Source organism: Teleopsis dalmanni, chromosome X, assembly GCF_002237135.1.
Source record: "Teleopsis dalmanni isolate 2A chromosome X, ASM223713v2, whole genome shotgun sequence".
Taxonomy (NCBI): domain Eukaryota; kingdom Metazoa; phylum Arthropoda; class Insecta; order Diptera; family Diopsidae; genus Teleopsis; species Teleopsis dalmanni.
Window position 1 is genome coordinate 64,478,447 of NC_051848.1, and position 70,888 is coordinate 64,549,334.

The following is a 70,888-nucleotide window of genomic DNA, read 5'->3' on the forward strand; positions in this document are numbered from 1 at the left end:
ATAGCTTTTGCACTTATAGAAATACTGAGTCACAATTTTGTCTACTCATAGCTGATTCTATTGTTAACAAACATATGTAAGAATCTGGTTATAATTTTTATTTAACTTTAAATAAATTTATATATTTTTAATGGAAAAAACTTTTTTGATTTAATTTGTCTTTGAGTTTCTTAGTATATCACAAGAAAATTTCTATTATTGATATAATAATCCCTTAATACAAAAATGTAACAAATACGAAAGTATTTATTGGACGTTATTCTAGAAAAAAGGCTACAACAAGACATGAGATGTAAAGAAAACTAGAGAATTCGAAGATTCTCTAGAATCTTTTTTTTGAAGGGCCAGTTATCAGATTATAACTTCGTTATATGTACATATATATATACTTACCGCGTCGAGTAGCTTCCGCCAGTCAGCCCGATTAGTTGTTGTCTGATGCCAGTTGGCCCACAAATCGTTGGGCACCTGGTCCTTCCACCGAAGATGCGGACGTTCTCTACCGCGTTTTCTACCTGCGGGTACAGAATCAAATACCTTTCTAGCCGGAGCACTTTCTTCCATCCGCACGACATGACAGCTCATCGTTCCACACCTATATATATATATATATATATATATATATTATAATTATAATAATATAATATATATATATACATATATAATATATATATTATATATATATATATATATATATATATATATATATATGTATATTTTATATATGTATATTGAACTCAGCTCTCTATATTATTAAATAACTCAGTAAACAATTAAAACGAAAATGGTTTTGTGGAAATGTCATAATGGCTTCTGTTGATGAAGCTGTCATCAATCGATGATGGCGTATAGTTCTAAAGCAAGTGTTATATGTGGTGCTGAAAATTATTTTATGGCTTTATTGTATATTTGTGTAGTTAATTGAATAATATTTGAAAATTGTGTTATCCAATGCAGTTATTAAATACTTCAAACCATTGCCTTGATTGTTAGTTTAAAGCATTTAGTTGTGAAATGTCTAACGATTATTTAACCTAAAAGTCGCCTTTACTTAGCTCTGAAATTTGATCATTGCAAGTTCATTCTCGAGTCACACATCATAGGTTTTGTAAACTGTTTATGGCTTTTATAAAATCGAACACTTTTTTGAAGTGTTCTTCCTAAAAGTGGTTTTTTTGCTCCATGTGCATGCAATTAGTTCCTTTGTTTCCTGGTCCTTTTTGTTTTCACACAACAAAAATGAAAATTAAAACAATTCAAAACAAACGTACCACGCCATTTCAACCGTCAGTGCCAGCTATTTTGGCGCCATTACTGCCAACCCGCAAAACAAAAGCAGAACTTAATGACTTGCATGACTTTTAACCTCAATCTTATGTGAGCCCCGTAAAATTTACTGCTGCCGGCAACTTGAAGTTTCTATTTAATTGAAATTGAAAAAATGATATTCCGAAAACTTTTTTCTAAACACAAAAAGAAAAGAAGTCGTTAAAAAGTTTGCAGTTCTATGAAAATTTTAATTAATTTGCGATCCAAATGTTCAACTTTTTCATGAGAACTAAAAGTCGCTGACTTTCAGTACAGAACAGAAATAGACTTCATATTTCGTTACATACGATAAACAGACAAAAGTTAAGGATAACCACTTCATATAAGTAAATCATAACATTTTAATATTTTATAGATAATCAACATATTGGAAATTTTGCATTTTAAAAAGTATTCAGTTACTAGCGTTCTCCTCTTAATTGAACTGGAAAACATCGTATTTATAACCTCTTCCCCCACCTATTAAGTTCCAGTGGTTGTTTGTGTATAAAATGTTTACTTTTTCATTTAATAAAAAAATGAAGTAGAAAAAAATTTATCACTTTAGCTAATGAATAAAGGTTACCGTTTTCGATTGGTTAATCTGGGGTAACATTTTCAAATGAGAATCATTTTAAATGCAATTTTTATTTTCAATCGGTGAGTCTGGAGCAATTAGTATAACAATTGAAATTAATTTATAACACTTCAGATATTTTGCCAGAGTAGCAAGATTACTCTGAAATTAACAGTTCTTTTCCATGCCTTTACAAATAAAGTGTGATTTGATGACAAATAAATGTTTTGACGTTTTTGATTGATAAGTCTCGGATAATATTTTAATTCTAGATACACTTTTTGTGTAATTTTTTTATTCGATTGGTATATCTCGAGCGAAATATGTAACACTCAAGATTAATTTATAACACTCTAGATATTTTCCTAGAGTAGCAAAAAACCTGAAATTTAAAAGCTGTTTTATATGACTTGACAAAAAAAGTTGATTCTATATATGTATTTATGAAAACTATCAATGTCTACTAGTAACACTATTATAAAAATATTAGATTATTCTAAAAATAATATAATGCAACAAAATTTGACAGATCTAGAGTAAATTTAATTGAGTCTAGATTTACCAATTGAAAACGATATTAGTGAGCCTTAAAGTTTTTTGAAATGGAGCCCTTTTTTATAAAATATTAATATAAAAGATATTATACTATTAAGTGTTGTTGTTTTGCGTACACACACTTCCGAGCTGCCGAAAGCACTTATTATATTATTACAGATTAATTTTATTAATTTGTTCCGAAAATTGACAAATTTACATGACCTTTCAAAAACCTTGTTAGTTTCATCATTCCGTATATAATAATTGACTGGTAGGTGAGTGGTAAGAGACAGGCTTAGAAACTAGTTAAAAACAAATACTTTCTTTGAACTAAAATTATTTAAAATGAAAATATTAATTTTACTCCTAATATGACACGCACACAATAGACTTGAGATATTTTTTTTTATTATTAAAAGCAGTAGACTCGTAATAATATAAATTCTTCCCTACTACAGCGACTAGTCGCGTATAAATTCTTTATATAAGACAACTCTTTTATTTCTATGTACTCAGATGATTAGTGTATATTATTTATTCTTCTTATAAAGCAGTATAATATATGTTTTAAAAAATTATGTGCAGTTTTTAGATACGGACAAAGTTCGAGAACCTCATTTAAGTGATAATACAAAATATATATTACTTAAAGAATTTGAAGTTCTTAACTTAAAGGTAATGCAAATTTTTCTCTTTCCACTGTACGAGTGTACTTTTACCAAAGCTGTATTATAGAGAGGTTTCGACCAGCAGTAAATTGTAATAACAAAATTTTTATTTATACTTAATTAATTAATTAATTTTGTCTGACAATACAGCTGTTTTGAGAATTGCCAAAAACCCATCATCAGTAGTCTTGAAACTATTTCTTATATTTAATTACAATTATTAATGTGTATAATTTTTTGAGCCTTCAAGTACCAAGAGTTAAACCGTATTCTGCCAAAGGTGAAGCCTGAAGTCAGTGTAAATGATTCAGTTGACCCAAATCGGTACTTGACCTGTATGTTTTAACTTGAAGTTTTTTTAATTTGCAGTGAAAAATCATTATGAAATTCACTTTGTATGTGTTATATATATTAATTAATTATAATTATTTCTAATAGTTAAATTTCTATACTATTTTCTTTGTATTGACTGTGAGTATTTGACAACATTCGAAACAGGTGTATGGTCAGCCAAAAATTCGATTGATTAAAACTAAATAAACATTTTGTTGCTGCAATTCACTACTCTTCATAATCTCTCTATTGAATAGAACAGTTTTTATGAAGTGAAATAGAAACTACCGTCATGACTGAAGTTTAAATCAGATTTAATAAATATATATTTATGAAATATCATAGTTCTGACTTGTCATAATTGTATACGATAATTTTATCAGATTAAGACCACAATCCTAATGAAGGTAGAGATAAGGTTGAAGACAGAGATGAAGCGTATATGAATATGAAAAACTGCTCCATAATAAACATATGCAATATCGCAATAAAAGTCATTGTGAGGCAAGGACGAAGATGAAACCAAAGCTGATTTGCAGGCGGTCAGTTTCATATATGTGGAGTGCAGATTTTGAAGATGAATTGATTGCGTTGCTATTATTCTGCAGTTCTGTATATTTGTGCGGGGTGTATATTTTATGGTAAGTATTATGTAGTATGTGGACATCGGTATTGAATGATGAATTAATCGCTTAAGTACTTCTTCATAAACACAACAAATTTATCATCACTAATTACACTTATCTGCTTGATCGCACTTTGTCTTTATACAACGTTTCGTCTTTGTCTGCATTATGTTTGCGGCTTAAGGTATATAATCAGGCCCAAACTAAAAGTCTTCACTTTTATTGGATGTACGTAAACCGATTTGAATCTTCAATGAATACTGACCAGAAAAGATTTTGGATTGATTATCAAGAGTTAATCAGGGCAGATATATTTTCCAGAAATACATCTAATTACAAATCTCCATCAGAATTAAATTTTTAATGTGATTATCTGGATATATTCCATGTAATTTAAAGGAATTCCCAATCGGATATTTGAAAAATGACTAAAATCTATTGCTTATCAATTATTAAATAATTTAATTGTATCTAAAGATAAATAAACAATGCATTGTCGTAATATATGAAAACTTTACGATTTATATCCATCTACATAGGAACTGAACAATTTAAATATATTAAAAACAATTCACATTCACCAAAAGCATTATATAAGAAATCGGATCAAAAGTAATATAGAGATAGATTGCTCAGTCATAATATATGAGTAGAACATTTAAAGGGGAGCAGTGGAGTTGATGGCGAGACTAATTGGTTGTTACCGTGTGTTCGTGCAGAGAAAGAAGTGACAAAACCGTATTTTTCATTTTTTTTTCATTAATAGATATGGTTGTTGTGAATTCATCTATACTGTATCACTGTTTATATAAATGTCAACTTCCTAATTTTCGTAGTATTATTAAAGAAACACTCCGTTATGTTGGTCTATCTAAAGTATATGAGTGACCGCTTTCTCAATAGACACTGCTAAAACCAAAACAGGCTTATATTCCCGAAGCAGATTTCGAAACAAGTTTTTGGTGTGGGTTCTTTCAAAGATCGGAAAAAAAACGATGTAAAATATATATGACATGAGCTTTTTACTTTATAGAAAATTTGAAGCAAATTGTAATTCTACGACAAAAAAATGTTAACCCCAAGCGGGCTTTACTTTTTTGCTAATTGAGTCAATAGAATAAAAAAATTATTTCGCAGTCATTTTTCTTGGCTTTAATACCATGTTTCCATTCGTCTCATTTACATAGTTTTGCTTATTAAGACTGCTTATAAAAATAATTCAAAATAAAAAGATGTCTCATATAAATGAGCTCATTGAAAATAAATTAACTCAATGAAGGGGCAAAAAATTTTCGAATGCAAGGCATAAAAATAAATATCCTATAAGGAAACTTACTAAGATTCAAATTTTCATATGTTTAATATGTAAAATGTAAACAAATAAGCTATTTTATATGCATAAATTAGCTTATGCCAATGGAAACGACCAAATCTTGAATAAATCATTTATTAAATCATTTAATTAGAAAACATATATTAAATAATTTAAATAGAAATGAATTAATATATTAATTATATATTCTCATTTTTTTGTGTGATATATTATTGAGTGAGTTTATTTATTTCAGTATCCATCTGACGAGAATTCGAAAATTCAATAACAAAAGAAGAAAGTACTAGTATTTAAAAAAGTTTTTGGTTGTCATTATATGAATATGCAATAGATATTTAAAAAAATTGATTTGTGACTTAATTAAATCAAATATTAATTTTAGATAATATAAAGAGGCGAACGCTCTAAATGAGGCAGTGTGAATGTGCTATAATAAGGATAATTTAACAAACAAAGGGCTTTTGTATAAATGAACTCATTATAAATAAATCAATTGATTTAAAGCGCAAAATGTGAAATGGAACTCTTAAAAAAAATTTCCTATAATATAAATTACTAAAATTTGAAATATGATTTATGTGTGCAATGTAAACAAATAAGCTATAAAATCAGCTAATCTCAATGGAAACGACCAAATGTTTATTACTGTAACATAAGTAGTTTTAGCTGCAGTGGGAACATGATACAAATTTGCCTAAAGTGATTTTTCAAGCTAAATAACATATGTGACATTTGAGGTTAAAGTACATGTAGTATTTGGGGGATTTGCTATTAAAATAACAAGTATTTTGTTACCTTCCATAAAATTATCATAAATGATATATTCATATTATCGAGAATCAATTTTTGTCGTATATAGTTTAGTTTTGTAATTACTTATAACAATTTCAATAATAGAATATATATTTTAATATTCCAAAATTCGAAATTTATATAAACTTTTATTTGAAATTGAAAAGCAAAATCTGCAAGTGAATATTAGGGTACCAGGTTAGAATATCTGTAAACGTGGGAAAGGTCAAGTTAAAAAATTTTAATTGTGCATAAAATCTGAATATAAATAAGTAAAACCTAAAAATTAGCTTATATAAGCATGTATGTATTATATAAAATATTCATTATATTTTTATGTAAATCTGACCGAATTAAAAAAAAAAACCGGTGAAATTTATCTTATTTAATGCTTATTGAAGGGGAACTTACTGCAGGATGTGGTGCGACTGCTTCTATAGTTATCATCATCATCATCATCACAGAATCGGAAGTTGAAAAAAGAAACCGTAATGCGGTAATTGTCATTTAAAACTGTCATCCGCCGCAGAAGTCTGCATCAGACTGACAAAGGGATCAGCCGTTTGATGTTACTTAAGAGCAACCGAGCCGTTGCATTTAGACTCTCGGAATAGTGGATTTTTGCAATAAAAATGATTAAAAATATAAAAATAGTATAAAAATGAAGTCGTGGCCTCAGTCAGTCTCAGCCTAAATGTGGAACACCCAAACGAGACAATGCAATACCCGTTCCTTATAATGGGATAATAAGTGCAAAAACAACAAGGGCAGTCGGTGCAACAACAATGGAAGCAATAAAAATGTTTGCAACATAAGGAATCAAAGTCAAAGTAACGCATTCTTCATTCCAAGGTATACGCGAGTATATTTGGTGCACGTTGTATTTTGGAGTGCAGCATTGGGATTTGTAATGACAGTTGAGTGACGTTGGGAGTGTCGTTGTCGTTAATGATGTTGGCGCGAATCATTGCTTACAAGGATTTGTACAGATTTTGTGTATTTAAAGCCAAAGAGCATAGTTTGCATTTCATTTGAATTCTTCCCTTTTCCGCTTTCTTCCATTCGGTCGGTGTTGCAGATGATAGTGCAAGGCCATCACATTGGGAATTATAGTAAATATTTAATATATAAAGCACAATATGCACTGGCATTCTGATTTTTGAATCGGTTCACTTAAGTATAGAAAGATTGCGGTTTAATGATTTAACGCTGAAGTGTAGTTACAGAAACTTTAAATTTTAAATACATTTTATTTTAAATCATTCAATTCAAATCAAGTTGAAGCAAAGATAGATTCCACTAATAGACAACTTAATTATTTAATTTTCACAACTTAAATGGGGATTAATGATAATAATAAAGTATACCACTTCTTATTGCTTTTGTTCAATTTCGAAAAAATAATTGAGAATATCGCAAACTTATGGGTAGATATATATATTAGGTGATAATTATTAGGTGGATTAGAATTATCATTTTTAATGATATCTACACAAATGTCATGAAAAAGTACATTGTTTAATAAAAAATAAGTGATATTATATCATTTAGAGGGTTTTCTTTTTTACTAGACATGGGCATAACCAGTTAGTGAAGTAACAAATCGGCTGATAAGTCTGTAGGATGACAGACTAATGTTATAGTGATTGTCAAATGATACTAAAACTTCATGACATTTGAACGATTACTCATATGGTTACAACTGTTTTAGTTATAATACTATTATATTTTCATAACTTTGGAGTCAAAGTAATTTCCTGTCTTGATTTATCATTGCTTCTTGTTGGGAAAACATACCACGACAGTAAAAGCTTAGCTTGATACGTCCCACCAGGACTCTACTCCATCCAGACAAATGGCAACCATTCATAAAATGGTTTGCTGACTTTAAACGCGACCGTATAAGCCCCAATGATTCTCAAATAGATATTAGCCCCATTTTTTTTCTTTTAGTGTTGTAAAAAAACAGCATTAAGTTTGATTAAAATAATTTGGAATCACTTTTAAGATATTTCAAATGTTTGTTGTTGTAAGCACTAAAAATTAATTAATTTAAATAAAAAAAAATTGATTAAATATGAAAAGGGTAATGATAAGCATTTTTCTCTTATATATTTAAATTAATTTATTTATTTATGTATTTGAATTTATTAGTAAATGAAATGCTTATATGATCTTAATGGATGACTTGAATTCTGCAATATATTTCTAGTGAACATTGAGAATATACTGATTTTTGAATTTGGCTGCACTGAAATTGAAGACGTAAAATTTTTTGCGAGTGTGTGTGTAAAACCTAACTCTGAAGATTTTAAGAGCATTGTTGTTGTTTTACATGTTTTCTTTCGTAAATTGCGAGTATTTTTTTGCTACTCTGATAGAAAAAATTACGGCTAGTGGCACTAAAAAACTTAAAAAAAATCAACTAAATTGTAAGAAAAACATTTGGTTAGACAAAAGATGAATTATTCTACTACAAATTTATTAAAATATTAGAGAAGTGTTGAAATAATTATGTTACTCTTGAAGAAGACATATTATTTAATAAAGGCAAGTTCATTCAAAAAGTTGTTGTTTTATTGGTTATCCAACGGACTTAACAATCGAGGTGTTAGGCGGAGGTCACATCTAAAAAAATCTCTCTTTGTATAAACAGACAAGCAAATCAATATATTTATTGTATTGAAGTGCTCTCGATGTTGATTCTTATAAGGTCATTAGATTGGTTGGAATCTGGTTTTAATTAAAGAACACAGCTATTAGTAAATATTAGGGCTTCTACCACTGTCACCGTTATATCACATTTAGATGGAAATACATTGAAACTTTACCAACCGTCTTTTTATTGTGATATATTAATTCGATTCTTTGTTTTAAGTAGTGGCCACCGCCCGCTGGGAACACATCTGCTACGCTCGTGTTTTTAAATAAAATAAGTTAAGTGAACATCACACGCGATTTCAGATGTGCCTGGTAACTCGATTACTCCAGTTAGCTCATCAATGCCAATGGTTTTAATTGGTTTGTTTATAAAGTAAATCGGTAATTTTTTTCCATTAGACAACTTAGATGTATTCCTTCACAGCTAACTTCACACTCAAGCTTATATATTTTGACGAATATTTAAAAAATAAATTATTTTTTTATTAATTAATTAAAAATTAACAAAAATAGAAATTATTTTCTTTAATAGAAAATTAAAGAAAAATTAAGGCGTAAGGCTTAACAATTGAAATTTTGCTTTTAAATTGTTGATTGTTTATATTCTCAAATCATGTGTATTGATGATTTTAATTTCGTTCTAATCTGATCACTATATTGCAATTTCTATATTTCGGGACGCTACCAATTCTTGCCACAAAACGCTGATCTGGCAAAGTAAAAGTCATCCCAATTATTTGTGGCTTTCATAAAAGCGGCGAAAGCGATTAGTTATAATATATTTCGAAAATTTAAATTTATAATTTTGCAGTTCAGCGATATCATCATAACAGACAGAAATGGCTAAGTCGACTAGTTTTCTCACACTGATTAGGATTTTGTATGGTTTCTGAACTTTTTTCTACTGCGTATGGGTTATTCTTTTGCAAATCGGACACCTTTTTGATCTAATCATCACCAATTTGGCTGAAATTTTTTACAGGCTTCTTTCATAACACAAGAAGATCCGTGTCTTTGGAAAAAATTTTGATATATTTTTCTTAGGAGATATGGGCCTATGGATTTTTGAGAATTAGTATTGTAGAAATAATTTTAAACATCCATATCTCAGGCTTTATAAATGATAGTAACTTGATAGAAATTTGTTGCTTAAATTAAGAAATAATATCTTAAAAGAAAAGAACTTAAAAGAAATTGCATCAGCAATTAAGATTATTTATATTTAAGTATTAATATTAACCATTAAATAGTAAAACAAATTTTTTTTTTAAATGTAACTCGAGCATTTTCATTTTTCATATTTTATTTATTTTTAGTATTAAAATTTTACTAAGGAATCAAAATTTTTAGTATAGTATTATTTTAAAAAAATTTTTTTTCTTCCATAAAACACATCAAGCACTTGCGTACTATAATTTCAGTGAATAAATTTTCAAAAAATGAACTAAAAAAATTGTTATATATTATTTTTGGTTTAGAATAGTAATAAAATTATTTATAAAATTCAAAAACTTCAAGCCGATATTGTCCTTAGAAGTACTCTTTAAAAATGAATTTATCCTTCATATCACACCAAACACATACACACTATTTTTCAGTAAAAAAAAAAGGATTGTGTCGCACAAATTTTTTTTTTTACTTTTGATTTAGATTAACTAATAAATTCTACTTAAAAAATAAATATTTCCAGTGTGATATTGCTTTTAGATGTAATTACAAAAAATTAATTTATTAGGCGCCTTGCATGTCACTCATACGCACCATAATACCAATGAATCAATTTTACTCAAAAAAATGGCATAATAATGTTCTACAAAAAAATAAAACCTTTTAAGTTAGATTCACGTCATCGTTATTTTTAAATTATTCTAAAATTTCAACATAATGAAATCTGTCGTGGGACCCGAACATGTCCCAGCATGAATTTCAAAATCCTTAACATTTTCGAGAAGGCTATATGATACCGCTGCGACATCATTTACCAATCTTTCTGTTGCATCGATGAATGTGTAGTCTCCTAATTTATCATTTTTTGGTATTTTATTTATGCTAGACCAATAAATAATTATCTGTTGCCTGAAAATTTTAATTCTCAAAACTCCATGGATGCAATCAATTTCAATCACAATGGCTGATTTATACCGTTGATTTATCAAAATAGAACTTTCGGTGCAAAATAAAAGTGAGGGGACATTCAAATAAAACGAGGTGAAGAGTGAAATGAAATACATGAAATACTTAAGTCAGTACCAGAGTTTAAAGGTGATGCGTACAAACTAAGTACTACCATAGCTATGACTTTACTACCATAAAGTTATAGCTAGTGTAGATTCGGTATTGAGCTTGTTCAACACAGTACTAAATTTTAAGGCAATTTTACCTAGGTTGGAGTTTACCTTTTTTAAATTTATTTTCAATTAGAAGAGATACTTTCTAACCTAAGACAACGTACTAAAACAATTACACAGTTCTGCAATATGATAGAGCATAAACTTACATTAATTAAAATAAAGCAATTATGACCAATTAAAGAAATTAGGTACTAGTACAGTATATAAATATGTCTTTAGTAAAAGAGTTTAGATCTTTAGGTTTTTTCTACTACGGTATAAGCCGATGTAGCTTTTTTCTGGAGACATCAAGGTTTAAAGTTGTGAACAAATGCCATCTAATGCTATCTAGTATATACATAATTTTTACATTAATTGCAGCAAGTGCTGGTAATAACAAGTAGACCCGCCATCTAGCGAACAATTTAATGTTAAAATGTTCAACTTAAAAGACCAATATTTTAAAATCCAAACTATTATTAAATACAGCTTACTGGAAACACGTTTTTAGAATAACTGATATTTTTAAAATCCATTTAAAAAAAAAAGCTTCAATTAGAAGCTTCAATTGAGATTCTTTATAAATTTAAGAATAAAACTAAAGCTTTTATATTTTAATGTATTTTTTTTATTTTTATTTGGTATTACTATTATATTGTAATAAAAATATAATTATGAGCTGCTAAAACTGCTCATAACTCAAAATAAGGGTCTACATACTCAGCTGTGGAGAGTTTTTAGCAGCAAGTATTTGAAAAATGGCAAACTCCTAACAATCGGGATTGACAACCGGTCTCAGGAAGCCATAACAACCAACGACTGTAGGATCTTCTACAGGTTCAGTTCCGTCCCAATTCACTTGCATAAGGGGCGAGACAACAAGGAAAGAAGTAACTCAGCTGGGGAAAATACACCAGCTGTACGAACGATACCTGCAACTGTTGCGGAACTAGTGGAGGAGGAGGCGACCAGGAGCGAGAAGATTGAAGATATCAGTGTGCTACCTCACGAGAGTGAGGACATTGAGAATCTAGATCTCTCTCTACTGAACTTGGCGTATGAGGAAGACTCGGAAAGAATCTCTCTGTCAGACACCGACGACGGTCTGATAGAAGAAACAAAGGAGGAATAACCACCTGATGACCAGCACTAGAATCGCCCAAATAAATATCCCTTATTCAATAATAATAATAATAATTATATTGTATTGGGTTAAATGGTCAATTACGTTCAAATATTGTTATAAATAAAAATTAACAAAAACAACATATCATTTCAGATTTATTTAAATCAATATTTTGACTTTAGTCTCCAGAAAAGTGACTATTATATGATAAAGCTCCAATTAGGTTATTCCGGCGATCCCAGGGAGATCCACTTAGACCTATAGGCCCATTGTGCTAAAGCTCTGATTAACATATTAAAATACATAATAGTACTCAAATCATATTATAACAAAAATGAATTTGCCAACATTTTAACCAACTTATTCAATAATCGCGTTTATTTTGTTAAACGCGATGTTTAACATACAAATCATCGATGTATTAGATTAAAATTCCGTTTAAGATAAAACTCATATAGAAAATAATATGTTTAATACGACAGGTCAATTTATAATTCTTTTTTACTTTAAATATGCTTTAGTATAAATAAACTATTAAACTATTGATAGTTGATTGAATATTTATTTCCTTTAATAAACTTATTAAGTTATTGTTCTGGATTCGTTTTTGCTTTTCTTGAAGTAGTTTAATAATACTTATAATTATTGCTTATATATATACAATTCCTATAATTTTATACATAATTTATTACAAAATCAGAAAATTTAATTAGCAATAATTATAAAACAGGAATGAACGTTGTTGTTGTAAAACTATGATCCTATGAATCCACAGTGGTGGTTGGTTTTCGCTAAGTTCCCAATTACTTCTTTCCTATAGACAAAAGTATTTTTTAAATAAAGTACTAAGTTTTCTAAGCAATTGTTTAAATAATTTACAATATCAATCATGACATTTTCGATCAAGCTTGATTTTCAAAGGTATAACAACCAATATTCTTTATTTATTAGGCATCCTCCCAGGAAATTGCAAATATCATCAAGTTTCCCAGTCTTGCACAAAACTCAGATTCCAGCTCATGTTTGATTAGAGATACTTCCATTGAAACAAATCAAATCACACCATTCTTTCATTACCCGAATTCTTTTCTACAAACTAGATTGATAATATCTTAAGCTTTTCCATGGATCTACAGCCTTATAAATTCGTGAACTTTATTTTGTTAGTTTTAATTTATAAATAATTTTGATCCCATTATCATTCCACATTTTATGTGTCATCTTCGAAGCAATGTCATAGGTCGAGCCTAGTTCATTAAGATTATATTTCCAAAACATCTTATTTTGGAGTATCTAATTTTATAATATATTTATATGATCATGTAGGTATATATGTTTATATGTTATATATATGTATCATTTATATATTATATGTTTTTCATTTCCATTGCAAATTAACAATAATATGTTAAATCTTCTTCTTTCATTTAACTTCTATTGGAGCATATGGCCTCTTATCAAATCATATGGCATCAAATCTTAGAACTAATAACACATTAAAATATTGTTAATTATTGAATTAAAGGCATGGCCCAGATGCCAACAAACTAATATAGTAGTATTCTAAAGCAACTTAAGATATATTAAAGTAGTATTGTAGTTTTTTTCTTCTTCTTTTAATTCTGTTTTATTTAAATCTAAAAACTTTCATTTATTATTTTTTGTCTGTAACAAATTGCCAGAGAGTGCGGCCCAGTTTTTCCCGTTTAATGTCTCTAATATATCCACCTGTGAGAATTTGCATTTTTTTCAGAATTGGGCTTAATCCAATAAAGTACATTATGTCCTCTGGCTGGTTTAGATTACACAATGAACAATGTGTTGAATTTAGTTGGACATATGGTCTATAATTTAACTTAAGAATTTCGCCCCGAGTTTTCAAAATCTGGCTAATATGTTAGTTTCAATAGAATAATCATAATTCATATTTCAACCTTCTATAAGCACTGCTATAATCACTTGCCCTTGCTGCCAATGTAAATTTAGCTCTTTTATTCGGCATAATTTTTATCACTATATTTCTCTCACTATAATCTCTCTTCGTATTTATGAGAAAACCTGCAAAAATTGACAATCCTGTTTCTAAATGTAGCATATAGTCGGGCGTGTTTTGTGGAAACATTTCTACTTCGGTAAATTCGTCTATTTCCCATACCTGTGCTGCATAAAAGAGGACTGATCTTACTGCTGCTTGAAATACTTGAAACTTTAACAAGGACCTCATTTTTTCCTAAAATTAATTTCCATAACGAGTTTATTGCTAGTTTATAAGAGACCCAAACTCCTACATATTTGTATTTCTTTACTACTTCTAACGTTTCACCATTTAAATTTCATATTTCATCAGCCTTCTGCTATTCCTTTTGAATATCATAATTTTAAATTTAAAAGTATTTATTTTAAGTTTCCATATCATACAGTAAGCATATAATACATTGATCATAGTTTCCATTTTTATAGGTGAGTCCGCCATAAGTACTATAACATCTGCATATAAAAGTAATTTAATATATGTTCCATTTATTAGGATACCTTCGGAAAGATAATTGTTTAAATCATCTATGATCAACGCAAAAAGAAAAGCATTCATCAAGCAACCCTGATTTACTCCTGTGTTCGAAGAAAACCACTTGAAAAGACTGTTTCCATACAAAACTGCTGCAGTCATAGTATAATATAACGCCTTCAGTATGTTTAGCATTTTTGTAGATATTCCATAATTACTTAACTTATAAAATATAGCTTCTCTGTCGATAGAATCAAATGCAGATTTAAAGTCTAATAAGTACAATTTTTCCCATTTTCCAAGTATAATTTTGCAATATTTGTCAGAATAAAAACATTGTCCACCGTTGAGTAACCTCGTCTGAAGCCTGCTTGATATTCACTTAATAGTTTTTCATCGTCGACCCAACTTTGCAGTCGTTGATATAATATGCCTGTAAATACTTTTGCAATCGAATTTAAAAAGGATATTCCTCTATAATTTTTTGCGTCATGCGGATTAAGTTATTATATTTTTATATTAAGTTAATATGAATGCCTATCTTCAAGATTCGTTTCTAATTATTTTTTTTTAAAGTTACACCACTAATTTAAAGTTAGTGATGTACCACCTTTACTTAAGAAGCTTCTCCATGTAATTTTTATACAAACTTTGGCTTATCCATTCGGTTTTCAACGTACTTGATAAACGACAATTTAGGTATAAATCGCACTACTGGATATAAATGTTCATAAGTAATTTTAACTGTTGTAACATTCAATGTTCATTCAACCGACCAAACGTCTACGTTTTTTTAATTCCTCTAACAAGGATTTACTTCCAGGTTCCACTCTTTGCAGTATAAGCCTTAGAAGCACGGTTGCCACTTATGGTACTTTAGTACCAAAATTGGTACTTTTTTTTTCCGTTTGGTACTCTGGTACTCATGTTCAAAAAATGGTACATTTTCGGCGACCCAACTTTATTGTGGATATTGTATTGTTTTATACTTTTTGTACATTTTATATAAATTGTATTTTCTTATAAAAAGACAATAGAAAAATTTTGGACCTTTTTTACAGAAATGGTACCTTTTTAAACCAATTTTGGTACAGAAAAAAATTTTCAAGTGGCAACCGTGCTTAGAAGGTAATCATATATTTTGTAAAACTTTAGTATCTCTTGCAATATTATTATACGATATCATCAGCATAAAGAAGTATTTGGATATTATGTTCCTTAGCATATAATCTTCTTTCTAAATGTTCATGAAGATCATTTATATGCAACATAAAGAGAAATAAAGAATATGAGACAACCTTGTCGTATGCAACTTGATAGTTATCTAAAATTATTTTCCGTAACAACAAAGTAAATATCAGCGTTAGAAATGAGAATAGGGTATCTTGGACCCAATAGTGTAACTCTGCAGAGGTTCACGTAATAAATGTTTTAGTAAAATATTTGATTTATACTTTAACAAATAATGCTCGCCATATCATCTACTGATTCAATGTAGTGTTATTTTCGTAAACGAATGTCATATACTTATTTATGTATCTTGATATAGGGATCTTTATCGGGTGTATCGGATGTCTTCAACTGACTACTTAAAATGACAAACGTCAACAAGTTGAGAACGGTGACGGTGACATTTCGGAGTCTTCTTCAACATTTCGTGGTACAGCAGCAATATTCTCTTCGGTAAGCATATATCTTTGTTTTGTTGATGGTTTTGATCGAAAAGAAGTAGTCCGAAAACGATTAATAATTGCATGAATTGCTTTCTCATTAGGTTGATTATGTTGACCGCAAAATGGACGAAGTGCTCTATTAACTTCCTGAACATATTTATTTTTTCAAAGTATATTTCCAAATTTGAAAGCGTTGATCTAGCATTAAACGATTCATGATTAAGCACCAAACTTTGCTGAACAGTAATATCAACACAGTTTGACATTTTTGAACTAAACATGGGAACATGGTATAAATTGAAATAATGTTCTATTGAAAAATAATAATTAATTAAAACTAGATATACTATATTAAGCTTCTGGAAGAAGTTCAAATATTTAAATACTACAGCAACTCTTCAAATTGTTACTATTATTATGTGCTAAATATGTACAAAGTGAAAAAAGTTATTAGAAAAACATAAAATAATTTGGTATTGTTTAAAATTTTAAATTTAATGGATTACTTTTTGGCTCATAACTTCATAAATATTGGTGCGGATTTTATAGCCATTTGTCGTTTCGATTGTTCTTCCGAGATCTGGCAGAAACGGTACGTAATATGGTGAAGTGATTATGGCGTGATTTAAAGCCAGCGTGGCTGATATTTATAGCAGACCCATGATTACTTCAGGGATACTATCTTGTGACAAACCCGTTTTTATTCTAAGACGAACAAAAAAATTTTCAAATTAAATAGAAAAAAACTTGTTCTTTATTTATTGAATTCTAGAAAAATTAAATTTTTGGTGATAATAATTAATAATTTATAATTAATAAAACGCCACTGCCAAAACTATTTAGCATATTTTGATGTTGAATATGCATTACGCGAAAGACCAGTTGAATCTGATTATGATACAATGAAGACATGAATTCATTCAAACCGGCGAATGCAAACAGCTTGTGACATCGTTGATCGATTTAATTTATTGAATTTGACCATTTGCAATTATTTCAAACGCCTTGGTTTGAATTGAATTGCTATTGTCCTTCATTTCCCGCAGAGCAAATTTGAATAGTTGGCAGAGATAGCGGTCCAAGGAACTACGATGGCGAGAATAACAAAACAAACAATACCAATAAAATGCTGTGGTTTGGATGAGATGACAACACCTGATGAAATTCAAAATATAATCGTAAAATAACATAATTTTATAACAGATGTTATTAAAAATGAAATCGATGTTGCATATATTGGTCTGTCAATGAAAGATATGGCTTAAAAGATAACATAAAAAATTGACAAACTTGAATATTGGGGTGGATACGATTTCATTACGTGATTCGATTAATCTAGCTGTTGTAGCTGTCACATGAGCACTGGCACTTAACTTCTGGCACGTGAACTGGGGCGTTATCTTAGGAAAACATTTTATTTTTTAACTCGACTATCGAAACGAGATACAAGTTCAGTTCTTCTTTGACAGTTTATTATACTGATCATCGGTAAAGACCAAAGATTTATTAAATTATCTAAATTCGATGGAATGAATTAAGTCTATAGTCTTCTATCTTGGGGTCCTTGCAAGGAATGTGGTAGCAAAACGCTAAATGAAGCACACGGAAGTTATCTAATGAGCTGCCATTTCAACCAACCAAGCTCGGTTATTGTTTTCACATTTTCGAGTGGACCAAACTTAGTTATGCCATATCCATTCTAATAAACAGAACATATATCTATTCCCGCTGTTATAAATGTCTTCACCATTTTTGGAGCACATTCATCAACAGCAGTCACTCTTTTCGCTACTGTTTCATATTTGATATATAGTGGTTTATCTTTATATTTACAATTATAAATGGACACAGAAGCTTCGTTGAATGGCATATGCAGATGCTTTTGCCTATTGTTATGAACTTTATAGACAACTTCATACACCGATCTTTCTTCACATAAATGTTATCCATCACATCCAGAGTTACTTTTTCATTTTGTCATTCTTCATTTTGCACCTATGAGACTTTGATTACAATGAAATTCTGCAGACCATTCTTCATTCGGAGGAACGGAGGAATTTCTTTCCTTTCAAATTTTATTGCTTCAAGGCAAGAAGTTCTTCTTGATCCATTTTTGCAAAGTCACCAAAACTCGAAATTGTAAAAGTTCTGATGTCGTGGAAATAATCTAAGTTTATGGGATATAAAATTATTAATTGAGTAAATCTATTGAATTATAAAGTAAAACCAAAAATTATAAAAGAAATTTAAAAAATTTGTAAATGGAATTCTATATATATATATATATATATAGTACATATGCCTTAAACAGAAATGGTGGGACATCAAGTGTTTATGGGAAGTTAATTAGAAGTTCTAGCCAAAAATGTTGAGGATAAATTACTATACGGTCAATAAATTGCTTTATAGGCATGCATAGAAGGAGTAGCGCATCGCTTGGTATCTGATAGCCTTTTAGTGTTCCTACTCCAGCAAAAGTTATAAATGCTGTATCCATTAGAAATGAATTGGTCTTACATCTTTACGGACAATTTTCTACTCATAGTGGATTTGTAATGAAACTGACTCCTCAGCATTGCAACAAAGTTGTTGAACCTAAAAATTACACAAAACACAATTAAAAACAAGCAAAGTTGATTTTGTACTCGTACGAGCACTTGTTTTTACTATAGACGTTCAAAGTATGGGGCGCACTTCAAAAGTATTTACGATTATTGCACCTGGTCGTAGGTGAAGGTCTACTCGTATCTTGGCACGGGTATTTTGCAGATGTTAGCATTACAATGTTGCCACTCATATGCTTCACGGAAATAAATGCATCTATGCATCTATGGGCACATGTGAGCATATGTGTGTACGTGTTGACTTACGGTTTGAAGTACGTACTTTGCTAAGTATGTATATTGTTAAGCTGCAATGCAAACATCACTGCCTCATTTGGGCATTATTATGACATTTAGTAGCTCTTTGTAAGTCAGCTCAGTGGGCACGTACGTCCCACTGATTGCGCAATTTAAACATGCAAAAGAGCTCCTGCAATTCTTATATATTTCAGTTCATTTAACCTTAACCGAGTTAAGAAATAGCAAAACTCTTTTGCAGCGTTTTGTTATATGCTAGACACTCATTGTGAAGCTTTTTCAAATAAGAATTCCTGACTGTATTAAATTTCCTTTATAGTTAAATTTAAAATATTTATTAAATACCCTAAAAGGGAATTTAAATAAAAAAAAAATAAAAAAAATAAAATTTTATTTCTAACGTAACTTTAAATTGGGCAGGGTACGAATTGAGCCCTTGATACTGGCAGTCTAAAAAATTATTTGCAAATAATTAAATACAAGATATCCTCCTATCCTCTCACACAAATAACCAGAGAACCAGAATAAAAAGGATTAGTGGGATATACCAGGATTAAAGCAATCCAAATCACTTCTTGGTACCTATAACAATAAGAGATACCAGGATTGTATGAACCTATCAAAAGAAAAACTAAGAATCATCACAGGAATCCTAACAGGGCACTGTGGACTAAAACACCACCTTACAAAACTTGGTATACTTACGGATGCAAACTGTAGATTCTGTGAACAGAATGAATAGTCGGACACATGTGCTGTTAGAATGCCCTGCGCTAATGCACACACGAAATAGACTCCTAGGAATGTATATTCTTACGGAAGAGGCAATAAAACTCTATAAAGTAGGTTCTACACTACTTTTTATTGACGCAATAGGGCTTAAAGACCTACTCTAATCCCAGAAGGGGGCACAATAGACCCGATGGTCGAGGTGCTACATCCCCTAACAATAATAATAGTATTATCCTCCTAGGGAACTGCCACCTTGACGTGATGAAGTGGCCCAATAAATACGTAGAATCTTCGAGTGATGCCGGCGGTAGCATGCTACTGGTAGGGCCTCTTTTGCCGGTAAGATTGAAGAGAAGTAATGAAGCTAAGCACAGTCCACAATGTAGCGTCGGCACTTATAATGAGCGGCTGCAAAATGCAGGTAAGTTGGTTTTTTAGGATAGAAGCGGCCTACTTATAAGTGACATTTCACTTCGTGAAAAGCTTACACTTTGCATAGAGTTGTGTATTCATCATCGGGTGCTGTGACCCAAAGATCAACAGAGGTATTGGTAGGCCTCGCTCCTTACCAAGTATAAAGGTATTTCCAAAATACATTACTTCATTAGTAATTAGAATTTCCAATGGGGTGTTTATCGGCGCAATATACCGCTACGTGTGTTAAGGGCATCGCCTTCAAGGCAGGTAACCACGTAAATAATTCCGAACTTCTGTAACCAAAGTGGTCCAATGTTCCCCTGTGAAGTCAATGGAAAGAAGAAGATAAAATACAAGAAATAATTCCAAGATCACTGATGAAGTAACTGTCTAGTCAGCCAAAGATTCAATTAATTAAATAAGTATTGTAGTGCACTACTTTTAAGAATCCCTCTATTTTTAATTAATTGCATTTTTGAAGGATATCATAATTATGTCAGCAGCACTACAAAAATACGCACTAAATACACTAAGTCTCTCGACCTGGCAACAGTGATTTAAATCGATCTGATACCTAAATTTTTTAATTTGACATTTTTAAGATAAACGTACTTAGAACGTTTTACAGTATGAGCACTTATGGTTTTATTTACAGTCACTGCAAAGTCTCAAACTGATAAAAAAAAATTAGCTTTCGTGAAGAAGCTTTTATTGAACTCACACAGCCCAAAGGCCATTTCCTTAGCACCCTCTAGAAAAACACAAAAACACAGACCCATCAATTGCTTAAATAAGAAATCTAGTAGGTAGTTAACCCATTGTCTTTGCTCTCCAAATGTTGGCATCCCACTTACAACTAAGCTATCCATCCAATAAAAAAAATTACTCACAGCTAAAAAATCCTGTTCCAAATTAGACAAAAAACTCAATAGAAAACTCAATAGAAAACTCAATATAATTGGAACCTCGTTTCTAATCGTCCTGACAAAGCTTTTTTGGTCACCCTTGACAATTAGGGTAATAGCTATATTTATTGACTTGTAAGGTTGTACGTGTAGGTGTACTTTTATTTAAATAGAAGAGTCGGGTCTGTTCTTTCGGGCATTGTTTGTGATCCAATCAGTTTGATCTTTTTACCTTTTGTTGTCCTCTTGTCCTCTTGCATATAAGCAACATTTTTATACGTGGTATCGCTATGCTTATTATATGTGCACTTGAGCGATTTCGATTATGATAGCCATAGTTGATCAATCTATTACTCCTGCTCTCTCTCAATAAGATTTGAATGATTAACTGATAGCTTATTTCAATCAAAAGCTTACTAACTGATTCATTTGGCCATAACAACCTGTTGCCGGGTTTTCAGCCTGACGTAAAATATTTCTTTAGGCACCACTGCTGCATGTGTGCCTTCTCCACTCGCGTACATTAAGTCCGGTTAGTGGTCCCTCAACTTGATCACTCCACCAGAGACACGGTCCATCTCTACGTCTTCTTCCTCCAACCACCATTTTAAATATCTTTTTTGCTGAAGCATCTTCATCTACTCTTACGTCATGACAAAGCCATTTAAGCTGCGGTTTTTTTTTTTTAAATTTGTTTCATTTTGCTTTAGTTGTTCAGAATATAGTTCCACAATTGAACTCTAAATATTGAAATACACACTTCAACTTAATAGTTCAACTTAATTTTGTACAATCTGCATTTCTGTCGTAATTTTGAAAATTTTGTATGGAGTGAGATTGAAATATCAAAAAAAAGTTTTTGCAACAAAGCTTGGCGAACGGGCCAAACCATGCAAAATTCAAATCAAAATTAATATAACTTGTGCCGTGTGAATAGGCTAACGCAATGTTACTTGGTTACCGAACTCTCTACTCGGGATCACAAATACCTCTAATTTAAACAATTTGCCAGAGAGTTCGGTTAAAATTTGTAAGTGAAAAATTTAATTTTTGAAGTATAAATATGATTATAAATGATGAATTTCTTACAAATGATTTTTCATTTCATAAAGTACAGAGTTTTCTTGTTGGGATTTCGGTTTGTCGATGTAAAAATTTTGTATTTAATATTCAATTTTTAAGGATTCACATGTGAATGTCGTTTTCGTACGCATTCACATTTTCGTAGTACTCCTTCTCCTACGCAAAAGTGTAAACCCTGATCAGCACTAAGAAGTCAATCAAACCAAAAAACGAATCAATTGCATTTACTATTGAAACACTATTTTCCTTTTTATTTGTCTAGTTGGGGAGCAAACAAATGCGCAAACCTAATTTCTTTTCAAGGCAGGGAATAGGAAATATTTTTCAGAGCACTTCGAATGAAGTGCGAAAAAAAATGTTGAAAATTGTGTGGCCGCAGGACGAAGTACAGGAAGCGCCTGTGTATGCAAAACGTACACCCAAGCGTTGCTCTGTAATGCAACCGCAGATCGACCGGGATGCATACCAACAAATGAGAAACTCTTCAGCATTCGGTAAATTCGAAGTTGGCACAATATTGCATTTCACTAATAAAATTTTTTTTTGGTGTTCTGCTACATTTTCTAATTTGAAATTTTCTCAACTTCAAACTGAACTAAAATAAAAATGACGTTGACGTTGACGTTGAAGCTGAAGCTGAAGTTGAAGTTGTCAACTGATGACGCAGTTGAATCAGCATTCGGTGTAACGGCTGCTGCAACACTGCGTACCTTTCCATACAATCTTGATGCCGTACGTTCAGTCTAGGTCTAGGTATGTATGCGTGCATGTGCATGCAAATGCATGCAGCCATTTGCATATAAGTATTAAGTTTTTTGTTTTTTTTTTTTTGTTTTGGAAGAATTTTTTAGTTCCATTTTTTTAGGTTTTAGTTTTCGTTTCAGCATTTGGAGGTAACCAAGCCCTGCAGCACGTTATGGAGACCCGTTTGCCATGAGTCAGCAGAAATGTTGCATACCGAGTGGTTTAGTCCTTTTATGAATTCGTTTGATAGTACGGTCGCTCCATCACTCAACCGTTCACCCACACACCCACACACCGACTCACCCACTCACCCACTCATTCGCACACTGGCTCGTACGTTTATTTGTGAGATTGATGTGACTAATGCAATATCCTGCAGGAGTTAGTACTATCGCCGTTGATATGTTGATGGCAATAATTTGGTTGTTGTTACTGTTGATGCAGCCCGTACCTCCTTTCGCATTCCTGGGTGAGTTATTTTTTACCAACTTTGTTGTTGTCTAGCGTAACATGTGTGTGGATCTCGTTTGCTGTGATATGGTCATAAAATTGCTGCATATTTACTGATTCTTTCCCTACTGTGTGTATTTCTACTCCAGTAAATACGCATACACAGCAACCTGCTGACGAAACTTGTATATAAACTTATGCATATGTGCATGTTAACATAAACTCACATCCAAGCTTGTACATACTTCTGATAAAATGGGTTTCTCGGGATGACATTCCAGTCGTTTCCCTGCAATCGGTGTGTGAGTTTTTGTAATTTATGTTCGTGCGCGTTACTAAAATAATTCTATTTATGGTTTTTTTTTTCAGTAGGTGCAGTTACGGACCTTGCCTTCTTCTTGTTGTTGTTGTTGTTGTTGTTGTTGTATATCTCCATGCTGTGTTTTAAAAGATTTTTCGTACATTGTCTTGTCATCACCATCACTACCATCACTGGCATCACTAGCATCACTACCATCACTACCATCACTGGCATCACTAGCATCACTACCATCACTATCACCATCACCAGCCACAGCAGCAAAATTACAAAAACAATTACAATTCGAATGACAAAAGGAAATGTTACTCATAAGGATTGTTCATCATGTGTAACGCCATGACGGATTTATGATGAAATTTATGATTTGAAACTTTTAACAATTGCGCAAGTTGAGTACGAAATAGTAAAAGCATTTCTTTATTTATTTGTTTAGTTTTTACTAAATAAAGTGAACGAAATTAAGTTATGCACAAAAAATTTAATAAATAAATGTAGATTTTATTGAAAAGAACTGCTCTGCAAATACTAGTATGTGCAGTGGCTTCTCGCATTATTAAACATTTCCAGCTGAGTATAAAGTTTTTGTTTTCTCAAAAAAGGATTTAAATTTAATAAAAATAACTTATAGAGAGTAAGTAATAAAAAGAAAGTTTACGGAACTTTCAGAATTATAAATATAAATCATTGTTTTAAGATGATGTTATGTCTTTGTTGAGATTAGAAGAGTGACATTTATTATGAGCTGCCAAAACCTGGTAAGACTAATAGCATAACCTGCCTTTATGCATAATATTTTATTATTATTCTATCACTATTTCATGAACATTCTGAACCAACGAGAAAATTAGCTTTTTTTAGCAACTGTTTTTTCTTTACTATTTTGTTCTCCAGATGGCACGACCACATAGTTGTTAAAACTATTTTACATGTAAAAAATTTGCAATTTTAAAATCGAATATAACATTAAAACCTCTGACGAAGCATATAGCACACATGTATACTCCCTTCCAAATCAAAAGCTGGTTAGAGTATATTCACCCACATATAAAAAAAAAATAAAACGGTTTTCAAAACGCTATTAATATATTATATCTGTACTATATAAACAGTCCTAAACAGTCCATTTTTCTGGTTGTACCAGTAGATGAATGAACACTTTTTTGACGAGTTAACTCCAATGATTGTTGTCGTTGATAAAGGTACTAAAGGAAACCTAACTATTAAAGTCACATGGTTTAAAAAACACCACAAACATATTCTTTCATATTTAACATTTGTTTCTTAAATATATATCTTTATATATATGGTATAATTCTTCTATACGTGTGTTGACAGAGAAAAACGGCTGAACCGATTCTGATGAAATTTTTTTTGTGTATTTAAGTGGATTCAAGGATGGTTTAGATTCACAATTTGGTCCACTGGATGATGTTTTTGTAATTATTATACAGTTTTTTGATATCCATATACATTTATATTAGACATTTAAAATTAATTTATTATTTAATTTAAAGTCTCTTAAATGAAACGTTGAACTATATTGTTGAATTTTTGAATTCGCTGGATTTACCAGGAATGCCACCACATAACTTAAGATTAAAAATTGGCTCATCTATAGTTATGCTGCGAAATTTAAACGCACCTAAGCTATGCAACGGCACGAGATTAGTCGTAAAAAAAATCATGGCAAAGGTACTTGCAACTACAATTTTGAATGGCAAATTTGAAGGTGAAGATGTTCTCCTGCCACGAATCCTAATGTTCTCTTCAGACTAACCCATTCCATTCAGACGTCTGCAATTTCCAATTCGCTGGACATTTGCCATGACTATTGATAAGTCACAAGGTCAAACAATGGCGATTTGTGGGATAGATCTAGAAAATCAGGTCTTTTTACATGGCCAATTATATGTGGCGTGCTCTCGCGTTGGAAAATCGTCAAGTTCATTCATTTATACTCTTCAAGAATTGACTTAAAATATTGTTCATCGCATTAAGATGAAATTAAATAAACATTATTGATTATAACGAATTGTTTTTAGAAAAATTGATGATATTTCAAAATAAAAAATAACAAAATTATTACATTATTTGTCTTTCATTTCTTACTTTGTTTAATATTCTAATCGCTTAGTATATCATGCAGGACAACACCTGTCGGGTCCGCTAGTATATATATATATTTATAAATTAATTTTATACATTAATTTTTTATAACTTCAAAATAATTTATAAAAAGTTCATTAACAAAGGTACTTAAATAATATCATGTTTCCACTGCAGTTAAAACTACTTACGCTAATGAAATTAAAATTTAGTCGTGTCCATTGGCATTAGTTAATTTATGCATGTAAAATAGCTTGTTTAGTTATACTTTGCATATAAAATATATGACAAATATTTCAAGTTTTAGAAATTTCCCTTATTAAAAAATTTATATTTAAAGGTTGCATTCAACATTTGTCATCGTACAGCGCATTCACACTGTCTCATTTAGGCGGTTTTGCTCATTATAGCTACTAATGAGAACAATTTATCATACAAATTGTTTTCATATAAATGAGCTCATTATCAATAAATCAGCTAGAATCAAAATCCAAAAAATTATATTGACTTCTAGGGAAAAAATCACCCGTCTCTCTAAGCAATAAGTTAATGATATACAAGAAAGTCTTAGCTCCGGTGTAGACATATGATATCCAGTTATGGGGATGTGCACCGTACAAATCATACAAAATTCCCAAAACAAAGTTTGAAGAAATTTAGTCAATAGGAATAATAAACTCCATCGGGACTTGAAGATCGAATATGTAGATACAGTAATACAAAAGTTTGCGATAAAGTACCAAAAACGGTTACAACAGCACCCACTCGAGATAGCTTATCATCTATCTAATACATCTACCCTGCTGAGAAGACTTAAACAAATTAAACCTTCAGATCTACTTCCGAATTAGTAGTCTAACAATAATTTAGATTACTACTACATTAGCACAAAGTCTTTGACAACTTAACAATTGTAAAACGTGTTGTAAAATATAACAAAACTGTTCTCTGCACTTGAACTAGTCGTAGTCAAATGAAACATGTTTTTATATTATTGTAATACATACAAAAGTTTCAAATAATAATAATAAAAAAAATTTTATTTTCAATTCCGAAAACTTTGTTGAAATCCGATTAATCGAATAATCGGAGAACTTCGGTTTTTAAAATACCCGAATAATTGGCCTGTTCCACGAGCTACTCATAGTAAAACATGAGTAAAACAGAAGTAAAATTTATACAAAAATACTTGAAAATTTGCTGGTGGAACGCGCTTGTGTATACACAGTGTTTACTCAAAGTTACTATGAGTAGCACTAGTGGGTACGACTTCTATCATTAATTTGAGCCCCAACAGCTGGGTTGAAATGCTTGAAAACAAATTATCGGCGACACGTTGTTACGGGTGATTTCATATAAAACAGTTTCTGCTGGTCGGTGAAAATCAAGACTAAAGACTGTTGGCCTCTTTTGCTCGCAATCAGTTACAATAAGACCATGGGAGTAACCGGTTCCGATGCATAATATTGCTATCATTATTACAAAATGATATTAAATATTTTTATTATTATTATTAAATTAATAAAATTAACTATTTGATTGCCGTATATTATTTTTATATCATAACTACTTATATAAATTGATATATTGCTTAAAATTAATAGTTTGTTTAAATTTTAAATCTTAAATAAATACAAATAAATTTTATAAAGCACCACAGAGTCGATTTTGGCCAGTTTATTATACATCTGGGTCTTTTTAAAGCAGTGGCGTAACTACAGGGAAGCAACTGGAAGCAACGCTTTCGGGCCCCCGAATTTAGGGGGCCCCACTATAAATGTTTGTAAACGTTTTTTGTTGGAATAACTTCATATTGCATTTTATAAAAGATACGTTAATTTTAAATTTAAAGTACATAATATGTATGTACTTCAAATAAAATATTAAACCTATTTATAAAATAAAAAAGTTTTTCTAAGAAAAATATGTGTCTTAATCGAGAGTTTATATGGAAGCTATATCTAGATTTAAACCCATTTGAAAATAATTTTGTACGTTGTCTTTTGCAAATATCAGTACTGTATACACCAAATTCTATTTAAATACCTTTATTAAAAACGGAGAAACCTCATATCCGATTGTTAAATTTATATCACAGCTACAAGAAATAGACGTCCAATTTCAATCAAATCAAATGGTGAACAGGGTCGGCTAAAAGTATGTGTGTAAAGTTTCATTTGAAGAGTTCAAAACCTGAGAGTGTAGTTTGAACTGAAAAAGTATATATATACTGTACTGATATATACTTCATGATATTTCCGACGTTTCCTTTAATGCGTAACGAAAATCTTGACAAACCTTACATACCCTTTTCACATTTTTCGTGTAAAGAGTATAAAAAGAGGGGCCCCTTAGTATGTTGATAGGGGCCCCTTAGTTAGAATTTGCTTACAGGCCTAAAAAATGTAGTTACGCCACTGTTTTAAAGCCATTATTCATTGCAAATCTTAACAAAATTTATTTATATGTTCTTTCATTTGAAATATTTCCCAATATTATTTACTTCGAATAATAAATAAATAAATGTTTAAATAATTGCCTCACCCTGTATTAAAATGTCTTAATGTTTGTTATGAAATATATGAACACAAAATTACAATAAAATGAATATAAAACCAATACACAGTAGAATACTTGCAACGTTATTATATTTAGTGTATATAATATAAAATAATATAAATATATGTAGGTTAGGTTAGGTTAGGTTATACCGGTGATCCCTAGTGGATCCACTTAGGCCTATTGGCCCATTGTGATGCCGTATATAAATAATAAAAACCTCATGGTTTTAAACCACCTAGAACCTTTTGCGAAGCATAAAATGCTATTTAAAGCCCGATCCTGTAACTGGTCCAGGTCCTCAAGGAAGGGGGCACCTAGAGTACTAAATCGCCGACGTGCATGAGCTGGACAGAAACACAAAAAATGAGATGCGCTCTCATCGTCCTCCCCACAGCTGCGACAGATTTGGTTGAAAGGAAGACCTAGTCTTCTAGCATGGTTCCCTAGCTTACAGTGTCCTGTAGTCAACCCTACCAGAAGACCAATGTCCTTGCGGGACATCTCAATAAGAGTTTTCGATTTCCTTTTATCGGAAACTGGCCAGATTGCATACAGATGTTTACATATCGTTGAGTCTTCCCATCTTTTATTAAAAATATTAGTGCAGATAGAACTCAATAACAATTTACATGATGTAAGCGATATGCCCAGATATTCTAGGTGCTCCGAGTATGGTTCTGAAGCACCCTTTCTGGCTAACTCGTCTGCTTTGCAAATATATGTAACATAATATATAATTTATATATAGTATAGAATACAGTAAGCTTCAATTTCACCTTCACAACAGTTTAATATGGCGTTTACACTGGCCACAAATGAATCATTTCAAATCAGTCATTTACAAGTGTTTACAATCGTTGTAATTCATTTGTTCTCATTTTAAACAGCTGATATTTCAACTTGCCTGTTGATTTGATTTTTGGCTTGTGCCAAAAAAATGTTGAATGAAGGTAAAGTATACCTTTAAACCTTATAATATAAACTAAAAATTTGTTTTTAGCTTCGATTAAATACTTTTTGAAAAATAGAAGTTCCAAAAAGAGGTGCATCGCTTCCAAGATGATGTAGCCACTAAATATTTGTTCACCTTTTTTTGTAAATATGTCAAAATCAGCTTTCTCTAACTATCAAAATGCCATGAAAAGCTTTTCCAAAGTGTTCACTTCCATTTGGGACTCATTTATACAAAATGAGATACATTCCGCGAGTCTGTATCTTATTTGCGCATATGAGATTTTGTATGCAGAAATCAGTCATTTACTTCTGATTTCTGATTTTTAACCCAAATCTCCCGAAAAAAGTATCCTGAAATGGATACTGAAGTTCATAAAAAGTTAAGCTTATTTATCTTACTTTATCCAAATATATTTTACACATATATAGTTCTTCAAGCTCCTATAAGAAATAATTTCGAATTTTTTTTTAAGGTTTCTTTTACTTATACATTTATTGTTACTTACATGTATACATTTATACTATACTACCGATTCGATGTTTCTTTTGGGCTCAGTTAGCTAGTACGTGCCCTAAGAACTTAAGTCAAAGCGAAATGCACAACTAACCAAACCTGTGTATTTGATATGAGCGAAGCAAACAAAAGAGGCGAACTTTGTTTATTTATATATGATGTAAGTATGGTTGGTTGTGCAATTCGCTTTGGTTCAAGTTCTTACGGTAGGTACCGACTAATGGAGCCTTTGGTAATAAGCGGTTACCTAGTTCCAAATCATAACGCGGTGTTGGACACTGACAAGCAAGAATACTCATAAGATATGGCAAAAACTACGGTTGAGAAAGGCTTACAGATGTTAAGCACTGCTGGATAATGTAGTCCAGTACTCAGAATTCAGCGATCTTATTATTTTGCGCAATGAATATATAGCTCGAATATATAGATTAAGTTAATCTATTTTGTGTGTTATATTGACTACCACCTCCATTTAAAATATAGCTAACTTAGTAACAGATATTTTCGAAACCTCACAAAGCCTGCGTCTTCCTGGCAATTTAAAATTTAATGAGTGTCTTTCTAGAAAATAATTTAGATATAGAAGTTATACCTCTTAACAACAAGACAGCGTAAATATAGCTGTGATTCATAAATCAATATAGCGTAGCAGAAGTTGTACATCTTAAACAACATTGCACAGAAAAATTATACTTCTTAAATAAGTTAAACTGCCTTAATAAAATAAAAAAGTAAAAATTATACTTTTAACCAATATAAAATAGTTGTACCTTTTAAAAGAATAAAAGTTAGGTTATCATAGAATATTAGAGAATTATCTTAAATATTAGAGAATATATGTAAGAACGAAATCACACTTCTTAGATAGAGCAATATTGAATATAGTTTATTTTGCTTTCGTTTATTTGCCAAGAAAATTTTATTATAGAAATTTTAAATTAGTTAGTATTCCTAACAGGGCATACTACTAGCATATTTATTTGGTATCTAGTTTTCATCATCAGTTGAGAAAGAGTAGTCCAGCAGGCATATAAATAATATATCGGTCCAATAGTCACCACAGCATACATGATTGAACGAGATGGAAAACGCAGGATAGTATGTGAATAGCATATCATTTCAAGATACTTTTTTGGGAGACCGTATCTAACCATAGAGTTTAGTGGAGCATACAAAATATACCATCAAACTATCTTCACGACTAAATCAGACTACCTAATAACAGAAAAAACAAACAGAATCAACTCTGCCTATTTCAGCGAAGCAAACTTCAAATTTAAAGTTTTTTTTTTTTGATTAACATAAAAAACTAATCCAAATAAAAAAAAAAAAAAAAAAAAGAAAAGCCGTCTAAAACTAGTGTCTTTCACTGTAACTGCAAAATACAAATTTATTGTAACTCAAAACTTGGGTTTAGAACTGCTATTTCGGGCAGAAGATACGATGCAAAGTCTCTATGAGAAGTTTTAGGGACAATTAATAACTTAGGTTAATAATTACTAATACTCTGTATACGCTAGAAATGGAGCTTTTAATAAGCACAGCATTTTATTCTTAGATAGCAAGAGTATATAAACTTATCTTCGACGATTTAAAATTATACTGAAGTCCATGCATAAACAACTAATATATACCATATAGTTTTAGTCAAATAAAATTCAGAAATTCTAAAGAAACTCTAAGTAGAAACCCCTGTAATATAAGGAAGAAAATTTAAGCGTTATTATGATAGCATATTGATAACGCTTCTACTAATACAGTAAAGTGAAACTGCTCTGTAACTATTACAATTTAAATCAGTCTTTCATTCTAGCTTCCTACCTATCTTCCACCAGTCTTCACACATTAAATAAATAATACTTGTTACTTATATAGGAACTTATAAGTGCTGTAACGCTGAGTCCCCATAGCAGTTATCTAAGATTTTGTGTCTTTATGAACTTTATAATCTATGATCTGCATTTACCTTTAAGCAATACATGCTTGGGTTCATACAACCTATAAATAGATAGCTACTTCCCTATCAGACATTCTACGTGATTCAGTTAAAGGTTTTTCACGTATAAAAATCTACAGCTGAATATCTATTAATTAATTTCAAATTTTGGATAAAAGAACCAATTCGTCTTCACAGACGTATTTCGTGATTGAAGTTCTATTAAAGTCACCATAAACATTGCAACTTTTAGTGTCATTTGCCTGGAACAACAACAAACTTATTTGAGTCTTTCCGCCAAATGTTTAGTTGCAAAATATAATACATATATAATATATATAGAATGCGTGTTACTATAAGACATATGACATTTTACCCAACCTATTCTGATCTCCTACCAAATAGTTTTCTGTTTTATTTTTTTAATTCGGGACTTTCAAAAGAACTACTTACTCTGTGATATGTACACGCCAGTTTGAGTTAAGTCAAATGAATTTTATTTATTCCTTTAACATTATGCTCACATTTACATTACATTATATATAGAAAATCATTATGGAATAATTTAATGTTGAAACATTTTCTTGAATGTTTCCAAATCAAGAGGTGGAATGTTATCCGCTTTCATCTTGGCCTCCAAAGCTAGCAGATGAAATATATAAAAGCATATCAAAAAAACTTATATTGGTATATATATACATTACCTTTTATATTGCCTTCCATTTCGTTTAAAATATTCTCTATTGCCTTTTGCTCTGTAGTGACATGATCCAATAAATTACGTTTACATATCTCCTTTGTTACTTCCTCCTCTGTTCCACTAGTTGTTTTAATAAATTTTAATTCCTCTTTGTTTGATTCCTTTTCATTCCATTTGTGGGCCCACAAATGTAATTTAGGATCTTCATCTTTCTCAGCAATTTCAGTCTTTACTTTCAAAGACTTTATCGACTCCTTAACTTCGATTAAGTTTCCTGTTAGATAATTAACTTTTTTTAGAACATCAGACTGATTAGTTGACACAGGTTTTTCTTTATCGTATTTAATTGCTGGCAATACACCGTTGAAAAACCAATTTTCATATGCTGGGCTTGATAGGTGCTTATAGGCACGGAAACGTCTGGGCCAATCATCAACCGCATCACGGGACACTTTTTTCATTTTATTTTCCTTTTTTTCGTTATCAATTTTATTGACACGCTTATAAACTCTACGTCCGGGCATATTTGGGTAAGCTTGTTCTTTACGAGCTAACAAGAGATCCACAAACTCTGCATTATGAACACATATAGGCTGCCCCGTGAGGTAAGTAGGAAATGTAGGATAAGTAGAAGCTGCAGTCCCTTTACACTTCTTTTGAGGTGCAGTTTTAACAATGGTGTTATGTTTTCTCCTAACATACTTTCTTTTTAGTTTTCGATAAACTTCTTTGTCTCTTTGAGTATTAATATTCTTTCGCGACTGACCAAAGCGCTTGCGTGGCGGTTCAGTTATAGAACCCTCCATGGTCTCTTCAGTTGCGCCAATTTTAACTAAAAAATCAAACATATGTTTGTCTTAATAAAAAATTCATTAAATGGAATGGCAAATATGTACTTGATAAATACTCTAACATAAATTAAAGAACTCACCTATTATAAAAACCTTTTTTCTCACAAATTTATTTAAATCGAAATGCAAGAATGATATTACTAGCAAAATATCGAATGACACTTTTTACATCAGATTTTATCCAATGCTTCTTAGAGTTCTATCTCCAAAATGTAATAGATTTCTGTGAATAGTTCTGTCATGGCAGTGTTGCAAAATGGCAAAGAATAATTTCTCGTATATTACGTTCACAATGTAAGTTATTATACGAACTTTAGGTCATATGACTACATGTGAATATATATATGCAGTACTTCTGTATTATCACTTTTAAATATATATTTTGAATGTTTATTATTTTGCGAGCATTTATTGTTTTATACGTAAATATTTGCTTTTTTCTCTTGTTTCTGAAAAGATGCGCTAAATACTAATGGACGCTTGACCATTAGGTTAGTTGTTGTTTGTACTTTGGTTTTTACATCATGCTAGATGGCGTTGCGCTGGCTAATGTGTTCGCCACATATATTATAAATATAGATGTATGTCACATGTTTTGGCGCTGATAATGCTAATTTACTACACAAAAAAAAATAATAAAATAGAATTAAAAAGTTAAATAACAAATAACAAATGTGTGTGATCGCACATGACGGGTTACGTCGTACACAGCTTACGTGCTTAGGGTGCCAGTTTCCACTTGGCACCCTTTGATAGTTACCTAGTACCCGTTTGGTAATGAACTAATAGTGAATATAGCGGAATTTAAGTTAAGTTTACTATGGACCTGGTAAGACTGCTATAAAAGAGCTACCTGTGGTGTTTTTATATCTGCCATATAAATAGCCGTGAATCCAAACACAGTTTTGTGGTGAGTATGAGACCTTAGATTTAGTATAACAATTCAATTTTGTGAACAAAACTTTTCCTACTACCCGCATCAAAATAACATTCTTTAACATCCCCCTAAATTATGGGCATGTTTTGATAAAAGACACACGACAAATTCTGTGACTGCTGTCCCACTCATGAGGTTAAAATTGTTTCTGCGAATTTTAATGCAAAAGTCGGAAGAGAAACAATTCCTAGTTCAACTGTCGTAAAATTCAATTCCTTTGACCTCATTTCTAATAACGCCCTCAGGCTGATAACCTTTACTGCGGCAGGAAACATGGTAGAATGAAGCATTAGTTTGCACATTGCAACATTCGCAAGGTTACATGGTTCTATTCTGATTAATCAACAAGAAATCAGCTTGATCGATTCTTAATTAATTCAAAACATACTTAAAGAAAGCCAATCTATATAAAACCCAGTAATATAAAGATTAGGAATAGGAATAGGAAATAACAGGGTACTAGCTCCCATTTGAGCAGAGCACTGCGACCATGATTGATCTTTTGTGCTTATATAAAGATTAAGTAATCTCAGAATATCGATATTGCCAAAAATTGAACTTAATCACGCCACTCACACTCATTTATCTTTTTTTCCCTATACTTATTTTATTTTAAATATTTCGTTTCTTTACAAATTGTATTCGTTTCTTTATGAATATTTAACAAAAAATTTAAAACAATAAATTTTAGGTCCTAAGGTAAGCAATCCATTTGAAGAAAAAATTAATGAAATGAGTTATTGGGCTGACTGACCATGTAGCCAAATATCTATTATCAGTGACCTTGAGAAAAATTTATTTACAAAAATTTGAGAATATTTACTCAATATTATTTCCTTATCTAGTACACACATTTACTACCAACTATTTTAAAATATTGATAAGGTAAATATTGATATCCGTCATATGCAATAGTAAATCTTTTGATTGTCTATTGCATACAGAACCCGCAGTTAGCTACTTATATCCCTATTATAGTTCAATGTATATCTATTGAAGAGCACTTCCTACGACGTTTTAATTTTTCGCTATTCTAATTGCATACCTTCATTAAATTTTCCTGGTAGTAATAAAGTTTATCTGAGCCTTTCCTCCAAATATTTGGGTTAAAGAAATAAACCATTTATTAGTTCAATTTATTCTTTTAAATAATACGATCTGATTTACATGGCATTATTCAGAGCTGACAGTATTTTGATCATTTTCGCTTTTTTCAGCTTCTTCCTTGGAACGTTCATGTTCAGTTGCATTTACTGCAGCGATTTTTTTTAATGTTCCCAAACCAATCATAGCAGTTTGAATTTCTTGAAGTGTAGAACAAAAATCAAAACCTGGGACGCCATCTTGATTTGCCTTGATCTCCAGTGCTAGCACCAATATAAATATAAGTGTTACAAATTAAAGAAGTCAGCAATTTATTATAAATCTACAATACCTGCTAATTCTGACTCAATTTTGTTTAAAGTGTCCTCTACTGTCTTTTGCTGTGTAACGATATGATCCAATAAGTTTCGCTTACATTCCTCATTTGTTATGTTTTCTTCGATTTCCCCGTTTTCATTCACAATTTCCATTTCACACTCTTTATTTTCTTGAGGTCTCCATTTTTGAGCCCATAAACGCAATTTAGGATTCCCATCTTCCCCAACAATTCTGGTCTTATCATTCAAAAACTTTATCGAATCCTTAAGTCCGATTAAATTTCCAGTCAGGTCATGAGCTTTTCTAAGAACACCAAAGCGATTTTCTAATATAGGATTAGGTTCATGATATGACGCCGTAGGCAACTCTCCACTGTACACCCAATTAAAACTATCGTCACTGTTGATATCACTGTCAGAATCAGAAGAAATCTGCTCAACATCTTTTTCTTTAGACTTAGAGTCTTCATCGGAGTCATTTTCAGGGCAATACTTAGAAACCTCATCAGATCCTATATCTGGAAAAATGAGATATCCTTCTTCTTCACAAGTCAAAGTATGTTTCATGAACTCGTCACTTTCAGAATTCTCATCATAACTGTTATCTGTAGAAGCATTAAGTGCTTTTTTCTTACGTTTCCGTTCATTCTTTAATTCAACCTCTTTAGTGTTATCTTGTTTTTCTAAATCCTCAGTTTTCTTTTCATTTGTGACTATGCAAGGAGCAGGTGTGTTTTGGGCACACCTTGTTTTGCTACGTGTTTGAATCGCAAATGACGAATCTGATATATTGTTATCTAATCAAAATAGTAAACAATTTGTTAATATGTTTTTAGTTTAATTTGATTGAAAATTTTTATTATTAAACAATAAAAGCTCACCATTCGGTATAACATGATCCATAGTTTTCTTTTTCTGCTCAACTATTCCAGAAATTCTATTTCGAGGATATTTCTTCTTGCTGCGTGTTTTTATCTCAAACGATGAATCGGAACTACTGTCATCTAATCAAAATTGTTCAAAATTTGTTAATTCAAATATATATATAAAAAAAAACAAGCGAAAGTTTTTAATTATTTTAAAATTTGATGACCTTACCCAATGTTACGTCTTTCTGCTTAGCTTCGTTAGGAGAATCTAACATAGCCATATCTTCCTGCTCAGCTTTGTCAGATGCATCTAACATGACTATATCTTTCTGATCAGCTATGTTAGAAGAATCTAGCATGGCCATATCTTCTTGCGCAATTTTGTTTGAAGAATCCAACAGGAGTAAATATTTCGGCTCAGTTTTTTTAGAATTATTTCGCATAGCTATATCTTCTTGCGCGGTCTTCTTAGAAGAATCTTGCATTACGTTACCTTCATGCTCGACTTTATTAGAAGAATCTGACATAGTTATAATTTGAGATAACTTCCTCTGACTACGTGTTCTTGGCACAATTACAGATTTGGACATATTATAATCTAATCAATATAGTTAAAGCTATGTTAATTTGAATATAATAGAATTATATAAAAATTTAACAGAAATATGAGAGTTCACAAATAGTTCATAATTTATAAATAATAAAATCTCATTAAATGTAATGACCTTACCTAAATTCATTTCTTTCTTCTCGACTACGGTAGAAGAATCTGACTTGGCTACGTCAGAAGCATCTAACTTAACAATGTTAGAAGAATCTAGCACGACTACTTTGGAAGACTCCAAAACGGCTACGTTGTAAGAATTTTGCATGGCTACTTTAGAAGTATCTAACATGGATATACCTTCCTGTTTAGCTTTGTTAGAAGAATCTCGCATAACTTTATCTTTCTGCTCAGATTTGTTAGGAGAATCTAACATAGCTATAATTTGAGATAACTTACTCCTGCTGCGTGTTCTTGGCATAATCATAGATTCGGACATATTGTAATCTAATCAATATAGTTAAAAACATGTTAATTGGAACATAAAAAAATTATTTAAGAATTTAACAGAAATATCCGAGTGCTTAATTAGTTCAGTATGTTTATAAATAATAAAACCACATTTATGGTATTGCAATGACCTTACCTAACTTCATTTTCTTCATCTCTTTGGATACGTTAGAAGAGTCTAGCATTGCTACTTTAGAATTATCTAATATGGCTACATCTTTCTGGGCAGCTTTGTTAGAAGAATCTTGCATGGCTAAAATTTCAGATAACTTCCTTTGGCTACGTGTTCTTGCAACAATCACAGATCTGGACATATTGTAATCTAATCAATATAGTTAAAAATATGTTAATTGGAATATAAAGAGAAATTATTTAAGAATTTATTAGAAATTTATGAGAATTTATAAATAATAAAACCTCATCAATTTCAATGACCTTACCTAACTTCTTCTCTCTCCTCTCGTTTATGTTAGAAGAATTTAACTTGGCTACATTAGAAGAACCTGGCACAATTACTTTAGAAGACTTCAACCCAGCTACATTAGAAGAATCTACCATGGCTGTCTTTGCAGGTAACTTCCTGCTGCTGCGTCTTTTTGACATAATTGATAAACGAGACATATTGTTATCTAATAGCAAAAATAGTAAAAAATTTATTAATTCGACTATAAACAAATTATAATTATAAAAAAATCAACACATATATGCAGACGTTTTTTTTGGTCAAATTCTTTTCACAACTCTTGACATTTAAATTTTAGATACTCCATTTTGAGATACAGTTGTTGCACTGTTACTACTATTTTTGACAAAAAAAAAGGAGTAATTTCAAGTATTGGTTTTCACACAATGATTGTGGCCCTTATACCTAATATAGGTATAACCATATTCCTAATAAAATGTTTATAAAAACGAAAGCCTAGCCTATATATATTTCATATGAATGATTATTTACGCTTAATAGAGAATACATCAAGCATGTAGGAAACCTGGAGTGAATAAAATATATTCAGGTAAGTAAATAACCAATGTGATACTTGGCTTGTTTATTAAGTAGTTTCTCGGAGATCTTTGCTAAAGGCATATCCCACATTTGTTATGTCGTCACTATATCTCTTCTTTCCTTATTGATATGAGAACGTCAAAAATTTGTTAGAATATGTTTAAATGTAATACTTTAAAACTTTTTTTTGTTGGTGCCTAACTCTTTCCAATTATTTTAATTAGTTAATTAAAAATAAAAAAAATATTTAGCGGAGAAATATATTGTAAAGTATATTAAAAAACAAAAACAAATTGATTTTCGATTTCTTTTTTGATTTTCTGTTAGCTAATCTTTAAGACTTACAGTGTAAACACTTAACATTTTTGTAGACAAAAATTAATTGGCAGAATAAAATAAGTTGAAGTCAAAACGTTGTATTATCACAAAATGAATTTTTCATTTTAGAACACCTTGATCAATGCTTATGATCGAATAACCAGTTACATATATGCAGTGACCAGTTATATATATTTTTAATCGATCAAGCGACAGAGCTGTAGGATTTTTCACTACGCTTTATATCAACTAGCAAAAGAACCAATTTGTACTTCACAGACGTATTTCGTGATTGAAGTTCTATTAAAGTCACCACAAACATTGCAATTTTTAGTGTTTAGTTGCAAAATATAATACATATATAATATATATAGAATGTGTGTTACTATAAGACAATTGACATTTTACCCAACCTATTCTGATGTCCTACCAAATAGTTTTCTGTTTTATTTTTTAATTCGGGACTTTCAAAAGAGCTACTTACTCTGTGATATGTACACGCCAGTTTGAGTTAAGTCAAATGAATTTTATTTATTCCTTTAACATTATGCTCACATTTACATTACATTATATATAGAAAATCATTATGGAATAATTTAATGTTGAAACATTTTCTTGAATGTTTCCAAATCAAGAGGTGGAATGTTATCCGCTTTCATCTTGGCCTCCAAAGCTAGCAGATGAAATATATAAAAGCATATCAAAAAAACTTATATTGGTATATATATACATTACCTTTTATATTGCCTTCCATTTCGTTTAAAATATTCTCTATTGCCTTTTGCTCTGTAGTGACATGATCCAATAAATTACGTTTACATATCTCCTTTGTTACTTCCTCCTCTGTTCCACTAGTTGTTTTAATAAATTTTAATTCCTCTTTGTTTGATTCCTTTTCATTCCATTTGTGGGCCCACAAATGTAATTTAGGATCTTCATCTTTCTCAGCAATTTCAGTCTTTACTTTCAAAGACTTTATCGACTCCTTAACTTCGATTAAGTTTCCTGTTAGATAATTAACTTTTTTTAGAACATCAGACTGATTAGTTGACACAGGTTTTTCTTTATCGTATTTAATTGCTGGCAATACACCGTTGAAAAACCAATTTTCATATGCTGGGCTTGATAGGTGCTTATAGGCACGGAAACGTCTGGGCCAATCATCAACCGCATCACGGGACACTTTTTTCATTTTAATTTCCTTTTTTTCGTTATCAATTTTATTGACACGCTTATAAACTCTACGTCCGGGCATATTTGGGTAAGCTTGTTCTTTACGAGCTAACAAGAGATCCACAAACTCTGCATTATGAACACATATAGGCTGCCCCGTGAGGTAAGTAGGAAATGTAGGATAAGTAGAAGCTGCAGTCCCTTTACACTTCTTTTGAGGTGCAGTTTTAACAATGGTGTTATGTTTTCTCCTAACATACTTTCTTTTTAGTTTTCGATAAACTTCTTTGTCTCTTTGAGTATTAATATTCTTTCGCGACTGACCAAAGCGCTTGCGTGGCGGTTCAGTTATAGAACCCTCCATGGTCTCTTCAGTTGCGCCAATTTTAACTAAAAAATCAAACATATGTTTGTCTTAATAAAAAATTCATTAAATGGAATGGCAAATATGTACTTGATAAATACTCTAACATAAATTAAAGAACTCACCTATTATAAAAACCTTTTTTCTCACAAATTTATTTAAATCGAAATGCAAGAATGATATTACTAGCAAAATATCGAATGACACTTTTTACATCAGATTTTATCCAATGCTTCTTAGAGTTCTATCTCCAAAATGTAATAGATTTCTGTGAATAGTTCTGTCATGGCAGTGTTGCAAAATGGCAAAGAATAATTTCTCGTATATTACGTTCACAATGTAAGTTATTATACGAACTTTAGGTCATATGACTACATGTGAATATATATATGCAGTACTTCTGTATTATCACTTTTAAATATATATTTTGAATGTTTATTATTTTGCGAGCATTTATTGTTTTATACGTAAATATTTGCTTTTTTCTCTTGTTTCTGAAAAGATGCGCTAAATACTAATGGACGCTTGACCATTAGGTTAGTTGTTGTTTGTACTTTGGTTTTTACATCATGCTAGATGGCGTTGCGCTGGCTAATGTGTTCGCCACATATATTATAAATATAGATGTATGTCACATGTTTTGGCGCTGATAATGCTAATTTACTACACAAAAAAAAATAATAAAATAGAATTAAAAAGTTAAATAACAAATAACAAATGTGTGTGATCGCACATGACGGGTTACGTCGTACACAGCTTACGTGCTTAGGGTGCCAGTTTCCACTTGGCACCCTTTGATAGTTACCTAGTACCCGTTTGGTAATGAACTAATAGTGAATATAGCGGAATTTAAGTTAAGTTTACTATGGACCTGGTAAGACTGCTATAAAAGAGCTACCTGTGGTGTTTTTATATCTGCCATATAAATAGCCGTGAATCCAAACACAGTTTTGTGGTGAGTATGAGACCTTAGATTTAGTATAACAATTCAATTTTGTGAACAAAACTTTTCCTACTACCCGCATCAAAATAACATTCTTTAACATCCCCCTAAATTATGGGCATGTTTTGATAAAAGACACACGACAAATTCTGTGACTGCTGTCCCACTCATGAGGTTAAAATTGTTTCTGCGAATTTTAATGCAAAAGTCGGAAGAGAAACAATTCCTAGTTCAACTGTCGTAAAATTCAATTCCTTTGACCTCATTTCTAATAACGCCCTCAGGCTGATAACCTTTACTGCGGCAGGAAACATGGCAGAATGAAGCATTAGTTTGCACATTGCAACATTCGCAAGGTTACATGGTTCTATTCTGATTAATCAACAAGAAATCAGCTTGATCGATTCTTAATTAATTCAAAACATACTTAAAGAAAGCCAATCTATATAAAACCCAGTAATATAAAGATTAGGAATAGGAATAGGAAATAACAGGGTACTAGCTCCCATTTGAGCAGAGCACTGCGACCATGATTGATCTTTTGTGCTTATATAAAGATTAAGTAATCTCAGAATATCGATATTGCCAAAAATTGAACTTAATCACGCCACTCACACTCATTTATCTTTTTTTCCCTATACTTATTTTATTTTAAATATTTCGTTTCTTTACAAATTGTATTCGTTTCTTTATGAATATTTAACAAAAAATTTAAAACAATAAATTTTAGGTCCTAAGGTAAGCAATCCATTTGAAGAAAAAATTAATGAAATGAGTTATTGGGCTGACTGACCATGTAGCCAAATATCTATTATCAGTGACCTTGAGAAAAATTTATTTACAAAAATTTGAGAATATTTACTCAATATTATTTCCTTATCTAGTACACACATTTACTACCAACTATTTTAAAATATTGATAAGGTAAATATTGATATCCGTCATATGCAATAGTAAATCTTTTGATTGTCTATTGCATACAGAACCCGCAGTTAGCTACTTATATCCCTATTATAGTTCAATGTATATCTATTGAAGAGCACTTCCTACGACGTTTTAATTTTTCGCTATTCTAATTGCATACCTTCATTAAATTTTCCTGGTAGTAATAAAGTTTATCTGAGCCTTTCCTCCAAATATTTGGGTTAAAGAAATAAACCATTTATTAGTTCAATTTATTCTTTTAAATAATACGATCTGATTTACATGGCATTATTCAGAGCTGACAGTATTTTGATCATTTTCGCTTTTTTCAGCTTCTTCCTTGGAACGTTCATGTTCAGTTGCATTTACTGCAGCGATTTTTTTTAATGTTCCCAAACCAATCATAGCAGTTTGAATTTCTTGAAGTGTAGAACAAAAATCAAAACCTGGGACGCCATCTTGATTTGCCTTGATCTCCAGTGCTAGCACCAATATAAATATAAGTGTTACAAATTAAAGAAGTCAGCAATTTATTATAAATCTACAATACCTGCTAATTCTGACTCAATTTTGTTTAAAGTGTCCTCTACTGTCTTTTGCTGTGTAACGATATGATCCAATAAGTTTCGCTTACATTCCTCATTTGTTATGTTTTCTTCGATTTCCCCGTTTTCATTCACAATTTCCATTTCACACTCTTTATTTTCTTGAGGTCTCCATTTTTGAGCCCATAAACGCAATTTAGGATTCCCATCTTCCCCAACAATTCTGGTCTTATCATTCAAAAACTTTATCGAATCCTTAAGTCCGATTAAATTTCCAGTCAGGTCATGAGCTTTTCTAAGAACACCAAAGCGATTTTCTAATATAGGATTAGGTTCATGATATGACGCCGTAGGCAACTCTCCACTGTACACCCAATTAAAACTATCGTCACTGTTGATATCACTGTCAGAATCAGAAGAAATCTGCTCAACATCTTTTTCTTTAGACTTAGAGTCTTCATCGGAGTCATTTTCAGGGCAATACTTAGAAACCTCATCAGATCCTATATCTGGAAAAATGAGATATCCTTCTTCTTCACAAGTCAAAGTATGTTTCATGAACTCGTCACTTTCAGAATTCTCATCATAACTGTTATCTGTAGAAGCATTAAGTGCTTTTTTCTTACGTTTCCGTTCATTCTTTAATTCAACCTCTTTAGTGTTATCTTGTTTTTCTAAATCCTCAGTTTTCTTTTCATTTGTGACTATGCAAGGAGCAGGTGTGTTTTGGGCACACCTTGTTTTGCTACGTGTTTGAATCGCAAATGACGAATCTGATATATTGTTATCTAATCAAAATAGTAAACAATTTGTTAATATGTTTTTAGTTTAATTTGATTGAAAATTTTTATTATTAAACAATAAAAGCTCACCATTCGGTATAACATGATCCATAGTTTTCTTTTTCTGCTCAACTATTCCAGAAATTCTATTTCGAGGATATTTCTTCTTGCTGCGTGTTTTTATCTCAAACGATGAATCGGAACTACTGTCATCTAATCAAAATTGTTCAAAATTTGTTAATTCAAATATATATATAAAAAAAAACAAGCGAAAGTTTTTAATTATTTTAAAATTTGATGACCTTACCCAATGTTACGTCTTTCTGCTTAGCTTCGTTAGGAGAATCTAACATAGCCATATCTTCCTGCTCAGCTTTGTCAGATGCATCTAACATGACTATATCTTTCTGATCAGCTATGTTAGAAGAATCTAGCATGGCCATATCTTCTTGCGCAATTTTGTTTGAAGAATCCAACAGGAGTAAATATTTCGGCTCAGTTTTTTTAGAATTATTTCGCATAGCTATATCTTCTTGCGCGGTCTTCTTAGAAGAATCTTGCATTACGTTACCTTCATGCTCGACTTTATTAGAAGAATCTGACATAGTTATAATTTGAGATAACTTCCTCTGACTACGTGTTCTTGGCACAATTACAGATTTGGACATATTATAATCTAATCAATATAGTTAAAGCTATGTTAATTTGAATATAATAGAATTATATAAAAATTTAACAGAAATATGAGAGTTCACAAATAGTTCATAATTTATAAATAATAAAATCTCATTAAATGTAATGACCTTACCTAAATTCATTTCTTTCTTCTCGACTACGGTAGAAGAATCTGACTTGGCTACGTCAGAAGCATCTAACTTAACAATGTTAGAAGAATCTAGCACGACTACTTTGGAAGACTCCAAAACGGCTACGTTGTAAGAATTTTGCATGGCTACTTTAGAAGTATCTAACATGGATATACCTTCCTGTTTAGCTTTGTTAGAAGAATCTCGCATAACTTTATCTTTCTGCTCAGATTTGTTAGGAGAATCTAACATAGCTATAATTTGAGATAACTTACTCCTGCTGCGTGTTCTTGGCATAATCATAGATTCGGACATATTGTAATCTAATCAATATAGTTAAAAACATGTTAATTGGAACATAAAAAAATTATTTAAGAATTTAACAGAAATATCCGAGTGCTTAATTAGTTCAGTATGTTTATAAATAATAAAACCACATTTATGGTATTGCAATGACCTTACCTAACTTCATTTTCTTCATCTCTTTGGATACGTTAGAAGAGTCTAGCATTGCTACTTTAGAATTATCTAATATGGCTACATCTTTCTGGGCAGCTTTGTTAGAAGAATCTTGCATGGCTAAAATTTCAGATAACTTCCTTTGGCTACGTGTTCTTGCAACAATCACAGATCTGGACATATTGTAATCTAATCAATATAGTTAAAAATATGTTAATTGGAATATAAAGAGAAATTATTTAAGAATTTATTAGAAATTTATGAGAATTTATAAATAATAAAACCTCATCAATTTCAATGACCTTACCTAACTTCTTCTCTCTCCTCTCGTTTATGTTAGAAGAATTTAACTTGGCTACATTAGAAGAACCTGGCACAATTACTTTAGAAGACTTCAACCCAGCTACATTAGAAGAATCTACCATGGCTGTCTTTGCAGGTAACTTCCTGCTGCTGCGTCTTTTTGACATAATTGATAAACGAGACATATTGTTATCTAATAGCAAAAATAGTAAAAAATTTATTAATTCGACTATAAACAAATTATAATTATAAAAAAATCAACACATATATGCAGACGTTTTTTTTGGTCAAATTCTTTTCACAACTCTTGACATTTAAATTTTAGATACTCCATTTTGAGATACAGTTGTTGCACTGTTACTACTATTTTTGACAAAAAAAAAGGAGTAATTTCAAGTATTGGTTTTCACACAATGATTGTGGCCCTTATACCTAATATAGGTATAACCATATTCCTAATAAAATGTTTATAAAAACGAAAGCCTAGCCTATATATATTTCATATGAATGATTATTTACGCTTAATAGAGAATACATCAAGCATGTAGGAAACCTGGAGTGAATAAAATATATTCAGGTAAGTAAATAACCAATGTGATACTTGGCTTGTTTATTAAGTAGTTTCTCGGAGATCTTTGCTAAAGGCATATCCCACATTTGTTATGTCGTCACTATATCTCTTCTTTCCTTATTGATATGAGAACGTCAAAAATTTGTTAGAATATGTTTAAATGTAATACTTTAAAACTTTTTTTTGTTGGTGCCTAACTCTTTCCAATTATTTTAATTAGTTAATTAAAAATAAAAAAAATATTTAGCGGAGAAATATATTGTAAAGTATATTAAAAAACAAAAACAAATTGATTTTCGATTTCTTTTTTGATTTTCTGTTAGCTAATCTTTAAGACTTACAGTGTAAACACTTAACATTTTTGTAGACAAAAATTAATTGGCAGAATAAAATAAGTTGAAGTCAAAACGTTGTATTATCACAAAATGAATTTTTCATTTTAGAACACCTTGATCAATGCTTATGATCGAATAACCAGTTACATATATGCAGTGACCAGTTATATATATTTTTAATCGATCAAGCGACAGAGCTGTAGGATTTTTCACTACGCTTTATATCAACTAGCTCCGTTCTCAAGATATCTCATATTTTCTTCAATAAAAATATCAACATGAAGTAGACCGTTAACCTACCATCCTCACTTGTAGGCACTAGATGGCGTGTATAAATTGTATGTCGCGTAATCAATAAAACAGTATGCAATTCAAGTGTAGCAATAAAGTATTCAAGAAAACCTTGAGTGCAAATTCGACAATCGTTTGTCAAATCGTTAATTTTTTCGTAAACGGAGCCTATCAATAAGATAAGAAAGAAGTTCATCTAAACAATAGTTCGTCTAAAGATAATACTTCAACTAAAATAAAAATGAAATTGTAATTAGGTACTACCTCCATAAACCAAATTAAAACGGCATATAGCTAAGGATAATGATATGCAGACATTATCTGAAATTGTTGTTTTTAAAGTAACATAAAAAATTGAGAATTAGATGAAATGAGAAATTTGAATTCTGATTTGCTCACCCTGATGAAACTTTCCATGCTCTCTCAGATTCAATAAAGTATTAGTCAGTAGTACACAGTAGAATTTGTACAATTTAGCAGCAAGTATGCGTATTGGATGTATTCACATGTCAATACAAAAATTTTTATCTCTTCAATTTAGACACAAACACTAGCTTAGATAAATCTGGGAATTCACAAATACTGAGTTTATTATGTTTCTCTTCCTGATTACTGAAATGCGGTTTCAACCGAAAAGCTTTTACAATCTGATGGCTGGAAGAAACTAATCACTTCTCAACTTGTTTCTAAGAGATGTTTTAAGTTGGTTCAAATCTCACACTGTGGTTTTCGATCCTTTCTATCTACCGAAAAAAATTTAAAGAAAATAACCATCACAGTATAAAAAGAGTAAAAAAAGTACAAAATTCAGCTTATTATTATTGTTAAATAATAGGCTACGAATGCACCCCGACCTAAAAGATATATTGAGGCGCCGAAAGGCCCAACTAAAACAATTCTTAACTATTTATAAATCTCATAATTGTTGTGGGCTTAATTTTATCGATTTGATTTGGGACTAAGATCCCGCTTCCAAGAAAGTCGAGTCTACGTCTTGCCACCGCTGAGCAGTTGCGTAAAATATGTTTTGATGTTTCCTTCTCCTAATGACAGAATCGACAGGAATCACTTTGAACCGCACCTATAATCTTCTTGTGGTAATTGAGTCTACAGTGTCCCGTAAAAAGTTTAGTGTAGAACTTAATATCGTTTTTGCTAAGGTTAAGGATAGCGTCAACTTTGCTGTGTTCAGGATCAGTGAATCTTCTTGACTGTCGCATGTCTGTTTGGGGTCTCCAGTGTTCAAGTAGATTTTGTTTCTCCCGTTCACTTAATAAGTTATTTATGAAACTATTTGTTACCCCGCAGAAGGGGTCTGAACCAATGAAAGGAGTGCATGCACACTTCTTTGCTAGGGCGTCTGCTATTGCATTGTCGTCATGCCCTTCATGTCCCGGTACCTACATAAGAGTAATATAGTTTCTCGATGCTAGGGTATTGAGAAGTTGAAGGCATTCCCAGACCAACTTTGATTTGGCAGCTTTAATTTGACACTCTGCAAAAAGAAAACCTTTCTGGTCTTAACTAGAAAGAGCATAGTATAGCCATAGCCATTCGTCATATAACAGTCTGTATAGCATGGCTTTAAAAGCTGAATTAGTTCTGTTGAAAGAAATCAATTAAACCGTTTTACTTTATGTATCATAAAACAATGCATTCAATTATAGGTACTAAAGAAAAAATCAGTGGAAGCGGTAGAATCAGTTGAATTTTAGCTTCATGGCGTAAACATAGGAGAAAGCTTATATTAGCTGGTACAAACATTGAGCAATTGCATTGAATTTTTTCTTTAAATGCGTAATATTTAGTGATCGGATTGAATTCGTGTTGTTTGTATTATCAAAACTAAGCATTTTCCTTGCGTTCCATCGTTCATATTTTCTACGTACGCTACGTCTACGAACACTAATTCCGCCTTAGTGGAAAAAAAGTACTCATAATACTGAAATTGATCAAAATCTTTTCGGGAAAAATAGTAATAATTTGTTACAAACAATAAAAGAAAAGAGCGGCGCTTTCAGAAGGCGTTTTTCTATAACAAAGTTTAAATTGAAGATTTTGGTGGGTCATGTGTTGCCTTTACATACGCCCGGAAATAATGAATATGTATCGATCTATGACCTATTATATATGTGTATGTAATAGGTACTCGGTTACACAATGAATGTGATGCAATGCAATGTAATATTTATTTTATATACATTTTCAAACTCTGTATATTTTGATTTATGTACACACATTTCTGAGCAAACATATTTGGTTTCATTTCAATGTTTTGTGTATGTGAACCGAACTCAAATGAATGGTAATATGGAAATGATTTTAACCAATATAAAATAATTAAAACTTTATTACATATTCTTTGAAAAGTAGAGCAAATACGAGTGTTGACTTTCCCTTGCGTGCTCGATGGATGGGTTTGGTACGTAGGTGGGTTACGTACTAGAGTTTTCCATTTTCGTCCGAAGAAAATTTGGAAATTTTTCGACCAAATTATTTTGTTCAGTTATGCGTCATGGAATTTCTGATTTTATTTTGATTCTGAATTATTTGTTGGATATAAAATTTAAGGCTTTGGTATTCATAAAGTATAAAGTTCCTTTTTATGAAAACAGCAAATCAAATGTTTTGGCAATGTTTATTAATATTTTCATTTTAGAAGCAATTAAATTTCTTCTCGGTTTCGATATTAACACACAGTTTCGTACTTAATCAAAAATTATGTATGAAATCTCTCTTCAGCTGGCTTAGGAACAACTTTATATTTTACTTTATTTTGCTGAATTTTCGGCATATTTAGGCAGTTTTAATTAAAATTTTCAAAATTTTCTGTTTGCACACGAACACATTTTCATACTTGTTCATATGAAGTATGAAGCCTTCCGAAATTGGTTTGAGGGTGTAGAGTATTAAAATTTTGATGTTAATATAAATGTAAATGTATTCGTCCATATCCACATAGAATCATATATCTACCTAACAACGATATTATGTACGAGATGTTGATGTGTTCATTTATTGCAGAGTGGCAAAGCTGTGAGGCAGTGAGTCTGTGAGTCTGTGAGGCAGTGGAGTAGTAGAGTAGTAGAAATGTCGGTATGAAGGAGTAGCAGAGAAGAAAAGTTGAATTAGGAAGCAATGAATACAGTATTGGGGTTAAGGAGTTGGTGTTAGATTGTAAGTGGGGCATAAATATTGTGTGAAACTTAATTTTGCGTACTCAACTAACTTACATCATATAAATCGCAATTATTTTTGTATGTTGCTATATCTCTGATATACATACATGCATAACATACATCCATTTATTCCATACATTTATTGTTGCCTTAGCTTTTAACCATGTCTGCCAATGTACGAGCAAATGTTGACATTATTTTAATTAAGATGTCTGCATGGGATTTTGATTACAGCTTCTTCAACATGATATTATCTAAACGTTTATCAGTTCTAAAAAGGAATTTGCAAAAAAAAGGAAGGACGGAAATGGTCTTAAAAATGTTCGAAAAATGGTGTAAAAAAAATTTGAAATAAAAATAATGAATTAAGATAATTTTATAAATTTCTTTCAAGATATACATAAATTCGAAATATAATTATAATTATACAAAATTATTTTCGCAACTTTATCTATTTATGTTTTATACAAATCAACTAAAACCAACTTTTACAAAGATGACCAACGTCATCACACAATACAAATATCCAGGGACCGACAATAACAGTTATTTAAAAAATTTATATGAAAAACAGCAGCAACAAAAAGTTGTCCAAACTATTATTTAAGTATATAGTTATCATTCTAAAAACTTTTTTCCTTAAAATTATGCATGTTTTTTATACATGAGCGTTTTAAAATAAAACTCAAAAAATAATAATTAAATTTCCTTTGTATTCCATTTATCAAAAATAATTATTTTCTGTGACTTTCATTTTTTCGCACAGAAATAATTCTTACATTCTGCTTTTTATTTTAAAACGCACAAATAACTATTATTGCTGCGTTATAAAAATAAAAATCATGTATAACTCGCACTGGCCTGCCGAATATTTTTAAAATGAAAATATAAAATGCGAAAAAATAAAAGTTACGGAAAATAATTAATTTTCATAAATATAATATAAAGCAAATTTAATTATTATTTTTTGAGTTTTATTTTAAAATGTAAATGATAAGAGCTATAAGGTGATTTTTTTTTATGATAACTGTTACGGTCCCTGCAAATACCCACTAAAAAGTTAAATATTCGATCGCCGTTTAATCTGCCATTCACCACGAATTCATAAATTTCTATTCTTAAATAAAGAGAAAATAAGAGCCTAAAGCACTTTCACAAGAAGTCATTAATATTATATATAAATTAAACGTATGTACAGATGCATAGAGCATAAACCATAATAGTTAATTGTGTCAAATAAAAATCATGTTCCTTTCTATTACGGACATGTTATATAGAGTGTCATGGGTTCGTAATGAGCAAAATTGTTGTTGTTTTCGATTCAACTAATAAAATTGAGAGTGAGAGAAAAAACAATAAATCGTTTTCAATTTGGTGATGAGAGTAGAGGCTAACTGTGCCTCGTCACTTAGCTAAAGTAGGGTTATCCAGTCAACATTTGTGTCTTTTAGAAGCAAATGATCACAATTTCTGTGACACTTTACATGACATGCATTTTTGTCAAAACCCGAAATAGATAATTTTAACAAGCCCATAGCATTCTACATAACATGGCCCATATAGTAAGTTGAATTTTGACAAATAAGTTGCAAAAGCTATTTTAGAGCTATTATTGATTTTCGATGGCGTTAGGCATCTATATAGAAATACATATAACTTGTTAATGATCTTGTAGAACTGAAATTAATCTTAATCTGCTACTCCAAACCATCACTTCATATGTAAGTAACATCTAACAGTTGATATATTAGTAATATATAACAGTTAATATATTAGTAACATCTTGTGTCTACACTTACGTACACTAAAACTATAATTGAACAAATAAAAAGTTTGTATTAAAATTTGCAAACCTTAAATGTGTTCTTCTTCATCAAAGCCGCTATACAACATTCCACGGAACTTCGAGAAATATTCTCCAATTTTTATATTTTTTTGGCACCATTCTCTGTATAATGTATATCGTTTTCCACATCCTTCTAACTGTTTTTGATGTTCTTGGCTCCAATATTAGTCGTCTAAGTTTAAAGAAAAATTCTACCAGACTGCGTTTTAAAATTTTCCAGTGTTGTTATTCTTGAAACAAATTGACGGCAATAGATTTTTGCTATAAAGCCACTAACTGCTCTCTTCATAATCCAATACGACCGTTTGCTGGCTTACTATCTTCCCCTACAATATAATTGATTTGTGGACCATATTGTGGATTTAGAATTAAGTTTTAGTTATAGAGTTTTGATCGATTCCTTGTTCCTCAAAATTTAGTCGCTATGCGTTTGTTGTTTTTGAGACGCAAATGCATATTTCATTATATATTTCTCCGCACTGACGACAAGTCTAGATATCAACATAATTATATGCTTCAACTTATGCACCACAATTATAAGACTCGTTATCACCTTTAATCTCCTAGTCATATTTCACCACATGCATTGGAATTAATGCCGTTTTTCGGCATTAATTCTGATTGCCTCAACACTTTAAAGCTATATTTCTATATTCAAGTCTAGTACTTTGTTATTTCCGCATACATATATATTAAGAATTTGCACCGTCAAGCTAGCGATATATTCCAATTTTCTACGTGTTACCCAATATTTGAGATATCTCTATGTAGCTTAATATTCTAACCAATTTAGCCGACAATATTAACACTCTATGGATCATAACAGAGTGGTCGTTATTATCAAAATAGTAACTGTCGACAGGAGACCAGGAAAACTGTCTCCTAATAAGTGAAGTTTAATTTAAAAAAAAAAACGATTTGAAGTTTCAATATATATACTGTTTAACAGAACGTCATCATCCCTATCCAAACACAAAAAGATGTTAGTTTATAAGCAACTTCTCAAACTTCTGTTGCACTTCAGGGTTTCACTCTGGACATGCAATAATTAGAATAGAAAAAATAGAGCACAATTATTTCGAAGTAAAGTACTTATAGATTTGTTGAAAGCAACTTACTAAGTTATAGGAACATACATAGGCATCAACATTCCATCATCCGAGATATAAATAAGACCTCCAAGTCACATATGATTTGCATCTTAAATATCGAAACTTCCGCACCTCCTAAACCTCTAAAATTGCTTGAGGTTTTGAGGTTAAAGACGCCAAAGCCGATGTAATAAACATTGTGTAAATACATTATATCCGATGATAAACTATAAATGAATGAACTAGAATACACATTATTATTTCTTAAGAAATTTTAATTTATAGAATCACTTTAAATCCATGACGAAAGTCAATAGATTTTAAAGTCTATTGACAATATTTTAAATAATAATAATAACATAATAATGCAATAATTTCAGTGCACATTTTATTTGAAATTTATATAGAAATTACAAATTTTTTATATCTGTTATTAATTAAAATTAAAAATATCAAACATCTTTTTTTTTGTGTAAGTTTAGTTGTGAATTAAAAAAAAATGTGATGTTTAACTATTTAATTTGCGATATATCAATCCGAATCCATATAATCCGATTCGCGATCAAACTCTTTTTCCATTTCAATTGCGACTTCTTGGAAGGCACTGTTCTTAATGCTTGCACTAGTACAAGGCATATCTAAAGAATACGGCAATATTTCCAAACTTTTGGGTGGTTTATTAGTTGCAGTTTTTTCTGGTGTCTTTGAACAAGGCTTTTCATGATCCAATTTCATTGCCCGAAATATTTCACACATTTTATAGTGTTCTTTTTCTTCTTCTTTCTCTTCTTTCTCTTCTTCCGATGACTGATATTTTAATTTACGTGATTGTTTAGTTTCTACTGAATTGATCCATTTTAAAATCATATGACGTGGTAAATCTATTAGCATTGTGTTTTTATTTCTACCCGCGTACATTTTGATATTCATTACGTTTTTATTTATTAATGTCATTATCAACTGAAATATGTTTAAATTGTATATCGAAAATAAAATAAATTAATTATCATAACAAATTTACCTGTTCTTTTACACCAAAAACAACAGGTTTTTTAGCATTCTCGGTCCAATTAGGATTTCTAATTAACTTAAAATCCATAGGAAATATTTCTCCTTCCTTTTTACGTTGTATGTAGTCAGCATTGTCTGGAGCTGGACGACCGTAAAGATCTCTGAAAAACTTGTTACTTTCCGAATGATTTTTGCATACTTGTAGAAATCCACCGTGAGTAGGAACCTTGTTACATGTCTTTTTATTGTATGTCATAAACATTTGATTATATTGGATGCGCGACTCCCATTTTTCCAATATCAATCCACCTAACTTACTCAGAGTTTCACTCAATTCCATTGACACATTATTTACCTGTTCAAAAAATTCCATTTTCTCGTCAATAGAACTGGTATAAATTTCGACTTCTTTATCTATCATTTTCTTCGCCGGTTCTATACAATTTTGATGCATTACTTTAACCAGGTTGTCAGACTCAGCTTTTAAAGCCGCCATTTCCAAACGATGGGCAATTGTCTTAAGATACAACCACCCTTCGTCAACAATTTCTTCAGTATCACTCGATGGCTCATTACCAGAGCCACGTGCTGAATTATCTTCGCTATTTTCCATCATTAAAAGCAAAACCACGTTCTTTTAACAAACTACCGTTCACTTTTAGCGCGGATATAATTTCACATTGGATCAAGGTGGCGTCGATCTCATTTTGCATATCTCATTTTCCAAGATTAGACCAACGATCAATTTTTAACACAAGTGTAATATAAAATATAATATTTTATTCTTGTTTCAACCTATAAGTTTATTCTCTGCGTTTTTATTTCAAATTTATTTCCTTAATTGTTGGTTATTATATCATGGAATATAATAGAAATATTAAAGAAAAATGAATATTAAAAATTTAATATTTTTATATATTAAAATACTGTAAAGAAAATACACTTAAAATAATAAAGTATTTGAAAAAATTTATTAAAATAAAGAATTTAACATTCACCCCTTGCCGATTTGTAGAAATGGAATTAAAAAATTTTATGACGCGATACAAATTTTGGAGAAAAAATCAATGGATGCAATTTACTATTAATCTAAGCTGTTCACTGTTCATACTAAGTGTGATGAAGACATTCTTTATGTCAACGGATTATGTCCAAGACAGAAATATTAAAACTGACAGGCACATTAAATGGTGTAAAGCTGTCATATTTCAGGACATGAATTAAATTGTTTTAATTTAATTTAACCGATTTAATTATAGTTAGTGCATATACAGAATTACAAACTAGGATGAATAGTTATATATTTTGTGATTTGAAAAATTAAATTCGTTTTTTACATTTTTCACTAATACCTCCAATAATGTTTGAGGAAAGAAAACACGATATGTACACGAATATTCAAAGATTTAATATAATTATCCAGAATATCGCATTGGAAGTTATTACATACACCGCGTCAAAAGTCTTTTTGAAATCAGTCAACGTGTAGATCAGTCAACGAGAGTGTGTGCCAATTTACACCAAATGCCAGATTGGACATGTAATAGGTACTCGGTTACACAATGAATGTGATGCAATGCAATGTAATATTTATTTTATGCTAGAGATCCGACAGACTTCGTTCTGTCAAACAGATTTGGAATGTGGTAGTCTTTTGTACCTACCTATTTTATAGTCGGGGTAAAAAAAAATATTGTGAACAGAACAGTCACCCTGGTGTGTGGGGTTCAGCTCGGGTGACCAAAGTATCTTCTCTTCCAAGAACTTTGGCCACCCTTCTGGGATCCACTAAAAAACCCTGACTGGGATGTCTGCCAGAGGGTTTTAAGCTAAAAGACGAACTTAAGGTTCAAACCTGATTAGAAAATAGTCTAAAGGGACAGTGGAAACCTAAAGGTGACAAATATATAAAAAGTGGGTGACTCGCTTAGATATTTGAGATAATGATCTGCAAAGGCAGTCATGGGGATTTAATAAACATACCTACAATAATCAACAACTTATTACAACACACAAACTCATCTATTTTGTTTATGTTCTTGTCTTCTTATATGTAAAAATTAATCGAAAAATTTGTTGGTAAGCGCATAACTCAACAACGCCTGGACCAATTTGGAATTAGCAATAATTCGATTTTTTTTCTCGCCGTAAAAACCATCCTTGGACTTCAACGAATATTTAAAAAAAAGAATTGATCAAATTGGTCCAGGCGTTGTTCAGTTATACGCTTACCAACACATTTTTCGATTCATTTTTATATATAAGATACAGTTTCAAACTCTGTATATTTTGATTTATGTACACACATTGTTAAGCAAACTTATTTCATTTCATTTCAATTCTCTGTGTCTTTGTGTCTTTAATACATTTTGTATGGAATTAAAAAAATAACTACCCTGTATGAAAAATGCATTTTGTATTCCCATTTTAAAAATATTCGGCAGGCCAGTGCGAGTTATTCATGATTTTTATTTTTATAACGCAACAATAACAGTTATTTGTGCGTTTTAAAATAAAAAGCAGATTGTAAGAGTTATTTCTGTACGAAAAAATAAAAGTTACGGAAAATAATTGATTTTCATAAATATAATATAAAGCAAATTTAATTGTTATTTTTTGAGTTTTATTTTAAAATGTAAATGATAAGAGCTATAAGGTGATTTTTTTTTAAGATAACTGTTACGGTCCCTGCAAATACCCACTAAAAAGTTGAATATTCGATCGCCGTTTAATCTGCCATTCACCACGAATTCATAAATTTCTATTCTTAAATAAAGATAAAATAAGAGCCTAAAGCACTTTCGCAAGAAGTCATTAATATTATATATAAATTAAACGTATGTACAGATGCATAGAGAATAAACCATAATAGTTAATTGTGTCAAATAAAAATCATGTTCCTTTCTATTACGGACATGTTATATAGAGTGTCATGGGTTCGTAATGAGCAAAATTGTTGTTGTTTTCGATTCAACTCATAAAATTGAGAGTGAGAGAAAAAACAATAAATCGTTTTCAATTTGGTGATGAGAGTCGAGGCTAACTGTGCCTCGTCACTTAGCTAAAGTAGGGTTATCCAGTCAACATTTGTGTCTTTTAGAAGCAAATGATCACAATTTCTGTGACACTTTACATGACATGCATTTTTGTCAAAACCCGAAATAGATAATTTTAACAAGCCCATAGCATTCTATCTAACATGGCCCATATAGTAAGTTGAATTTTGACAAATAAGTTGCAAAAGCTATTTTAGAGCTATTATTGATTTTCGATGGCGTTAGGCATCTATATAGAAATACATATAACTTGTTAATGATCTTGTAGAACTGAAATTAATCTTAATCTGCTACTCCAAACCATCACTTCATATGTAAGTAACATCTAACAGTTGATATATTAGTAATATATAACAGTTAATATATTAGTAACATCTTGTGTCTACACTTACGTACACTAAAACTATAATTGAACAAATAAAAAGTTTGTATTAAAATTTGCAAACCTTAAATGTGTTCTTCTTCATCAAAGCCGCTATACAACATTCCACGGAACTTCGAGAAATATTCTCCAATTTTTATATTTTTTTGGCACCATTCTCTGTATAATGTATATCGTTTTCCACATCCTTCTAACTGTTTTTGATGTTCTTGGCTCCAATATTAGTCGTCTAAGTTTAAAGAAAAATTCTACCAGACTGCGTTTTAAAATTTTCCAGTGTTGTTATTCTTGAAACAAATTGACGGCAATAGATTTTTGCTATAAAGCCACTAACTGCTCTCTTCATAATCCAATACGACCGTTTGCTGGCTTACTATCTTCCCCTACAATATAATTGATTTGTGGACCATATTGTGGATTTAGAATTAAGTTTTAGTTATAGAGTTTTGATCGATTCCTTGTTCCTCAAAATTAAGTCGCTATGCGTTTGTTGTTTTTGCGACGCAAATGCATATTTCATTATATTGTTCTCCGCACTGACGACAAGTCTAGATATCAACATAATTATATGCTTCAACTTATGCACCACAATTATAAGACTCGTTATCACCTTTAATCTCCTAGTCATATTTCACCACATGCATTGGAATTAATGCCGTTTTTCGGCATTAATTCTGATTGCCTCAACACTTTAAAGCTATATTTCTATATTCAAGTCTAGTACTTTGTTATTTCCGCATACATATATATTAAGAATTTGCACCGTCAAGCTAGCGATATATTCCAATTTTCTACGTGTTACCCAATATTTGAGATATCTCTATGTAGCTTAATATTCTAACCAATTTAGCCGACAATATTAACACTCTATGGATCATAACAGAGTGGTCGTTATTATCAAAATAGTAACTGTCGACAGGAGACCAGGAAAACTGTCTCCTAATAAGTGAAGTTTAATTTAAAAAAAAAAACGATTTGAAGTTTCAATATATATACTGTTTAACAGAACGTCATCATCCCTATCCAAACACAAAAAGATGTTAGTTTATAAGCAACTTCTCAAACTTCTGTTGCACTTCAGGGTTTCACTCTGGACATGCAATAATTAGAATAGAAAAAATAGAGCACAATTATTTCGAAGTAAAGTACTTATAGATTTGTTGAAAGCAACTTACTAAGTTATAGGAACATACATAGGCATCAACATTCCATCATCCGAGATATAAATAAGACCTCCAAGTCACATATGATTTGCATCTTAAATATCGAAACTTCCGCACCTCCTAAACCTCTAAAATTGCTTGAGGTTTTGAGGTTAAAGACGCCAAAGCCGATGTAATAAACATTGTGTAAATACATTATATCCGATGATAAACTATAAATGAATGAACTAGAATACACATTATTATTTCTTAAGAAATTTTAATTTATAGAATCACTTTAAATCCATGACGAAAGTCAATAGATTTTAAAGTCTATTGACAATATTTTAAATAATAATAATAACATAATAATGCAATAATTTCAGTGCACATTTTATTTGAAATTTATATAGAAATTACAAATTTTTTATATCTGTTATTAATTAAAATTAAAAATATCAAACATCTTTTTTTTTGTGTAAGTTTAGTTGTGAATTAAAAAAAAATGTGATGTTTAACTATTTAATTTGCGATATATCAATCCGAATCCATATAATCCGATTCGCGATCAAACTCTTTTTCCATTTCAATTGCGACTTCTTGGAAGGCACTGTTCTTAATGCTTGCACTAGTACAAGGCATATCTAAAGAATACGGCAATATTTCCAAACTTTTGGGTGGTTTATTAGTTGCAGTTTTTTCTGGTGTCTTTGAACAAGGCTTTTCATGATCCAATTTCATTGCCCGAAATATTTCACACATTTTATAGTGTTCTTTTTCTTCTTCTTTCTCTTCTTTCTCTTCTTCCGATGACTGATATTTTAATTTACGTGATTGTTTAGTTTCTACTGAATTGATCCATTTTAAAATCATATGACGTGGTAAATCTATTAGCATTGTGTTTTTATTTCTACCCGCGTACATTTTGATATTCATTACGTTTTTATTTATTAATGTCATTATCAACTGAAATATGTTTAAATTGTATATCGAAAATAAAATAAATTAATTATCATAACAAATTTACCTGTTCTTTTACACCAAAAACAACAGGTTTTTTAGCATTCTCGGTCCAATTAGGATTTCTAATTAACTTAAAATCCATAGGAAATATTTCTCCTTCCTTTTTACGTTGTATGTAGTCAGCATTGTCTGGTGCTGGACGACCGTAAAGATCTCTGAAAAACTTGTTACTTTCCGAATGATTTTTGCATACTTGTAGAAATCCACCGTGAGTAGGGACCTTGTTACATGTCTTTTTATTGTATGTCATAAACATTTGATTATATTGGATGCGCGACTCCCATTTTTCCAATATCAATCCACCTAACTTACTCAGAGTTTCACTCAATTCCATTGACACATTATTTACCTGTTCAAAAAATTCCATTTTCTCGTCAATAGAACTGGTATAAATTTCGACTTCTTTATCTATCATTTTCTTCGCCGGTTCTATACAATTTTGATGCATTACTTTAACCAGGTTGTCAGACTCAGCTTTTAAAGCCGCCATTTCCAAACGATGGGCAATTGTCTTAAGATACAACCACCCTTCGTCAACAATTTCTTCAGTATCACTCGATGGCTCATTACCAGAGCCACGTGCTGAATTATCTTCGCTATTTTCCATCATTAAAAGCAAAACCACGTTCTTTTAACAAACTACCGTTCACTTTTAGCGCGGATATAATTTCACATTGGATCAAGGTGGCGTCGATCTCATTTTGCATATCTCATTTTCCAAGATTAGACCAACGATCAATTTTTAACACAAGTGTAATATAAAATATAATATTTTATTCTTGTTTCAACCTATAAGTTTATTCTCTGCGTTTTTATTTCAAATTTATTTCCTTAATTGTTGGTTATTATATCATGGAATATAATAGAAATATTAAAGAAAAATGAATATTAAAAATTTAATATTTTTATATATTAAAATACTGTAAAGAAAATACACTTAAAATAATAAAGTATTTGAAAAAATTTATTAAAATAAAGAATTTAACATTCACCCCTTAGCCGATTTGTAGAAATGGAATTAAAAAATTTTATGACGCGATACAAATTTTGGAGAAAAAATCAATGGATGCAATTTACTATTAATCTAAGCTGTTCACTGTTCATACTAAGTGTGATGAAGACATTCTTTATGTCAACGGATTATGTCCAAGACAGAAATATTAAAACTGACAGGCACATTAAATGGTGTAAAGCTGTCATATTTCAGGACATGAATTAAATTGTTTTAATTTAATTTAACCGATTTAATTATAGTTAGTGCATATACAGAATTACAAACTAGGATGAATAGTTATATATTTTGTGATTTGAAAAATTAAATTGGTTTTTTACATTTTTCACTAATACCTCCAATAATGTTTGAGGAAAGAAAACACGATATGTACACGAATATTCAAAGATTTAATATAATTATCCAGAATATCGCATTGGAAGTTATTACATACACCGCGTCAAAAGTCTTTTTGAAATCAGTCAACGTGTAGATCAGTCAACGAGAGTGTGTGCCAATTTACACCAAATGCCAGATTGGACATGTAATAGGTACTCGGTTACACAATGAATGTGATGCAATGCAATGTAATATTTATTTTATGCTAGAGATCCGACAGACTTCGTTCTGTCAAACAGATTTGGAATGTGGTAGTCTTTTGTACCTACCTATTTTATAGTCGGGGTAAAAAAAAATATTGTGAACAGAACAGTCACCCTGGTGTGTGGGGTTCAGCTCGGGTGACCAAAGTATCTTCTCTTCCAAGAACTTTGGCCACCCTTCTGGGATCCACTAAAAAACCCTGACTGGGATGTCTGCCAGAGGGTTTTAAGCTAAAAGACGAACTTAAGGTTCAAACCTGATTAGAAAATAGTCTAAAGGGACAGTGGAAACCTAAAGGTGACAAATATATAAAAAGTGGGTGACTCGCTTAGATATTTGAGATAATGATCTGCAAAGGCAGTCATGGGGATTTAATAAACATACCTACAATAATCAACAACTTATTACAACACACAAACTCATCTATTTTGTTTATGTTCTTGTCTTCTTATATGTAAAAATTAATCGAAAAATTTGTTGGTAAGCGCATAACTCAACAACGCCTGGACCAATTTGGAATTAGCAATAATTCGATTTTTTTTCTCGCCGTAAAAACCATCCTTGGACTTCAACGAATATTTAAAAAAAAGAATTGATCAAATTGGTCCAGGCGTTGTTCAGTTATACGCTTACCAACACATTTTTCGATTCATTTTTATATATAAGATACAGTTTCAAACTCTGTATATTTTGATTTATGTACACACATTGTTAAGCAAACTTATTTCATTTCATTTCAATTCTCTGTGTCTTTGTGTCTTTAATACATTTTGTATGGAATTAAAAAAATAACTACCCTGTATGAAAAATGCATTTTGTATTCCCATTTTAAAAATATTCGGCAGGCCAGTGCGAGTTATTCATGATTTTTATTTTTATAACGCAACAATAACAGTTATTTGTGCGTTTTAAAATAAAAAGCAGATTGTAAGAGTTATTTCTGTACGAAAAAATAAAAGTTACGGAAAATAATTGATTTTCATAAATATAATATAAAGCAAATTTAATTGTTATTTTTTGAGTTTTATTTTAAAATGTAAATGATAAGAGCTATAAGGTGATTTTTTTTTAAGATAACTGTTACGGTCCCTGCAAATACCCACTAAAAAGTTGAATATTCGATCGCCGTTTAATCTGCCATTCACCACGAATTCATAAATTTCTATTCTTAAATAAAGATAAAATAAGAGCCTAAAGCACTTTCGCAAGAAGTCATTAATATTATATATAAATTAAACGTATGTACAGATGCATAGAGAATAAACCATAATAGTTAATTGTGTCAAATAAAAATCATGTTCCTTTCTATTACGGACATGTTATATAGAGTGTCATGGGTTCGTAATGAGCAAAATTGTTGTTGTTTTCGATTCAACTCATAAAATTGAGAGTGAGAGAAAAAACAATAAATCGTTTTCAATTTGGTGATGAGAGTCGAGGCTAACTGTGCCTCGTCACTTAGCTAAAGTAGGGTTATCCAGTCAACATTTGTGTCTTTTAGAAGCAAATGATCACAATTTCTGTGACACTTTACATGACATGCATTTTTGTCAAAACCCGAAATAGATAATTTTAACAAGCCCATAGCATTCTATCTAACATGGCCCATATAGTAAGTTGAATTTTGACAAATAAGTTGCAAAAGCTATTTTAGAGCTATTATTGATTTTCGATGGCGTTAGGCATCTATATAGAAATACATATAACTTGTTAATGATCTTGTAGAACTGAAATTAATCTTAATCTGCTACTCCAAACCATCACTTCATATGTAAGTAACATCTAACAGTTGATATATTAGTAATATATAACAGTTAATATATTAGTAACATCTTGTGTCTACACTTACGTACACTAAAACTATAATTGAACAAATAAAAAGTTTGTATTAAAATTTGCAAACCTTAAATGTGTTCTTCTTCATCAAAGCCGCTATACAACATTCCACGGAACTTCGAGAAATATTCTCCAATTTTTATATTTTTTTGGCACCATTCTCTGTATAATGTATATCGTTTTCCACATCCTTCTAACTGTTTTTGATGTTCTTGGCTCCAATATTAGTCGTCTAAGTTTAAAGAAAAATTCTACCAGACTGCGTTTTAAAATTTTCCAGTGTTGTTATTCTTGAAACAAATTGACGGCAATAGATTTTTGCTATAAAGCCACTAACTGCTCTCTTCATAATCCAATACGACCGTTTGCTGGCTTACTATCTTCCCCTACAATATAATTGATTTGTGGACCATATTGTGGATTTAGAATTAAGTTTTAGTTATAGAGTTTTGATCGATTCCTTGTTCCTCAAAATTAAGTCGCTATGCGTTTGTTGTTTTTGCGACGCAAATGCATATTTCATTATATTGTTCTCCGCACTGACGACAAGTCTAGATATCAACATAATTATATGCTTCAACTTATGCACCACAATTATAAGACTCGTTATCACCTTTAATCTCCTAGTCATATTTCACCACATGCATTGGAATTAATGCCGTTTTTCGGCATTAATTCTGATTGCCTCAACACTTTAAAGCTATATTTCTATATTCAAGTCTAGTACTTTGTTATTTCCGCATACATATATATTAAGAATTTGCACCGTCAAGCTAGCGATATATTCCAATTTTCTACGTGTTACCCAATATTTGAGATATCTCTATGTAGCTTAATATTCTAACCAATTTAGCCGACAATATTAACACTCTATGGATCATAACAGAGTGGTCGTTATTATCAAAATAGTAACTGTCGACAGGAGACCAGGAAAACTGTCTCCTAATAAGTGAAGTTTAATTTAAAAAAAAAAACGATTTGAAGTTTCAATATATATACTGTTTAACAGAACGTCATCATCCCTATCCAAACACAAAAAGATGTTAGTTTATAAGCAACTTCTCAAACTTCTGTTGCACTTCAGGGTTTCACTCTGGACATGCAATAATTAGAATAGAAAAAATAGAGCACAATTATTTCGAAGTAAAGTACTTATAGATTTGTTGAAAGCAACTTACTAAGTTATAGGAACATACATAGGCATCAACATTCCATCATCCGAGATATAAATAAGACCTCCAAGTCACATATGATTTGCATCTTAAATATCGAAACTTCCGCACCTCCTAAACCTCTAAAATTGCTTGAGGTTTTGAGGTTAAAGACGCCAAAGCCGATGTAATAAACATTGTGTAAATACATTATATCCGATGATAAACTATAAATGAATGAACTAGAATACACATTATTATTTCTTAAGAAATTTTAATTTATAGAATCACTTTAAATCCATGACGAAAGTCAATAGATTTTAAAGTCTATTGACAATATTTTAAATAATAATAATAACATAATAATGCAATAATTTCAGTGCACATTTTATTTGAAATTTATATAGAAATTACAAATTTTTTATATCTGTTATTAATTAAAATTAAAAATATCAAACATCTTTTTTTTTGTGTAAGTTTAGTTGTGAATTAAAAAAAAATGTGATATTTAACTATTTAATTTGCGATATATCAATCCGAATCCATATAATCCGATTCGCGATCAAACTCTTTATCCATTTCAATTGCGACTTCTTGGAAGGCACTGTTCTTAATGCTTGCACTAGTACAAGGCATATCTAAAGAATACGGCAATATTTCCAAACTTTTGGGTGGTTTATTAGTTGCAGTTGTTTCTGGTGTCTTTGAACGAGGCTTTTCATGATCCAATTTCATTGCCCGAAATATTTCACACATTTTATAGTGTTCTTTTTCTTCTTCTTTCTCTTCTTTCTCTTCTTCCGATGACTGATATTTTAATTTACGTGATTGTTTAGTTTCTACTGAATTGATCCATTTTAAAATCATATGACGTGGTAAATCTATTAGCATTGTGTTTTTATTTTTACCCTCGTACATTTTGATATTCATTACGTTTTTATTTATTAATGTCATTATCAACTGAAATATGTTTAAATTGTATATCGAAAATAAAATAAATTAATTATCATAACAAATTTACCTGTTCTTTTACACCAAAAACAACAGGTTTTTTAGCATTCTCGGTCCAATTAGGATTTCTAATTAACTTAAAATCCATAGGAAATATTTCTCCTTCCTTTTTACGTTGTATGTAGTCAGCATTGTCTGGAGCTGGACGACCGTAAAGATCTCTGAAAAACTTGTTACTTTCCGAATGATTTTTGCATACTTGTAGAAATCCACCGTGAGTAGGAACCTTGTTACATGTCTTTTTATTGTATGTCATAAACATTTGATTATATTGGATGCGCGACTCCCATTTTTCCAATATCAATCCACCTAACTTACTCAGAGTTTCACTCAATTCCATTGACACATTATTTACCTGTTCAAAAAATTCCATTTTCTCGTCAATAGAACTGGTATAAATTTCGACTTCTTTATCTATCATTTTCTTCGCCGGTTCTATACAATTTTGATGCATTACTTTAACCAGGTTGTCAGACTCAGCTTTTAAAGCCGCCATTTCCAAACGATGGGCAATTGTCTTATGATACAACCACCCTTCGTCAACAATTTCTTCAGTATCAGTCGATGGCTCATTACCAGAGCCACGTGCTGAATTATCTTCGCTATTTTCCATCATTAAAAGCAAAACCACGTTCTTCTAACAAACTACCGTTCACTTTTAGCGCGGATATAATTTCACATTGGATCAAGGTGGCGTCGATCTCATTTTGCATATCTCATTTTCCAAGATTAGACCAACGATCAATTTTTAACACAAGTGTAATATAAAATATAATATTTTATTCTTGTTTCAACCTATAAGTTTATTCTCTGCGTTTTTATTTCAAATTTATTTCCTTAATTGTTGGTTATTATATCATGGAATATAATAGAAATATTAAAGAAAAATGAATATTAAAAATTTAATATTTTTATATATTAAAATACTGTAAAGAAAATACACTTAAAATAATAAAGTATTTGAAAAAATTTATTAAAATAAAGAATTTAACATTCACCCCTTAGCCGATTTGTAGAAATGGAATTAAAAAATTTTATGACGCGATACAAATTTTGGAGAAAAAATCAATGGATGCAATTTACTATTAATCTAAGCTGTTCACTGTTCATACTAAGTGTGATGAAGACATTCTTTATGTCAACGGATTATGTCCAAGACAGAAATATTAAAACTGACAGGCACATTAAATGGTGTAAAGCTGTCATATTTCAGGACATGAATTAAATTGTTTTAATTTAATTTAACCGATTTAATTATAGTTAGTGCATATACAGAATTACAAACTAGGATGAATAGTTATATATTTTGTGATTTGAAAAATTAAATTGGTTTTTTACATTTTTCACTAATACCTCCAATAATGTTTGAGGAAAGAAAACACGATATGTACACGAATATTCAAAGATTTAATATAATTATCCAGAATATCGCATTGGAAGTTATTACATACACCGCGTCAAAAGTCTTTTTGAAATCAGTCAACGTGTAGATCAGTCAACGAGAGTGTGTGCCAATTTACACCAAATGCCAGATTGGACATGTAATAGGTACTCGGTTACACAATGAATGTGATGCAATGCAATGTAATATTTATTTTATGCTAGAGATCCGACAGACTTCGTTCTGTCAAACAGATTTGGAATGTGGTAGTCTTTTGTACCTACCTATTTTATAGTCGGGGTAAAAAAAAATATTGTGAACAGAACAGTCACCCTGGTGTGTGGGGTTCAGCTCGGGTGACCAAAGTATCTTCTCTTCCAAGAACTTTGGCCACCCTTCTGGGATCCACTAAAAAACCCTGACTGGGATGTCTGCCAGAGGGTTTTAAGCTAAAAGACGAACTTAAGGTTCAAACCTGATTAGAAAATAGTCTAAAGGGACAGTGGAAACCTAAAGGTGACAAATATATAAAAAGTGGGTGACTCGCTTAGATATTTGAGATAATGATCTGCAAAGGCAGTCATGGGGATTTAATAAACATACCTACAATAATCAACAACTTATTACAACACACAAACTCATCTATTTTGTTTATGTTCTTGTCTTCTTATATGTAAAAATTAATCGAAAAATTTGTTGGTAAGCGCATAACTCAACAACGCCTGGACCAATTTGGAATTAGCAATAATTCGATTTTTTTTCTCGCCGTAAAAACCATCCTTGGACTTCAACGAATATTTAAAAAAAAGAATTGATCAAATTGGTCCAGGCGTTGTTCAGTTATACGCTTACCAACACATTTTTCGATTCATTTTTATATATAAGATACAGTTTCAAACTCTGTATATTTTGATTTATGTACACACATTGTTAAGCAAACTTATTTCATTTCATTTCAATTCTCTGTGTCTTTGTGTCTTTAATACATTTTGTATGGAATTAAAAAAATAACTACCCTGTATGAAAAATGCATTTTGTATTCCCATTTTAAAAATATTCGGCAGGCCAGTGCGAGTTATTCATGATTTTTATTTTTATAACGCAACAATAACAGTTATTTGTGCGTTTTAAAATAAAAAGCAGATTGTAAGAGTTATTTCTGTACGAAAAAATAAAAGTTACGGAAAATAATTGATTTTCATAAATATAATATAAAGCAAATTTAATTGTTATTTTTTGAGTTTTATTTTAAAATGTAAATGATAAGAGCTATAAGGTGATTTTTTTTTAAGATAACTGTTACGGTCCCTGCAAATACCCACTAAAAAGTTGAATATTCGATCGCCGTTTAATCTGCCATTCACCACGAATTCATAAATTTCTATTCTTAAATAAAGATAAAATAAGAGCCTAAAGCACTTTCGCAAGAAGTCATTAATATTATATATAAATTAAACGTATGTACAGATGCATAGAGAATAAACCATAATAGTTAATTGTGTCAAATAAAAATCATGTTCCTTTCTATTACGGACATGTTATATAGAGTGTCATGGGTTCGTAATGAGCAAAATTGTTGTTGTTTTCGATTCAACTCATAAAATTGAGAGTGAGAGAAAAAACAATAAATCGTTTTCAATTTGGTGATGAGAGTCGAGGCTAACTGTGCCTCGTCACTTAGCTAAAGTAGGGTTATCCAGTCAACATTTGTGTCTTTTAGAAGCAAATGATCACAATTTCTGTGACACTTTACATGACATGCATTTTTGTCAAAACCCGAAATAGATAATTTTAACAAGCCCATAGCATTCTATCTAACATGGCCCATATAGTAAGTTGAATTTTGACAAATAAGTTGCAAAAGCTATTTTAGAGCTATTATTGATTTTCGATGGCGTTAGGCATCTATATAGAAATACATATAACTTGTTAATGATCTTGTAGAACTGAAATTAATCTTAATCTGCTACTCCAAACCATCACTTCATATGTAAGTAACATCTAACAGTTGATATATTAGTAATATATAACAGTTAATATATTAGTAACATCTTGTGTCTACACTTACGTACACTAAAACTATAATTGAACAAATAAAAAGTTTGTATTAAAATTTGCAAACCTTAAATGTGTTCTTCTTCATCAAAGCCGCTATACAACATTCCACGGAACTTCGAGAAATATTCTCCAATTTTTATATTTTTTTGGCACCATTCTCTGTATAATGTATATCGTTTTCCACATCCTTCTAACTGTTTTTGATGTTCTTGGCTCCAATATTAGTCGTCTAAGTTTAAAGAAAAATTCTACCAGACTGCGTTTTAAAATTTTCCAGTGTTGTTATTCTTGAAACAAATTGACGGCAATAGATTTTTGCTATAAAGCCACTAACTGCTCTCTTCATAATCCAATACGACCGTTTGCTGGCTTACTATCTTCCCCTACAATATAATTGATTTGTGGACCATATTGTGGATTTAGAATTAAGTTTTAGTTATAGAGTTTTGATCGATTCCTTGTTCCTCAAAATTTAGTCGCTATGCGTTTGTTGTTTTTGAGACGCAAATGCATATTTCATTATATATTTCTCCGCACTGACGACAAGTCTAGATATCAACATAATTATATGCTTCAACTTATGCACCACAATTATAAGACTCGTTATCACCTTTAATCTCCTAGTCATATTTCACCACATGCATTGGAATTAATGCCGTTTTTCGGCATTAATTCTGATTGCCTCAACACTTTAAAGCTATATTTCTATATTCAAGTCTAGTACTTTGTTATTTCCGCATACATATATATTAAGAATTTGCACCGTCAAGCTAGCGATATATTCCAATTTTCTACGTGTTACCCAATATTTGAGATATCTCTATGTAGCTTAATATTCTAACCAATTTAGCCGACAATATTAACACTCTATGGATCATAACAGAGTGGTCGTTATTATCAAAATAGTAACTGTCGACAGGAGACCAGGAAAACTGTCTCCTAATAAGTGAAGTTTAATTTAAAAAAAAAAACGATTTGAAGTTTCAATATATATACTGTTTAACAGAACGTCATCATCCCTATCCAAACACAAAAAGATGTTAGTTTATAAGCAACTTCTCAAACTTCTGTTGCACTTCAGGGTTTCACTCTGGACATGCAATAATTAGAATAGAAAAAATAGAGCACAATTATTTCGAAGTAAAGTACTTATAGATTTGTTGAAAGCAACTTACTAAGTTATAGGAACATACATAGGCATCAACATTCCATCATCCGAGATATAAATAAGACCTCCAAGTCACATATGATTTGCATCTTAAATATCGAAACTTCCGCACCTCCTAAACCTCTAAAATTGCTTGAGGTTTTGAGGTTAAAGACGCCAAAGCCGATGTAATAAACATTGTGTAAATACATTATATCCGATGATAAACTATAAATGAATGAACTAGAATACACATTATTATTTCTTAAGAAATTTTAATTTATAGAATCACTTTAAATCCATGACGAAAGTCAATAGATTTTAAAGTCTATTGACAATATTTTAAATAATAATAATAACATAATAATGCAATAATTTCAGTGCACATTTTATTTGAAATTTATATAGAAATTACAAATTTTTTATATCTGTTATTAATTAAAATTAAAAATATCAAACATCTTTTTTTTTGTGTAAGTTTAGTTGTGAATTAAAAAAAAATGTGATGTTTAACTATTTAATTTGCGATATATCAATCCGAATCCATATAATCCGATTCGCGATCAAACTCTTTTTCCATTTCAATTGCGACTTCTTGGAAGGCACTGTTCTTAATGCTTGCACTAGTACAAGGCATATCTAAAGAATACGGCAATATTTCCAAACTTTTGGGTGGTTTATTAGTTGCAGTTTTTTCTGGTGTCTTTGAACAAGGCTTTTCATGATCCAATTTCATTGCCCGAAATATTTCACACATTTTATAGTGTTCTTTTTCTTCTTCTTTCTCTTCTTTCTCTTCTTCCGATGACTGATATTTTAATTTACGTGATTGTTTAGTTTCTACTGAATTGATCCATTTTAAAATCATATGACGTGGTAAATCTATTAGCATTGTGTTTTTATTTCTACCCGCGTACATTTTGATATTCATTACGTTTTTATTTATTAATGTCATTATCAACTGAAATATGTTTAAATTGTATATCGAAAATAAAATAAATTAATTATCATAACAAATTTACCTGTTCTTTTACACCAAAAACAACAGGTTTTTTAGCATTCTCGGTCCAATTAGGATTTCTAATTAACTTAAAATCCATAGGAAATATTTCTCCTTCCTTTTTACGTTGTATGTAGTCAGCATTGTCTGGTGCTGGACGACCGTAAAGATCTCTGAAAAACTTGTTACTTTCCGAATGATTTTTGCATACTTGTAGAAATCCACCGTGAGTAGGGACCTTGTTACATGTCTTTTTATTGTATGTCATAAACATT

The 70,888-nt window shown here is 30.8% G+C and overlaps 8 protein-coding genes and 1 long non-coding RNA gene across 9 annotated transcripts in view; 1 reads left to right on the plus strand and 8 right to left on the minus strand.

The window, feature by feature from the left end:
* Window positions 1–1,644, plus strand: part of LOC119687137 — a 14,678-nt gene extending 13,034 nt beyond the window's left edge. The window contains exon 3 of the long non-coding RNA XR_005253102.1: window positions 1,633–1,644. This is a non-coding gene — a long non-coding RNA (uncharacterized LOC119687137). The remainder of the gene's footprint in view (window positions 1–1,632) is intronic.
* A 30,921-nt stretch (window positions 1,645–32,565) lies between these two features.
* LOC119687138 lies at window positions 32,566–33,781 on the minus strand. The gene is made up of 3 exons (XM_038101336.1): window positions 33,688–33,781; window positions 32,761–33,588; window positions 32,566–32,698 (listed from the first exon to the last, which is right to left on the minus strand). The coding sequence occupies exons 2-3, from the start codon at window positions 33,560–33,562 to the stop codon at window positions 32,622–32,624; spliced, it is 879 nt and encodes a 292-aa protein (XP_037957264.1). The 5' UTR covers window positions 33,563–33,588; window positions 33,688–33,781; the 3' UTR covers window positions 32,566–32,621.
* Window positions 33,782–35,650: 1,869 nt separating this feature from the next.
* LOC119662326 lies at window positions 35,651–38,632 on the minus strand. The gene is made up of 8 exons (XM_038071926.1): window positions 38,601–38,632; window positions 38,329–38,517; window positions 38,025–38,210; window positions 37,565–37,885; window positions 37,064–37,432; window positions 36,847–36,969; window positions 35,980–36,762; window positions 35,651–35,911 (listed from the first exon to the last, which is right to left on the minus strand). The coding sequence occupies exons 2-8, from the start codon at window positions 38,507–38,509 to the stop codon at window positions 35,718–35,720; spliced, it is 2,157 nt and encodes a 718-aa protein (XP_037927854.1). The 5' UTR covers window positions 38,510–38,517; window positions 38,601–38,632; the 3' UTR covers window positions 35,651–35,717.
* Window positions 38,633–39,749: 1,117 nt separating this feature from the next.
* Window positions 39,750–40,965, minus strand: LOC119690177. The gene is made up of 3 exons (XM_038105176.1): window positions 40,872–40,965; window positions 39,945–40,772; window positions 39,750–39,882 (listed from the first exon to the last, which is right to left on the minus strand). The coding sequence occupies exons 2-3, from the start codon at window positions 40,744–40,746 to the stop codon at window positions 39,806–39,808; spliced, it is 879 nt and encodes a 292-aa protein (XP_037961104.1). The 5' UTR covers window positions 40,747–40,772; window positions 40,872–40,965; the 3' UTR covers window positions 39,750–39,805.
* Window positions 40,966–42,834: 1,869 nt separating this feature from the next.
* On the minus strand, window positions 42,835–45,816 carry LOC119662343. The gene is made up of 8 exons (XM_038071943.1): window positions 45,785–45,816; window positions 45,513–45,701; window positions 45,209–45,394; window positions 44,749–45,069; window positions 44,248–44,616; window positions 44,031–44,153; window positions 43,164–43,946; window positions 42,835–43,095 (listed from the first exon to the last, which is right to left on the minus strand). The coding sequence occupies exons 2-8, from the start codon at window positions 45,691–45,693 to the stop codon at window positions 42,902–42,904; spliced, it is 2,157 nt and encodes a 718-aa protein (XP_037927871.1). The 5' UTR covers window positions 45,694–45,701; window positions 45,785–45,816; the 3' UTR covers window positions 42,835–42,901.
* A 7,487-nt stretch (window positions 45,817–53,303) lies between these two features.
* Window positions 53,304–54,523, minus strand: LOC119689710. The gene is made up of 2 exons (XM_038104599.1): window positions 53,843–54,523; window positions 53,304–53,781 (listed from the first exon to the last, which is right to left on the minus strand). Exons 1-2 carry the CDS (start codon window positions 54,446–54,448, stop codon window positions 53,353–53,355), a joined length of 1,035 nt encoding a protein of 344 aa, XP_037960527.1. The 5' UTR covers window positions 54,449–54,523; the 3' UTR covers window positions 53,304–53,352.
* A 4,377-nt stretch (window positions 54,524–58,900) lies between these two features.
* On the minus strand, window positions 58,901–60,120 carry LOC119689651. The gene is made up of 2 exons (XM_038104525.1): window positions 59,440–60,120; window positions 58,901–59,378 (listed from the first exon to the last, which is right to left on the minus strand). The coding sequence occupies exons 1-2, from the start codon at window positions 60,043–60,045 to the stop codon at window positions 58,950–58,952; spliced, it is 1,035 nt and encodes a 344-aa protein (XP_037960453.1). The 5' UTR covers window positions 60,046–60,120; the 3' UTR covers window positions 58,901–58,949.
* Window positions 60,121–64,498: 4,378 nt separating this feature from the next.
* Window positions 64,499–65,717, minus strand: LOC119689883. Its single transcript, XM_038104814.1, has 2 exons — window positions 65,038–65,717; window positions 64,499–64,976 (listed from the first exon to the last, which is right to left on the minus strand). Exons 1-2 carry the CDS (start codon window positions 65,641–65,643, stop codon window positions 64,548–64,550), a joined length of 1,035 nt encoding a protein of 344 aa, XP_037960742.1. The 5' UTR covers window positions 65,644–65,717; the 3' UTR covers window positions 64,499–64,547.
* A 4,379-nt stretch (window positions 65,718–70,096) lies between these two features.
* LOC119688503 lies at window positions 70,097–70,887 on the minus strand. Its single transcript, XM_038103180.1, has 2 exons — window positions 70,636–70,887; window positions 70,097–70,574 (listed from the first exon to the last, which is right to left on the minus strand). The coding sequence occupies exons 1-2, from the start codon at window positions 70,885–70,887 to the stop codon at window positions 70,146–70,148; spliced, it is 681 nt and encodes a 226-aa protein (XP_037959108.1). The 3' UTR covers window positions 70,097–70,145.
* Between the last annotated feature and the right edge of the window lies 1 nt (window position 70,888).

Coding starts and splice junctions, on each gene's coding strand:
- LOC119687138 (XM_038101336.1), bottom strand. CDS start 33,562: ATGGAGGGTTCTATAACTGAACCGCCACGCAAGCGCTTTGGTCAGTCG. Junction 32,699..32,760: donor AATGGAAGGCAATATAAAAG/GTAATGTATATA, acceptor TTCATCTGCTAG/CTTTGGAGGCCAAGATGAAA.
- LOC119662326 (XM_038071926.1), bottom strand. CDS start 38,509: ATGTCTCGTTTATCAATTATGTCAAAAAGACGCAGCAGCAGGAAGTTA. Junction 38,211..38,328: donor GAGGAGAGAGAAGAAGTTAG/GTAAGGTCATTG, acceptor TATATTGATTAG/ATTACAATATGTCCAGATCT. Junction 36,970..37,063: donor GCAGAAAGACGTAACATTGG/GTAAGGTCATCA, acceptor AATTTTGATTAG/ATGACAGTAGTTCCGATTCA.
- LOC119690177 (XM_038105176.1), bottom strand. CDS start 40,746: ATGGAGGGTTCTATAACTGAACCGCCACGCAAGCGCTTTGGTCAGTCG. Junction 39,883..39,944: donor AATGGAAGGCAATATAAAAG/GTAATGTATATA, acceptor TTCATCTGCTAG/CTTTGGAGGCCAAGATGAAA.
- LOC119662343 (XM_038071943.1), bottom strand. CDS start 45,693: ATGTCTCGTTTATCAATTATGTCAAAAAGACGCAGCAGCAGGAAGTTA. Junction 45,070..45,208: donor GATGAAGAAAATGAAGTTAG/GTAAGGTCATTG, acceptor TATATTGATTAG/ATTACAATATGTCCGAATCT. Junction 44,617..44,748: donor GAAGAAAGAAATGAATTTAG/GTAAGGTCATTA, acceptor TATATTGATTAG/ATTATAATATGTCCAAATCT.
- LOC119689710 (XM_038104599.1), bottom strand. CDS start 54,448: ATGATGGAAAATAGCGAAGATAATTCAGCACGTGGCTCTGGTAATGAG. Junction 53,782..53,842: donor TTTTTGGTGTAAAAGAACAG/GTAAATTTGTTA, acceptor AACATATTTCAG/TTGATAATGACATTAATAAA.
- LOC119689651 (XM_038104525.1), bottom strand. CDS start 60,045: ATGATGGAAAATAGCGAAGATAATTCAGCACGTGGCTCTGGTAATGAG. Junction 59,379..59,439: donor TTTTTGGTGTAAAAGAACAG/GTAAATTTGTTA, acceptor AACATATTTCAG/TTGATAATGACATTAATAAA.
- LOC119689883 (XM_038104814.1), bottom strand. CDS start 65,643: ATGATGGAAAATAGCGAAGATAATTCAGCACGTGGCTCTGGTAATGAG. Junction 64,977..65,037: donor TTTTTGGTGTAAAAGAACAG/GTAAATTTGTTA, acceptor AACATATTTCAG/TTGATAATGACATTAATAAA.
- LOC119688503 (XM_038103180.1), bottom strand. CDS start 70,887: ATGTTTATGACATACAATAAAAAGACATGTAACAAGGTCCCTACTCAC. Junction 70,575..70,635: donor TTTTTGGTGTAAAAGAACAG/GTAAATTTGTTA, acceptor AACATATTTCAG/TTGATAATGACATTAATAAA.